Source organism: Mirounga leonina, unplaced genomic scaffold, assembly GCF_011800145.1.
Source record: "Mirounga leonina isolate KUSES-001 unplaced genomic scaffold, KU_Mleo_1.0 Mir_92, whole genome shotgun sequence".
Taxonomy (NCBI): domain Eukaryota; kingdom Metazoa; phylum Chordata; class Mammalia; order Carnivora; family Phocidae; genus Mirounga; species Mirounga leonina.
Window position 1 is genome coordinate 6,479,482 of NW_023270852.1, and position 70,772 is coordinate 6,550,253.

The following is a 70,772-nucleotide window of genomic DNA, read 5'->3' on the forward strand; positions in this document are numbered from 1 at the left end:
AATAGTTTTCTTTATAGTTTATTTTAAAATATTAAGTTTTAAGACTACTAAACTCATTTCTATAGCTTTATTTTTATGTGATAATCTACGTTTAAGAAAAGGTGTGCCATACCTGAGAGCACCAGGAAGTCGAATGAGAAATCACCTGATACACGAACGTGTGATGTTCCATCTGCGCATTGATGCATAGGCAGCATTTACAAATTAACTGATGTGTTGCTCTATATCATCTCTTTGATGATTGCTCATCTTCTGTGTATCCTGTCGTATAATTTCAACACATTTGTGATACTCAATGTTTATTCTAAATTAACCATGTTTTGTACTACAAACACATTGCCTATGGATCTGTTGCTGAAACAAGGAAGTCTTAAACAAGAAGTAGAATCTTTTTGTTATCAAATTGTGTCTGAATCAAATGATCAAAAGGTTGGAATATTACAAAGCGAGGATGAACAGCTGCAGCCTTCAGTTTCTAAAAGATCAGAAGGTGAGCTTTCCAGGGTCAAATTTATGTCCAATTCCAACAAAATAACAACATTTAGTAAGAAACCAAAAAGAAGAAAATATGATGAAAGTTATTTGTCTTTTGGATTTACTTACTTTGGAAATAGAGATGCACCTCATGCTCAGTGTGTGTTATGTAAAAAAATTTTATCAAATAGTTCTTTGGCCCCTAGTAAGCTTCGAAGACATTTGGAAACTAAACATGCTGCCTATAAAGACAAAGACATAAGCTTTTTCAAGCAACATCTTGATTCACCTGAAAATAACAAACCTCCAACACCTAAAATTGTCAATACAGATAATGAAAGTGCTACAGAGGCATCATACAATGTAAGTTACCATATAGCCCTGAGTGGAGAGGCTCATACTATTGGAGAATTGCTTATCAAGCCTTGTGCAAAAGATGTTGTGATGCGAATGTTTGACGAACAATATAGTAAAAAAATAGATGCAGTACAACTATCAAATAGTACTGTTGCACGTCGAATTAAGGATCTTGCTGCTGACATTGAAGAAGAGCTTGTTTGTAGACTGAAAATTTGTGATGGGTTTTCACTGCAACTAGATGAATCAGCTGATGTTTCAGGACTTGCTGTGCTGCTTGTGTTTGTTCGTTATAGGTTTAATAAATCTATTGAGGAAGACCTACTCTTATGTGAATCTTTGCAAAGTAATGCTACTGGTGAAGAAATTTTCAACTGCATCAACAGCTTTATGCAGAAACATGAAATTGAATGGGAAAAATGTGTCGATGTTTGTAGTGATGCTTCTAGGGCAATGGACGGGAAAATTGCTGAGGCTGTCACCTTGATAAAATATGTGGCTCCCGAAAGCACCAGTAGTCACTGCCTATTATATAGACATGCACTAGCAGTTAAAATAATGCCTACATCTCTGAAAAATGTGCTAGATCAGGCAGTACAAATCATCAATTACATTAAAGCTCGACCACATCAATCCAGGCTACTAAAAATTTTATGTGAGGAAATGGGTGCTCAGCACACAGCACTTCTTCTGAATACAGAAGTGAGGTGGCTTTCCCGAGGTAAAGTTCTTGTAAGACTTTTTGAGCTTCGTCGTGAACTATTGGTTTTCATGGATTCTGCTTTTCGACTGTCTGACTGTTTAACAAATTCATCTTGGCTGCTAAGACTTGCGTATCTTGCAGATATTTTTACTAAATTAAATGAGGTTAATCTATCAATGCAAGGGAAAAATGTAACAGTTTTTACAGTATTTGATAAAATGTCATCATTGTTAAGAAAATTGGAATTTTGGGCTTCATCTGTAGAGGAAGAAAACTTTGATTGTTTTCCTACACTCAGTGACTTTTTGACTGAAATTAATTCTACAGTTGATAAAGATATTTGTAGTGCCATTGTGCAGCATCTAAGGGGTTTGCGCTCTACTCTGTTAAAATATTTTCCTGTAACAAATGACAATAACACTTGGGTTAGAAATCCATTTACAGTAACTGTTAAACCGGCCTCATTAGTAGCACGGGACTATGAGAGCCTGATTGATTTAACATCTGATTCTCAAGTGAAACAAAATTTCAGTGAACTTTCACTAAATGATTTTTGGAGTAGCCTAATTCAAGAGTACCCAAGCATTGCAAGGCGTGCGGTTCGTGTACTTCTTCCTTTTGCTACAATGCACCTGTGTGAAACAGGATTTTCATATTATGCTGCAACAAAAACGAAATATAGGAAAAGACTTGATGCTGCACCTCATATGCGGATTCGACTTAGCAACATTACACCTAATATTAAGCGGATATGTGATAAAAAGACACAAAAACACTGTTCTCATTAAAATTAGAGGGTTTTTGCATGTCTCTTGATAACCAAATATAAGATGAAAATAAAAGATGATTTCATCTCTGGTATTTTGGGGTTTTAAATAAAATGATTCATATTTTTTATACTTCTTAGATTTTAAGAAAGCTAAAGAATCAGAAGTTTTAAGCATTTATTATTAGTAGTATTTCTTCTTCACATTGTAATTTCAAAGAGTTCCATGGTCATAACTGTGGGAAATGTTGATCCACAAGATAAAACCCCAGTTCCTTAGCATAATGTATCTCTTTAGGATCTAATCACTATGAATTTTTCTAGTCCTGCCTACCCTGCAGCTCTCCAATCACATGGAATGCCTTGCCAATCCCTAAATACATTACACTGTTTCATGCTTTCAGGTTTCAAAAAATATTCCTTCCCCTTGTTTCCTGACAAACTCCTATTTGCTTTTCAATAGTTTGACCTAATTTATCTTTGGTACTTTGATTCTCTATGTCTTTCTGTTTTGGCCCTATTTTGTCTCAACTATGATCTGCTTGGTGGCCTCATGATTCCCAGTGTTATTGGACTAAGCTCTTACAAGGTCTTATTCAGCTGTGTCTCCATTGCCTAGTAAAAGGCCTTACTAAAGTAAAATTCCCAGTAAAGGAAAAAATTTTGGTGAATCAACAAAAAATGGAATAGGATATGGTAGTTTATATTTGTATATCTGCATGTGTAGAGAATGTTAGTTACCCTTTGTGGTTTTGGCTCAATTATTTTACCTAGAATTCAGTGTGGTGATTAGGCAGAAATCACTAAATAATGTCACAGCTTTGATCCAAACCGAACTATTGGGGGAGAGGGAAGTATGAAGAATGTTATCAGGTATTTTCATTGTTTCTCAGTTCCTATGTAGAGTATTATAAATTCCATACTATAGACTAATGAGGTTTTACTGTACTTGAAGATGATTAGACTTGAAACCCCTGTCAGTTTATCCTTAGAGTTCTATGAAGGTCTGACTTTCCTGTCCCTAGGATCTCTTCCCACATCACATCACATATCACAGGCCACCAGCTCAATGTCACATACTTTATGTTACTCCTATATAGGTAGCCATTATTTATTAAATCTCACTTACTCAAACCTAGTTCCCATTTTGGGGAGTAGAAGGATTCTCACTAAGGCAGAATGTGGTAGCATGACTACACTGGGGGACTTGCTCCACTGCTTAATTAGCTATTTAATGTTGGGCAGTTTGAGCCTTCCTGCACCTCAGTTTTCTCATCTGTAAAATTATGCCTTCTTTGAGGGTTATTAATAAGATTAAATGAGTACCTATCTAAAATTCCTAACAGTTGGTGATAGGAAAAAATGTACAACATATATTAGTTCTCTTCCATATCCAGCCATGTCCCATTTAAACTTTACTTCAACATTAACTTCTAGTCTGGGTTTTTGTTCTCTGGAGACTAACAGCCCTCCAGTCTATAGGGCCTGACCTAATCTAAGGCAGCAAGATTAAGCATTTCTAGCCTAGGTTTTGTCACATTATTAATCACCTATTTTATCTTACTAGATGCTTGTATGTTACCAATCATTTTTACAGCAATCCTATGGGATTAAGTAATTTTTGAATTTGCCTAAGGTCACACATTAAGTAGCAGAATGTAATTTAAAATGTGGGGTCCCTGACTGGTACAGTCAATACAGCATGCAACTCTTGATCTCAAGGTCCATGAGTTCAAGCCCCACACTGGGTGCAGAGCTTACTTAACAAAACAAAGAACAGGTCTTTCCCATAGATGGTACTTTTTGTGGGCATTGCCTTTCAAACCTTTATTAAGAGCATCAAACAGTGACTTAGGAGTATAAAACTCCCTACTAAAATCTGGACATTTGTTTAAAATCCTGTATTTTCTTCTCTAGAGTGACCTAAAATAAGCTGTCTACTTCAAAATATGACTGCTTGCTTTAATATAAAACTATGTAAAAATAGGGATTAAATTGCCATCAAGGAAAATTAATTCTCAAAAAAGATTCATCATAATTGCTCATACATGCAGTGATTTTTGTCAACTAATCCTAGAATTAAATCTACCCTAATTTGAGAGGCATGTACAATGCCATAATGTCCGTGTCTGGCTGATACCTCAAGTCTGATAATGAGACTCATGTGATTACTGAACCTGAGCCCTTAAGTTATTTGTCCAGGGTATCACCCTCTTGAGATGTAAGACCTCTCTTTTCCAATTCTTTACTTGTAACCTCCTCCTCTGAGAGTCTAGATCCTTGGATTAAACCCAAATCTGTTGACTGGGACCCTGCAATCTGATAATAGGTCACTTTATTGCCAACACTACCCAACTTGGTTCTTGATGCCAGCTTCTCATCTGTTCTGTAACCTCTCAGACTAAGCTATGGATACCATGTATGGCTAGTGAGAGTGGACTTTTTAGCACCTGAAGGTGGACCTGGGACCTGCTGGATGATAGGCAAATCTAGTTCCAGACAGCAACTTCTATATTACCCAAACCTACTGTAGGTACCATGACTGAATCCCAAAACAGAAGATTCTTTTCTTTTATGTTTAAACCCTACCTACCCTTCAGACTTTGCCTTTCTTAAATAAAAGCCAAGCAAAGTCTTGAGCACTGTCAGTACTCTCCAAGACTCCACATACTGAGGCTCTTTCTGGAGCTAGAGGGAAGCCTCTTACAAACCCTTTCACCCAAAAGAGTAAACAACTCTTAAAGGAAGAGATGGGTGGCGTTCTTCATAATGGCAGGGATTTGGGGACTGAAAAAACTCTTACGGCATCCTCAAATGACAGCTACCCTTTCTGCCTGTGCATGAAACATAGTTCACCTAATGTATCTAACCCAAAAGGACTTTTCCACTTTGAATTTAAAGTAACTGAAATTGTGGGGCGCCTAGCGGGCTCAGTCGGTAGAACATGTGACTCGATCTTGGGGTCATGAGTTTGAGCTCCACATGGGGCATAGAGTTTACTTAAAAATTAATAGAAATGAAAATTAAAGTAATTGAAATTGCCTTGATTTCTTAATGAGGATTGTTTCCTAGTACCACACTTACATAAATACACTGTAATTTCTTGTATCTAGGACTTCTTTAGGATCATTCATAGAACTTAGTAAGTTTCTAATCATACAAAAAGTACTCAGTGAATTGAATTCCGTACCTTAAAAGGTGAAGTATTAAGGTGAAATACAGTTTATACTGTAACATTATAAAAATTAGCTTTCAAGTTCTTAGCCTGCCTTAAACATATAAAGCAATAACTATTCTTTGCCTCTCAAAGACTTCAGAAGTGGCATTTTGTAAATAAGCTCCCATGTTTCCTTAAAAATGCAGTTTTACTCCCAAAAATATAATTTACCTACAACTCTTTAAAGAATCAATCAGAAGTGTAAATCTAGGTACTCTGGAATTTACTCACGTTCAGTACTTGCTTTCATTTTTTAAAGTTGATATAACTGCACTGTTAATTAGTACAATGGAAAGAATTCTGAAGCAGGTGTCGAGAGACTTGTGTTCTGCAACTAATTAACTGGCTTAGATAAGTTCATCCTCCTCTGTAGTCCTTAGTTTCTTGACTTAGTTAAACTAAAATGAGCTCTAAAGTTCTTGTCACATAAGATCCAAATTTAAACCTAAATAAAGATTAGGGTGATGATAAAGATTTTCTCAGTTATTTGGAATTTTTTTTTTTCCCCTAGAAGCCAAGCTTTTCAATGAATATTTTACCATAATACTTTCTACCAACCAAAAGACAAAATTTATAAATTGCCCCACCATGGATACTTGACTGGGGAAGGAATGAAGTGCTTTTTTTGGAAGGGAGGTATACTTTGAAATTGAGAAAACATTGGAAGAATTAAAATATGCTTGGTTATGACTGTATTGGAATCCAGTATAGAGTAAATAATAAAGTGTCAGGCAGGCTGCAGTAGAAATTGTTGACTCTATCCCCAGCATCTGTTTTCCTCTCCCAAACTATCAATTTTCTTTCAGGTATCCATTTTTTTCCTTATATAATCCATGTACTTAAGCAACAGCCAACTCCACTCCAATAGGGGAGTGAACCTACTTTGCCTAAGATGGAAGCTTTCAAACATTTTTTTGACCCTGATTCACAATAAGAAGCAGATTTTACACTATAATCCAGATGTGTATATGTGAGCACCAAAGTTTCATAAAATAATACCCTCATATGTGCAATGCACTCTCAAATCTATTTAATTTTTTAAATGATGTTTAGGACCCAAAGATTAATTTCATGATGCATTCTTGGGTCATGATCCACCATTTAAAACACACTGGTGAGTGAAATGCCATTGCACTTATAAAAATTGTTCAGAGGGGCGCCTGGGTGGCTCAGTTGGTGAAGCGACTGCCTTCGGCTCAGGTCATGATCCTGGAGTCCCGGGATCGAGTCCCACATCGGGCTCCCTGCTCAGCGGGGAGTCTGCTTCTCCTTCTGACCCTCCTCCCTCTCATGCTCTCTGTCTCTCATCCTCTGTCTCTCAAATAAATTAAAAAAGAAAAAATTGTTCAGAAATCTGGATCTAAGTGTATTAAGGCATAGTATTACTCTGACCACAGGAACTGGTCCAGAGTATTATGTGACCCAGTATAGGCTAGTGAAAAGCAAGGGCAGATTGTTTACTATAGGGGCTTTCAGAAAAGATGTTTCCTCACTTAAAGGTCTGTGTACTTGGGAGACCTGGAATTGCTGCATCTCTCTAGCCTAAGGATAAAGCCAACACATAGAGGAGGGCAGAGCCAAAAACTTAGAAATTAAACCAGAGCGCTGACTGAACCATACTTGATCACTATCCTGCCTGTAATTTTTTGTTACGTAGGCCAGTAAATGCCCTTTATTAAGATAGTTTACATTGGATTTTCTATTACCATTGGCGAAATCGTCATAACATAGTAGCCTAAAGGGAAAGCAATATAAAACTAGAATTTATTGGTCAGCTTAACCACAATGATGAGATGAGTGCCATCCCAAACAGATAGCCTGATCTCTGGTTACTTAGTCATCCACTATAGTTTTATCATTCAGAATTCTGCCACAGGTAATATTTTATAGACCAGAAACAAAATCGTTGCATATATTGATGTTATTAGGTATCATCGAGTGCCATTTATTTCTCTTAGTGGGACAACCTGATAAATGTATTTTGCTTACTAGCTAAGGTTCGGCTAGTTGTGAATCAGGTATATGATTCAAATTAAAATTAACCTTGAGAACAAACTTATTTTTTCTTTAACTTGCTGGAGTCCCTGGTAAATACAGTGTGATATATTTTTTTTAAGTTTAATAAGTCATATTCTTTATTGGGGCAATAATCAGGCAGAAATAGTATGAGTAGTCCTTCTTAAAGGTCACTTTCTGTCGAAGTTTGTAAACAAAGTTCCCTAAGGGATTGTTTTAACTTCTTGGAAGAATTAGTTGTTTACCAGGTAAAATTGGTCACATAGCAGTTAGCATGGCTTTCTTGACAAATCCCTTTGAGCACAACAAACCTTTCCCCGAAACAAGCTGAGATTTCAGGTTTAAGGTGCTGACCTAAGTGCCTACCTTTGACTCTACCTTCCTAGAACTCCATAGACATGCCGAAAGAAATATCAAAACTTGGACTAGATCCATAGTAACACAAAAGGGCGTAAAGATGTCATTTACTCTCAAAGAATTTACACTCTAGCAGGAAAAACTTAAGTGCTGTGAAGAAAATAAAAAGTTAATGTCAGAGTAAAGAAGACACATGTTAACTGAGTTAATCTGAGAAAGTCTTCAAGAAAGTGACATTTGAGCTGAAGCCTGAGAGATAAGGAGACTTTCAAATGAAGGATTGGGAAAAGAATATTCCAGATGGAGAGAAAGCAAATGCAAACACCCTGATACAGAAAGAGCTTGGTATCTTTGAAGAACAGATTAGAATGTATGGAATAAAGGGCACCATGAGCATGATAGAAGTCAAAGATGTAGGAATGAATCAGATTTCTTAGGGTATTAGAGGGAGTATGGATTTTATTTCAAGTACAATAGGAAGCCATTGTGGTTCTCAAATAGAAGAGGTTGGGGGTTAGGTTAACGTCTCCAAGGGGTATTTGTAAATATGTCAGAGGGCACTGAGGGAAGAGCTATTACAATCTTTAGTACAGACAATATCCACTCTATAGGACCCTAACTTTTTAAGAGCTCAAAGTTAGGTCCTACTGGGCCCTTCATACACTTCTGAGGAGACCTAGAACTTTAGAGACCCCTTTAGAAAATGTACATATTTGTTGAAAGATTCTCCATTTTCATTCATAAGACCAGGGAACATACGTTGGACTTCCTTTCATCCCATATAGCTCCATGCTAGGCTTTGTGGCACAAATTTGGCAACTATCTAAATTTGGGAGCCTGTAAGATTTAATGGTGATTAATTTTTGTCATAAGTAAGTGTAGTGCATTAATCAAACAAAATCTATGATGTATAAAAATGCCCAGATTTGGGCGCCTGGGTGGCTCAGTTGGTTAAGCGACTGCCTTCGGCTCAGGTCATGATCCTGGAGTCCCTGGATGGAGTCCCCCATCGGGCTCCCTGCTCAGCAGGGAGCCTGCTTCTGCCTCTGACCCTCCCCCCTCTCATGTGCTCTCTCTCTCTCTCATTCTGTCTCAAATAAATAAAAAAAACTTTAAAAAAAAATGCCCAGATTTGGCCTTAAATATGTATATATTGAGTGAAGAGATGATGTTGGGTTTCCAAGCCTCATCTAGTAACTCTTCATGCTACCACCATGTCCTTTTTGCTGTCACCTTTCCCTGTCCCTCAAGGAAGAGACTTCCAGAATTTTTGGTAGAGGAACAAAAGGAACTCACCCTTAGGAATTTAACTGTTGGAATTATTTTTCAACTTAGTTTTGAACTCCCTTACCAGATGATTTCAAGATTTCTTATAAAGAAGTAGCCCCTACTTCCCTGCCCAAAATATGAAAGGTAAACTCTAGTCTCAGTGATACAGAACTGAATTGGTTTGGGATGACAGAATAAAATTTTGTTCCAAGGCTTTCCACCATGCTACAAAAACTATATATTTTTTTAAGTTTTATTTAAATAATCCCTACACCCAATGCAGGGCTTGAGCTCACAACCCCAAGATCAAGAGTCACATGCTCTTCTGACTGAGCCAGGTAGGCACCCCCAAAAACAGTATTTTAAAAATCACTCTCGGGGGACACCTGCATGGCTCAGTCAGTTAAGCATCTGACTCTTGATTTTGACTCAGCTCATGATCTCAGGATGGTGAGATGGAGCCCCACACTGGGTTCTGCACTGGGTATGGAGCCTGCTTAAGATTCTCTCTTGCCCTCTCCCTCTGCTCTCCTCCCCCCCTACTCTTGTGTATACATGCTCGCTCTCCCTCCCTCTCTTAAAAAAAAAAAAAAAGTCACTCTTGGGGCACCAGGCTGGCTCGGTGATGGAACATGTAACTCTTGATCTTGGGATTGTGAGTTTGAGTTGTGGACTCGAACTCGAATATTTAAAAAGAAAATACTTTTTAAAAAATCACTCTTGAGGGGTGCCTGGGTGGCTCAGTCGTTAAGCATCTGCCTTTGGCTCAGGTCATGATCCTCGGGTCCTGAGATCAAGCCCCCCATCGGGCTCCGTGCTCCGTGGGAAGCCTGCTTCTCCCTCTCCCACTCCCCCTGCTTGAGTTCCCTCTCTCACTGTGTCTCTTTCTGTCAAATAAATAAAATCTTTTAAAAAAATAAAAAATCTCTCTTGGGGTGCCTGGGTGGCTCAGATATTAAGAGTCTGCCTTCAGCTCAGGTCCAGGATTGAGCCCCACACTGGGCTCCCTGCTCAGTGGGAAGCCTGCTTCTCCCTTTCCCACTCCCCCTGCTTGTGTTCCCTCTCTCGCTCGCTCTCTCTCTGTCAAGTAAATAAATAAAAATCTTTTAAAAAATAAAAAAATCACTCATGTCAATTTCCAGAGCACTTCATAGATGTTAGGCAATTCTGTGGTGGGTTATATAACCATGATACAACTATGGAAGAATTAATTGCTAACACAAAGTCCTTTGGGTTTAGAGAAGGGCCTTTAAAATGCAAAATGCTTTTTATTGTTCTCTATGTATAAATGAAGAGGTTAGACTTCATCTTTTATAAAATTAGGGAGTCATGGTATATTGTCAAAGTCTCAAATACTTTTGGAAGCTCCCAGATTGACTCAGCAACATTCATTCACCATCTTTTTCCCCTTACCAAGCACCTATTTAAGGAGGCAGCAGTGAAGATCACTCTAGAACACATCTATCTTAACAGCAGTTCGCTTTTCAAGTACCCATTCCAGCTTTTAAATATAAATATGGTCTATCAAAGCACCGTAAATTGATCAGACAGCTGTTATCGGGAACTAAACCAACATCCCTTTTCCGGAAGGCTTTGGAAACAAATTTTTCTCTGACAAACTGTGTACTTGTTCTAGAAAACAAGGTACTCTCAAGGCATCAATGTCAAGTCAGATACAATATACATAGAGCTCTAGTCTGTTGTGAGCTTAAAGTTCTGAGTCTTACTAATTTTATGATAAATTGACTACAAGTTAGGAGGTTCTCAGTGTTCCTGCAAGCATCTAGTAAGTCCAGCACTCCTTAAATAGTGCAACACCAAAATTGTACCTATTTTGCTTAACTTTGTACTCAAGAAAAAAAGCAGACTTTTATCAACTAAAGTCTGTGCCAAAACGAGAGATGAATAGAGCTTATGAAAGAAAGGCCTGAAGTTCAAACTTTATTTTCATAAACCCTGTTATAAAAATCACTGAGGAATTGTTTGATGTATGCATGGAGCACTTACCTAATATTTAACCAGTCAAATACTGAAACAACCATGGCTCTGCTTTGTATTACATTACTGCTAGTGAAATTTACCCAGATTAGGACAAAGTTGATGGTAAACTACACATTGCATTTCTAAGTCATAATATGTTAAAAATGAATCCAGAATAAACAGGAAAGATTTCATTAAAAATTATTTCCAATTTTATAGAATAAAAAGGAATATAAGCTCCTTGAGGGCAGAGGTGTTGACTTTATTATCTGCCTCTGTATTCTCAGGGCCTAGAATAATCCCGAACACTTCATTGTTATTGATTAAGTGTCGAACATGGTAATGGAGAGAAAAGATTAGGTTTGAATCTCAGCTCTGACACTTTCTACTTGTGGAAACTTGGACAAGTCACTTAAGTTCTCTCACCCTGTTTCTTCATCTGTAAAAGAGAAATTATCACCTTTTTCCAGTATGTGGTTTTTTCAACAACACTAAGCAGTTCTCCAATTCTTAGCAGACACTGACCAGATGTCCTACAATTAATTATTTTTTAAAGATTATATATATATGTGTGTGTGTGTATGTGTATATATATGTATATATATATGTATATATATTATTAAAGACTATTTATTAGAGGGAGCACAAGTGAGGGGGTCAGAGGGTGAGGGAGAAGTAGGCTCCCCACTGAGCAGGCAGCTTGACACAGGGCTAGATCCCAAGACCCAGGGATCGTGACCGGAGCCACCCAGGCGCCCCTAAAGGTTATATTTTTAAGTAATCTCTACACCAAATGAAGGGCTCAAACCTATGACCCCGAGATCAAGAGTTGCATGTTCCACCAACTGAGCCATCCAGGCACCCCAGATGTCCTACAATTTAATTCAATTCTGACACTACTCCTAGAGATAGTGTCAGATCCCACAGTTAAAGCGCTCAGTCCTCCAAGACCGCCCTTCAGACACCAATAGCAAGTCCAGGTTGTCATCCTAGCAGCTGGCTAAAGATCAGATGTTCCCACAACCCTCTCCAGTTCAATTAATTTGCTAGAGCTGTTCACAGAACTCAGAAACATTTACTTACCTTTACCAGTTTATTATAGAAGGATGTTAGTAAGGAACAGCCAGATGGAAGAGATGCACAGGGCAAGGTATATACGATGGAGCAAGGAGCTTCTATGCTTTTTTGGGCTGCCCATTCTCCCCCACATCTTCACGTGTTTACCAACCCAGAAGCTCAACTTGTTCATGAGTTTTTACAGAGATTTAATCTGTAGACCTCCCCCACTTCTCCCTTCCCAGAGGTCAGTGGGTAGGTGTGAAAGTTCCAACTCTGACCACTAGGTCTTTCTGGTGACTAGCCCCATCCTGAGGCTATCTAGGAGCCCTACCTAAGTCACTTCTTTAACATAAACTCAGAAGGGACTCCTAATGAAGGACAAAAGAATTTCCTATCAGGAAATTCCAAGAGTTTTAGGAACTCTGGGGCAGAAACCCAGGATTGAGACCATATATATTTCTTATGCCATAGTTTTAATCATGTTCCTGCTGTGAAAAATAAGATGTATGTAAAATCACTGCAAAATGCTATAGCATTATTAAAAATCATTATTTTAATGTCAACAGTGTTATAATAAGACATTGCCTGGTAGAGATACTTAGTGGACTTAAGAGTTACCTTTTTAAAAATGTATATATTATCACACCAGTCAGAATGGCTAAAATTAACAAATCAGATGTTGGCAAGGATGTGGAGAAAGGGGAACCCTCTTAAACTGTTGGTGGGAATGAAAGCTGGTGCAGCCACTCTGGAAAACAGTATGGAGATTCCTCAAAAAGTCGAAAATAGAGCTTTTCTACAACCCAGCAATTGCACTACTAGGGATTTACCCCAAAGATACAAGTGTAGTGATCTAAAGGGGCGCCTGCACCCCAATGTTTATAGCAGCAATGTCTACGATAGCCAAACTGGAAAGAGCCCAGATGTCCATTGACATCAAGAAGACGTGGTGTGTGTCTACACACACACACAGACACACACACACACAATGGAATATTACTCAGCCATCAAAAAAATGAAATCTTGCCGTTTGCAATGACTTGGATGGAACTAGAGAGTATTATACTAAGTGAAATAAGTCAACCAGAGAAAGACAATTATCATACCTCACTGATATGTGGAATTTTTTTTTTTTAAGATTTTATGTATTTATTTGACAGAGACACAGCGAGAGAGGGAACACAAGCAGGGGGAGTGGGAGAAGGAGAAGCAGGCTTCCCGCCAAGCAGGGAGCCCGATGCGGGGCTTGATCCCAGGACTCTGGGATCATGACCCGAGCTGAAGGCAGACGCTTAACGACTGAGCCACCCAGGCGCCCCTGATATGTGGAATTTAAGAAACAAAACAGAGGATCATAAGGGAAGAGAGGAAAAAATAAGACAAACCAGAAAAGGAGACAAACCATAAGAGAGTCTTAATCATGGGAAACAAACCAAGGTTGCTGGAGGGGAGAGAGGTGGGGGGATGGGGTAACTGGGTGATAGACATTAAGGAGGACATGTGATGTAATGAGCACTGCATATTATATAAGACTGATGAATCACCTGTACCTCTGAAACCAATAATATATGTTAATTAATTGAATTTAAATTTTTGAAAAAAGAATAAATGGCAGAAATGGGGAAAAAAGTTTAAGATGATAGTTTTTCAAATTTTTAAAAGGGAAACATAGTTTGAATTCTAGTGCTGGTAATAGTATCTAACCTGGAGAATAAGTACTAATACTTATTAAATGTTAATATAAGCTAGACACTCTTCTAACTATTTCACACATTTTGTGAAATATTTATCATAAAGCTATGAATAATGTCCTGGTTACTATTACTGCACAATAAATAACCCAAAACATAATGTTGGTAAAAAAAAAATTTTTTTAAGTATATATTTTTTTAAGGATATTAAATGTTACTGTTTTTATAGCAGGATTTTGGCTCTTACATGCATTGTGTAACTTTAAGAGGGTGGGGTATATTGTAGGCACTATTTTCCAGAGATCTTCAACTATAGAACTCCTTTTTTTTAAATCTTCTTTTCTTTTTTATTATGTCCAATTAGCCAACATATAGTACATCATTAGTTTTTGATGTAGTGTTCAATGATTCATTAGTTGCATATAACACCCAGTGCTCATCAAAACACGTGCCCTCCTTAATACCCATCACCCAGTTACCCCATCCCCCCATCCCACCCCAAAAAGTATATATTAGATGCCAAATGTTTTATATACATTATTTCATTTAACTCTATGAGGTAGGCTATCAGCTCCATTTTTAGAGATGAGCTAGGGCTTTGCATTATCTACAGTATAACAAATTAACTTATTATCTCACAGTTTCTGTAAGTCAGGAACCTAGGTATAGCTTACCTTCAGACTCTGCTTCAGAGTCTTCCATAGGCTGCAGTGAAGTTATTGACCAGAGCTACAGTCCTGTCAAGGCTCCACTGGGGAAGAATCCAGCTCCAAACTCACTCATGTTGGCAGGGTTCAGTTTCTCACTGGCTGTTGGACTGAGTGAGAGGCTGCCCTCAGCTCTTTAACACATGGACCTTTCTATAGGGCTGCTTACAACATGCCAGCTGCCTTCATCAAAGTGAGCAAGGGAGAAAGTGCCAGCCAGTGAGACAGAAGTCACAAACTTTTACAACCTAATTTTGGAAGTATTATCCCATCACTTTTCTTGTCTTCTCTCATTAAAAGCAAGTCACTAAGTGAACAGGATGCAGGCTCTCACCAGACACTGAATCTGCTGGTACCTTGATCTTGGATTTCCCAGCCTCCAGAAGAACAGTTAAAAAATGAATTTCTATTGATTTTTAAAAACCAAACAAAAACAAGTTACTAGATCCAGCCCACGTTCAAGAGGAGAGAGTATTACAACAGAAACGGACTCAAACACAGAGAACAAACTGGTGGTTGCCCAAGAAGAGGAGTTTTAGGGGTTGGGAAAAATAGGTGAAGGAGATTAAGAGGTACAAAATTCCAATTATAAAATAAATGAGTCACAGGGATGAAAAGTAGAGCATAGGGAATATATCCCCCAACCAAAAACAGAGAGAGTATTACACAAAGGCATGAATATCAGGAGTCAGAGAGCACTGTGAGCCATTTTAGAAGACCACCCTCCCACAGGTCAGAATGTTCGAGTTGCTTATCCAGTTTGATAAAGCTAATAAGTAGCAAACCTGAGATTCCAAATAACATCTGCCAGACAAAGCCCACAGTGTTCTATTACTCTTTTCCCATTGAATACATGGTAATAATGTAGGGCTAGCATAAACTTGTCTAGAAATGAATCATTCTAAAGTGTTAAAATTATCTGTTCTGTAAGATAAAATAAGCCATTTCCATCCTAATTGTTTTTCCTAGGATTGTTCATCCTAATCATTTTCTTCATACATAGGACAAGTTAAACTTTTTTCAGTCTCGGTCCATGGTACCATAAATTTCAAATTTTAGTAATATCCGAATGTTCATCATCTAAAAAGCACATAAAGTGTAAGTCACCTCTCAACAAGGCCATATAAGGAAGAGAATCTGGTGGGCATACTAGTGTCATTGATGGACCTTTGGAAAGCATATCTTTTATTTGTTGATTTATTCAGTTTAGTAGGAAAGGACACAGACATTTGTAAATAACAATAAAGGTGTATACAAGAAGCTATGTAAGTTCAGAGAAGAAATATGGTTAAAGAAGTATGAATTGAAGAAGTACTTTGAGTCTTAATGCATGAATCTCAATTTGCCAGGTGACAAAGGCACAGAATTGTAAAAACAAAAAAACCCAATCAAGATTATTGAGGATTTTTGGAGCCCAGGATTGCCAGCAGATTTGGAATTTTGAGGACTCCCTGAAAGTCAGAGGGCATATGAAATCAGAGCAAGAGTCAGGCTTCAGAGGCAATGGATAACAGGGAGTTGGGGTGGAGGGGAAGGGCACAGTGTCCTAGAGCAACCATAAGGAATGGAATTGGAAACCTCTGGTTGAGTTGGTTTCTCCATCCATTCATTCTTCAAAGTTAAGGGTACTCTGGAATGGTATTTGCCCCTAAGCTAGCTCGTTGACTCTAGAAACTTGTGGCAGATGAGCCAGGCTGTACCCCAGGAGACTATATCCAGGAAAGGAAGCCTCACTTCACACCCAGAATATTAATTACTGTACCCTCCCTCACAATCATCAGAGCAAACTATGGTAAACAAACAGCATCATGCACAGAGAACAAGGAATACCAAGACGAAGAACCACCCGAGGAAGGGATACCCAAGGAAGATCAATACAAAATCAAGAACCACCAAATACCCAAGGAAAACCAATGCTATGAAAAGTTGATACCAATCAACAAAAGAACTAACACCCAAGCAAATAGTTATTAGAGAAAGCAGAGGAGGATCTTGGAAATAATAATTATTTACTGCATAATGGGTGTGGTATCAGGCATTGTTCTAATAAGCACCTTACATGTACTTTAAAATTTTAATCCTTATGCAGAATATCCCCAGAGGAATATGAGAGACTGTGAGAGAATATTGTGTCTAAATTTCATGAAAAAAGAATGAGTTAAAGATTGTTTAAATTAAAAAATAAAGCATGGTCTAAGCTGCAAGTGGACTTTGAGGAAAAGCAAATTAGCAAAACTGGAAGAATAAACTGAAAAATTATTCCAAAAGAACAAAGATATTGAAGGAGAGGTGGCTTAAGATGAAAGGAAAATCCAGAGATTCCAATATTTCATATTTCCAAAGAAGAGATGAGAGAGAATTTTAAGGCAGCATTAACTGAAGAAATAATAGAAGAAAATCCTGGTATGACTAGTGTAATTTAGAAGAAATATTTAATGCCATCTGTATTTTTTAAAAAGATCAAACATTAAGTGCATCTTATTTTTTATTGCCAGGTTGCATCTAAAATTTCATCACTTTTTATTATATGTATGTCTAAATTATAATACATATTTTATGTTTTTATAATTGTGCTTTTTAGCTTTTTATTTTGAAATAAATTTAGACTTACAGAAAAGCTGCAAACATAGTACAGATGCTCTTCACCTAGCTTCTTGTAATGTTAACATCTTATATCACCATATTAAAATTACACAAATTAATAAATTAACACGAGTACAATACCATTAATTAAACTGCAAATATACCCTATATCAAGTAGGACGAAAACAAGTCAGTGGGTATGATTAACGTATATAGATATATATAAAACAGAACAAAGGAGATGGATAGCTACTATATCCTCATTTCTATAACTGGTCTTGAGGCTTTTTTTAAAAAATACCATCCATCATTATTTCATATTCATTTTGCCAGTATCTACAGCTGGTTGGGGTTTTCACATGATGTGGTAATTTTCATTCTTCAGGAATGAGTCCTTGGTGCTTCTGCTTAAATTCAGTTGCTATAGTTTCCTATTTTCCACTGTACATAGCAATACTAGGAGGTGACCCAAAGCATCTCCCGGGTTTCAAGACATTTCTCATCCTTGTTCCTATTATGTAGCAGCAATCACACTTTCCCTTGGTATCAAGGATAAATTGTCCCAGCCTACACTATAACCTCTTTTTCCCCCTATTGTTCGAATGTCAAGAAGAGCCCAAAATAATCAACTAGTAGTATAAACTTCCAGTTAAGTGGAACCATTGTTGAGTTTGCTGGGGAGCATATTCCTCCCTTGGATACTGAGACCTTTAAATGGTCAAACCTCAAAATTATGGGAATAGAAAGCAAAACATTTTATGGGTAGATCAATAGGTATGAGTGGGAGCTGTCTGTCTCACTCCTGGGTTCCCCAGCTCCTGTGCCGTAGATAAGGGAGAAACAACATTCTATGTTAGTTGCTAGTTCACAACACATAATACTGTAGAACAGGAGTTGGCAAACTTTCTCCTGTAAAGGGCCAGATAGTAAATATTCTAGGGTTTAAGGATCACATATGGTATCTGTCACATATTCTTTGTTTTTGTTTACAGCCCTTAAAAAATGTAAAAGCCAGGGTACCTGGGGAGCTCAGTCAGGCATCTGCCTTTGGCTCAGGTCATGATCATAAGGTTCTGGGATGAAGCCCCATGTTGAGCTCCCTGCTCAGTGGGGAGTCTGCTTCTCCCTCTGCCCCTCCCTCCTGCTCATGCTCTCTCTGTCTCTGTCTCTCTCTCTCTCCCAAATAAATAAATAAAATGTAAAGAAGTGTAAAAGCCATTCTTAAAACTGTACAAAAACAGGATGTGGGCCAGGTTTAGCCTTCAGACTCTAATTTGCTAATCCCTGCTGTAGGACAACACCCTAACTTTGCAAATTGTTCCCTCCCTGCTGACACTGGAACTGAGTCTTCAGAAGACCACTCAAGAGTTCTAAAGACAAGCTGCTACTGGATGATGGGGATATACAATAAGACCAGTGAGTCTTGTGTGCATAGTATTCTGGGTCACCAGGGATTAACACCATTGTCCATGTCTTCCCCCTTTCCCCCCTACCACTGCACACTTTTATCCTAGGAAATAACTGTATGTCCCTTTGGGGAAAGGCTGAGAGATTCATACATCATACTTTTGATGTTATCACAAGGTCCTTTCTCATAGGTACCTAGGATACTCCGTATTCAAGGGCCTCTGGGTTTGTGAACTTTCCAGAACTAGGAAATGGGTGAAAGCTATTGCATTACTCTTAGTGGTATCTCTAGCTTCTGTTTTCCCAACCTAGGGATTGTTCAATTACACAAATATGTATGACCTTAGTGAGCTACCCTTCTATTTTAATACTGGAAACTCTATTAAAAAGTTAACCACCACCAAAGATCTCTGTAGATCAAAACCTTTCAATTACTACTCTGGTACAACTTTTTATTGGTAATTGTGCCCACTGTGTCTATAGCAGTTATGTTCTGCTACCTGACCTCAGGATCCCTCAACATCACTGAAATTAGAAAACCCATTTGAATGGCAACACATGCAACCTTTATCCCCAGAGGACAGCTATTACAGTAACATTCAGGGATGCTTGTGCTGTACTCCTCAATCTATTTGTTCATGCTATAGGGTAAAGAGAGGGTATGCTCTAGGTCCTTTGGGGTCATAAGTAGGGGTGGATGATCCAATACAAATGACAACCCTCTTCAATGTTTGTTTCTTCAGAAACCTTTTCATAGATTTCATACTTCTATCTTTTATGGCCTGGCCTTGGAAGCCACACACCATCATTTCTGTGATATCCTATAGGTTATAAAGGTCAGCCCTTTTCATTGTGGGAGAGGACTACACTGGGCATTTAATACTAAGAGGTACAAATCACTGAAATCTTCTTGGAAATTGGTTACTATAAGGTCTCTAGGCTTTTCAAGGAAGATAAGACCAGGGCAAGAAGGGAGCTACTTCTGCAGGCAAGGGACACTCGGTGGAGTTTGGCAGCACAGGATACCATTTTTGTTTGGAATACAACTCTCTTACTGTCGGTACCAAAACTTCCACATCAGAGATCAAATGAAGCTATTAATTCTACCTTTTTCATAATTCAGCATTTTACAAAGAAGATTCTATTTCTAATTTTTGGTGTGTTAGACCCTTGGCTTTAAGAGATTAAGGATATATGGGGTTCCTGGGTGGCTCAGTTGGTTAAATATCTGCCTTTGGCTTGGGTCATGACCTCAGGGTCCTGGGATCAAGCCCCACATTGGGCTCTCTGGCTCAGCCGGGAGCCTGCTTCTCCCTCTCCCTCTGCCTGCTGCTCTGCCTGCTTGTGCTCTCTCTCTGTCAAATAAATAAATCAATAAAATCTTTTTAAAAAAAAATGATAAAGGATGTTTTTAGAGCAATCATAGAAAACGCCTGTTTTTTTTTAACATGTCCTAGGCTAAAAATGTGAAATCTTGAGCCTATAATTTTCTTTAGGTTTTTCTAGCACAATGAGAAGTAATCCCTACCCTTGTATTTCTTGTGCATTTCATAATACTCTGACTGAGCAGCCAGTTGGTCCATCAAAGTCTTACTTTTGATAGGTAGTTCATTCTGGGTAACACCAGATGATAATTTTGGTTTTGTTTTTTTTTTGTTTTTTTTTTTTTGGAAAGAGCAAGGGAAGGGCAGAGGGAGAGAGAGAGAGAGAGAGAATCTTAAGTAGGCTCCATGTGCAGTGCAAGCCCAACACAGGGCTCCACCTCACAACCGAGAGATCATGACCTGAGCTGAAATCAAGAGTAGGACACTTTACTGGCTGAGCTACTCAGGGTCCCCGATGATAATTTTTTAAAGCAAAAATGGAATGTATTTTCTATAACTGAAAAGTCTACAGATAGGCCTGGATCCAGGGACTCAAATGTCTATAAGAATCTATCCCTTGCCATCACATGACTGTGCCTTTTTCTTTTGTCTTTATTCTCAGGGAGACTCTTTCCATGTGATGGCAGAAATGGTCTTTAGCTTATATTTTACTAGTTTATTTTAGTCCATAGGTGATCATTTAAATAACTGTTTCTCTTCTGTGTATCTTAGACTACCAGTCTCCACTAATAGTAACCAGATCCCCGCTGCCTTCAGATACATCCAAGTCAGATAAGGTATCCCACATTCTCATTTCCTGGAAAATCATTCATTAACAACTTTTCTTATTACTGCATCAGTGTTCAATTGCATAACACAGAATCATCTAGTTTAGGCAAAAAGAGATTTAAAATGAGGAACTGAGTGCTTACAAAATCACTGAAAGAAGTAGAGGAGCAACTTCTAGGTCCAACTCCTTGGAATAACCTTCAGCCCTTACAACCATGGTATTTCTACCATGATTAGAAATGTTCCCACTACTGTTGCTGTAGGAAGCTGCTGCCATTGTTGTTCACCACAGAACTGCATGACTTGCTGCAGCTGCTGCTACTGCTGTTACAGGAAACTGCTAGCTCCAGAATCACATATATCACCTCTGCCAAATCCACACAAGCAAATTAGATTCCATGTATCTTTCCTTTCTCCTCACATGGCTCAGTTCTGAATTCATTTCTCACAAGATCCATTGGACTCAATCACATCTAGAATCCTAACTGAAAAGGATACTAGCTTTCCAGTTTTTTCAGATTAGAAAGAGGTTGAGCATCAACCCACAGCTCCCATAGCATTTTGTTCACATCAAGTATTATTATTATTCTGTAGAATTGTAAGTTGTATCTGCTATATTGGTTTGAGAATTCTTTAAGAACATGGAGGACATTAGGAGAAGGGAGGGAAAAATGCAGAGGGGGAAATCGGAGGGAGGGATGAACCATGAGAGACTATGGACTCTGAGAAACAAACAGGGTTTTGGAGGGGGGTGGGGGGATAGGTTAGCCTGGTGATGGGTATTAAGGAGGGCATGTACTGCATGGAGCACTGGTTGTTATACGAAAACAATGAATCGTGGATCACCACATCAAAAACTAATGATGTATGGTGACTAACATAACATAATAAAATAAAATTTTTTAAAAAAGAACAGGGATAAAAATTTTATTTATATTTTAGATACCCAGCATTCATCAGTGCCTCCCTCAAACAATCCCTTAATTAAACACAATACTATTTTACAAACTTTCATTAAATATTTGCTAAGAACCTTTGTATGTATGAGTAAAGACTCATCCTTACACAATTCCTCTTTGACCCAGAGCCTACTCATTTCCCCTACTCCACCCCTTACTGAAACTGAAATTTCCTTCACATCATTTCCTTATCACACCTTAGAAGACATCATAGTGATTGGAAAGATCAAAGTTTTGGGGGTCAGACAAATTTGGGTTTGAATTTTGGCTTATCTACATACTAGCTGTATAACCTCGGGCAAGTTATTAACTCCTCTAAACCTTGGCTATACTATGAGGATAGTAATCCGAAGTTGCCCTAAGGACTAACTAAGTGAGATAATGTTTTTAAAGTACTTGGCACATAGTAGACACTAAGAAATATATATTGAATAATATACATTATATTAAATATATATTAAAATGTCTTCCCTTATCTCATAGCTATAACTTTGGAATTGAAAGAGTTATCTATCCAGCCCAGCACCCTAATACCAATGAATAAGCCCAAACCTAAAAGAAGGGGTTTCACATCTATGTCTACCTGCCCCAGCTCTTCATGGCTTGACCTGTTCATCCCCTATATGTTGACACAGGGGTACTGTAGATCCCTGATAGATACTTGTTTGAGTAGATTTTTATCTTCCTTTTGAGTGAGACTTAGTATGGAATTATCTTCCCTATTCATTTGTCCCAGAAATAGCTGTCTAGTCCTAATCATTGGATATTTAGTCTCAAGGACAGTTGAACCCATAATGTCCCATACTGAAAGGGAAGTTTTTGCTTGGCATTCTGTAGTTCAAGACACTCCTCCTAGATACCAGAATGTGTAATCTTGATGTCAGTTATTTATCTCATCATGACTGTAGGTCAACCCATCTTTGGTACTGCATCTCCCCTGTATTGCTGAACCTGCATATGCCATGAGCAAGGCTCAACATGGTATCAGGGTCTAATGTGGTTCTCAACAGGAAGGTGATTTGCCTCCCCCGGGACATTTTGATAATGCTAAGAGACATTTGGTTGTCCTAACTGGGGGGGAATGTGCTGCTGGATGTGATTCGGTAGAGGCCAGGATTGCTTTTAATATCCTACAATACACAGGACAGCCTCCTATAACAAAGAATTATCTGACACAAAATGTCAATACTGTTAAAGTTGATAAATCCTGGTCTAATTTTAAGCCCCAGGCTTGTACACTAAGCCCTGTCTTGGAGTGTCATAACTCACCAGTAAGTTCTAAAATAGGACATCTCCATCATGACATCGTCCCTTATCATTCTTGCCCATAGCAGTTTCTTCCTCTGCCTTCTATAAGGCTTTATTCATTTATAGTCGTCTGACAAACTGCTCGTATTTCTTTAATTTTTATACATTGTCTCTCTAGGCTATGAGCTCTTCTGAACAATAGCCCTGTCTCCCACATTCTGTAGCCCTGTTGTGTATAACAGTTTTAATTAATCCATAAAAATAATGAAAGAGCTTAGATTCAGACAAGATCTTTCAGAGTGCTCCCACTCTCTCTGGGCAAAGGCCCAAAAAGAAAAAAAGAAAAAATAGGGTCCTTACCTAATCGAAATATTCAACCCACTTGATGTCAAAAGAATAAAATCTTAACTTCATGGATCTCCATCTATTCCCACTTATTCTTGAGAGTTCCTGGTTTTTATTTTGGCTTTTGATTTCTTTCCACTGAAAATTTCTCTTCTGCTTATATCTAATTGCTCTCTCCACTAATGCCCCTAGCAACTTGTACTTCCTCTTTCATAACACATCACATTTGAATTTCTTTTTCAGTGTCTTTCTTCCCCAAAAGACTTTGAGCTACATGAAGGTAGAGATGATTTCTGCCTTCATTATCATATCCCTAGCACTCTTAGCACAATGCCTGGCATATAGTAGGTAATTTCCTTGTTAGTGCTTTTGAGGTGTTTTTTTTTTTTCCAAAATGAGTTTTATTAAAACATAATGGATTCCAAAAGGTAGTTCAGCAAAGAAACTACAAAAAGGAAAATTCCAATTTAGAAAGTATAACCTTGTGTTCTAACACAGGTTAATTGATGACCAGACTCATGGTATTTGTTCCATAGCCTACTTGAGGGTGCCACTCACCTCCTTTGTTACCTTCTTCCTTCCTTGAGGTCTCAGACTTGTAAGCCCTGGGGAAAATTGCATATGAATGGGTTTTCAGGCCATTTTTGGATAAACTGTTGCCCTTACTCTTCACCTGTTCAAACTGCCCTATCTGTGGTTTATCTGTGCATCTACTTGTAGATTCTGTGGATTTACATGTAGCAATTCAACCAAGGGTGATTGCAGGCCCCTTTAGTCAGTGAAGGAAAAAAAAAAAATCATGTACTACTCTTGTCTACCCAGGACCATTTCTAACTGTCTCCTCAGATTGTTACGCCACATAAAATTAAAAATTCCAAGTCAAGCTAAATTTCATATATTCCTTCTCCTTCTAGTCTTTCTGTCATAAGATTGATTTGAGAGAGATTGATTTTTTAAAAACCATGTTCATTATTACTTGTTAGTATAAATACTAAAATACTAATACTATAAAATACTATAAATAATGTCCCTCTGATCAAAAGGAACAAGGCTTTTTAGCAGAATTTGAGGGGTGGGGGTAAGAGGAAACTTTTGAAACTCCCTCACTTTGAGCATACTTTACCACTATAATGGATTTATCAGCGTCTGGCTCCATCTCCCCTTTCTCCCATGCCAGTTTTTGTTCTTGGGTTCTAATCCCTCTTTCTCTTTTCCTCTCCACCGGCCCCCCCACCCTCTCTCCTTTTCCAATTTCTATACAACATAAAGGTGGCCAGACAAGTGGTCTGAAAGACCTTTTGAAGATCTGAAATCTACTATTTCATTATCCACTAACCAAGCTGCGGATATGAGTGACTTTGTCCCTCTCCATAAGCTAGCAGGGGCCCCTTCTGACTCCCAGGGCTTACTATCAGCCGGCTCCTATCTATGGTAATTCCCCAACCTAGTGGCACACTTCCTCCTCTTGGGTCTTGGGTTAGGCAGGTATCCAACTTTGCTTTAATTTAGCATGGAGTTACCCTGGGGCTCTCCTGATTGACCTGAGGCAGTATACGTGGTGGTATAGCTTTTGGGATCTAGGACCCATGCTACCTAATCTCAAATTCTGAGTCTGCTACATACTCTTTTCTCTGTGCCTCAGCTTCCTTCTCTGTGTAAGAGAATAGTATCCACTACCTCTTAGGATTGGTGTACACATGTAAAATATTTAGAACATAACTTTGTAACTTAGCACAGTTTTGTTAATTATAATTATGAGTTGATCCATAGTGTTGTTGGGAAGAGATCTGTGTTACTTCTACCACACTAACAATTCAGCAAATGTTTATTGAATGACCACAATGTGCCAGACACTGCTAGGCAGAACACAGAGATGAAGCAGACATTAATGCTGCATTTGTTTCTCAGTGAACTGCATTTGGTCTATAGATGATAATGGTGGCAAAGAGGTAGCTGTGTATTTAGATAGGCCCTCAAGGTTTTCTCCATTGACTCTTAAATGCAAGAAGGAATGTTTACCCTTTGACTTCTAATATTATCTTCTATTCTGTTTCCTTTGAGAGCTTAGAAGTGCATTATCTCCCTTATTTCTCTCGTAAATTTACCAGGGATTGTTAAAATTATATTTTTGCCTATAATTAAAAATAAACAATACTTTCTCATTCCCAAATCATCAGTTCTCCAAGTTCTCAAAAATCATTACTTTGGACCTTGAAATGACTTTGGCCCCTTTTTTACCCCTCTGGTTTTGATTTGGTGGTATGTCGGTATATACGTGTTTGCCCTTCGGCACTAGTGAGATGTGGAAAGGTGAGCTGAATCAGAGAGGTGTAAGTGAGTTTACCACTGGATAAATGTACTTATTTAAGTCTCTTTCTCACCAGTTGTTTCCCAGATCCAGCTGGATTTTATCTCTGCCTTGCAATCACAGTGAATGAATGCTGAAAGCAGGCAAACTTAAAACATTCTATCTAGAAGAGAATAAGAATACTTTCCAAAACAAAATATGAAGTTCTAATTTAAATGATGGTTGAGAGGGAAAAAAAGGATACAGTGAATTACCTAAAAATAAGGACAATCCTTTTTTTTCTGGTTTATTATTCTGCATCCAAAACCGAGATTTTTGTTGATTTGTGTACTCCGAAAGTTACTCTCTCTTTTAAGGGAGGGGTGGAGTCATGGACAGGCTCTGAGTTCCCCCGCAGGGATGTAAAAATGAAGATGTGCAGTGCTGTGGAACAAAGAGTAAAGTCCCTGAGACAGCATTGTGTAACTGGATCAGCGTTGTTTCACTATGATACTTTGCTTTCTGTTTTGAGTTCCTTGGTTCACAAATATTCTCTCTCTCCACCCTTTATCTGATCAGCCACAATAAAATATAACTATCAACCAGAGAACTGTGTATTTATAGCCAAGGAAAGGTAAGTATTTGGTGCAGTAGCAACCAAAATTCACTTTGTTATGCATAGGTCTGCTGCACTATCTTCAAATTTCTTGCCCTTTTATAATTGGCTCTCTATTCTTTTTCTATAGAGCAAATCATTATTCAATCATTGAGAATATAAGTTATTTTTACTAAGTCATTACTATTATCTTTAGGAGCACAAAAACTCTCCTACCAAAAGTATTGATAGAATGGCTATTATACTTTGAGCAGTTTTTACATGAACCAGAGCAATCACATTTAATGAATTTATAATTTGATGGATAAAAATGAACACTCTTTTACATTTCAGTTTCATTGCCAAAATTTAAGTTTCAAAACACACACACACACACAAAGCACACAGCTGGTTAAGCTATAAAAACTCCTTCACCTGACATCATAGAACTTTCCCATTTCTAATTTTCTCAGATCTTTCCCATGTTCACTAATATTTTTAGTCTAAAATTAGAGGCCATGATGAGTACTAGAGTACTGCAGGTCCAGATGTGCTGGAATTCTCAACAGTATTCATAAATCTTTGAAATTTTCACTCCATCATTGAAGTGGTCCTTCAGGGTTATACTACAGTCTGTGGCAAAATTACTAGAAATATAGAATATTTAAACATACAGCAAGTACAGCTCTGGTTTACTGCCTAAATCTGGAGGAGGATCAGGGATCCTGAATTCCTAACCCAGGAAACACATGAGGCAAACAACTTTTAAAAAAGGAAGAGTACTTGGCCAGGGAACTGGATATCCTGGTTTCTAGACCCTGCCTTCGGCAACTTCAGGGGCAAAACCCTAAGTATAGAACTTGGAGCGCCTTAGTTGCATCATCTGTAGAATTGTAATACTACTACCTATCCCTTACCATCCCCCCTCAAAGATTCTGTGATCTGACATGAGAAAGTGCTTTGGACTACTCAGAAAAATAGTGCTGCATAGCTATGAAGTATTATTGTTATCATTATGCTTATTGTCATCATCCTATACTCGGTACTTATCATGATTGCTGCTGCTTTCATCAGAGAAACTCAAAGATTTATAAAGAGAAACATGTATTCATATAGCATATCTCTAGGAAAATTTTGTAATTCTCAGTACTTTTAAATAACTTACTTAACTTTTCAAACAAGTTAGTAGGTGAATTCCACTCCAGTACATATAAATATATATATACCAGTTCTCAGAGCAACAGCATGAATTAACCCATCCTCTGGCATTTAAAACTCACACCCTAGTAATTTTGTGTTTAAATGTCTTGCATATCTGTAGTTCCACTTTAAAAATTACCTAAGACCAGGTATTCCTTTTAAATGACCAACTTTTTAAGTTAACCATCAACCCTTCCAGAGAAAGTAAGAAAATGAGATTAATTTCAGCTTCTCTAAGAAGACAACTCACCTGGTCAGAATAGTTTTCCATATAGCTGCTAGATCAGTCAGGTTTCTCCAGACAAACAGAACGAGCAGGATTTGTGTTTATATACAGAGAGAGATTTATTTTAAGGAATTGGCTCATGTTATTGTTGAGCCTTGGTGAGTCCAAAATCTAATGGGGCAAGCTGGAGACCCAGGGAGGAGTTGCAGTTTGAGTCCAAAGGCAGTCTTTTAGCAGAATTCCTCATTTGGGAGCAGTTACTCCTTTTTCTATTAAGGCTTTCAACTAATTGAATGAGGCCCACCCACATTATGGAGGGTAATCTGCTTTACTCAAAGTCTACAAATTAAAATGTTAATTTCATCCAAAAAATACTTTCAGAGAAATATCCAGAATGTTTGACCAAGTATCTGGGCACCATGGCCTTGGCAAGTTGACACAGAATATTAACTATTATAGTTAGAGTTCTAAGAATTTAGTTCTGCACTAAAATGCTATGAGCAATTTAGTGGGCTGAAAATGACCCCCCAAAAGATGTGTCCATGTCCTAATCCCTGAAACCTGTGAATATTACCTTATGTAGCAAAAAATGAACTTAAGGATCTTTTTTATTTAAGATTTTATTTATTTATTTATTTATTTATTTATTTATTTATTTATTTGACAGAGAGCAAGAGAGAGCACAGGCAGGGGGAGTGGCAGGCAGAGGGAGGGGGAGTGGAGGCAGAGGGGAGAAGGGAGAAGCAGGCTCTCCGCTGAACAGAAAGCCCGACATGGGGCTCCATCCCAGGACCCTGGGATCATGACCTGAGCCAAAGGCAGACACTTAACCAACTGAGCCACCCAGGCACCCCTAAGTTAAAGAACTTGAGAAGAGTTTATTCTCAATTATCTGAGTGCAATCATATGTACCATAAGAGAAAGTCAGAGGAAGTTTTGTGACACACAGAGGAGAAGGCAACGTGAAGACAGAGCCAAGGGAGATGCAGCCATAAGCCAAGGAATGCCAACAACCACCAGAAGCTGGAAAAGGCAAGAGATGGATTCTAGAGAATTCTCTAGAACCTCTGTAGGGAGTACAGCCTTGCTAACACCTTGATTTTTGACTTCAGACCTCCAGAAGTGTGACAAAGTTAATTTATGTTGTTTTCAACCACCCACTTTGGGACAGTTTGTTATAGCAGCCACAGGAAACTAATGCAGGCATCTTACACATTGCATGCAAAAGTGACCAAAAAAGGGACGCCTGGGTGGCTCAGTTGGTTAAGCATCTGTCTTCAGCTCAGGACATGATCTCAGGGTCCTGGGATGGAGTCTCGAATTGGGCTCCTTGCTCAGTGGGGAGCCTGTTTGTCCCTCTGCCTGCCACTCCCCCTGCTTGTGCTTTCTCTCTCTCTGACAAATAAACAAAATCTTTAAATAAATAAGTGACAAAAAAAAAGGAACATCCCCATTGTAGTTAGTAATGTTGCTATAGAAAAGAGAGAGCTTGGGGCACTTGGGAAAGTATGAGATCCTGCCACAGTCTAACTGAATTACATTGGAAAAGTCACCTAACCTTCAATTTCCCTATCTTTAAAATGGGAAATGACACTTCCCTACCTACCCACATGATTTGTACTGAGACTCAAATAAGAGAATATATATTATATTCAATAAATATTCACTGATGTTTACTATATGCCAGAAACTTCTAAAAGCACTGTGTCTAAGGGATATAACAGTGAAAATGACAGGGTTCCTGCTGTCATTCAGCTTACATACTAATGCAGTAAGCAGACAATATACAAGAAAGAATGTAAAATCATTTCATACAGTGATAAGGACTATGAAAAAAAATAAGTGGAGGGGCACCTGGGTGGCTCAGTCGTTAAGTGTCTGCCTTCGGCTCAGGTCATGGTCCCAGGGTCCTGGGATCGAGCCCCGCGTTGGGCTCCCTGCTCAGCGGGAAGCCTGCTTCTCCCTCTCCCACTCCCCCTGCTTGTGTTCCCTCTCTCGCTGTGTCTCTCTCTGTCAAATAAATAAAATCTTAAAAAAAAAAAACAAGTGGAATAATAATGATAGAATGGCTGGAAAAGGAAATACTATATAGGATGATCAGGAGGGAAGGCTTTTCTAAAGAGGTGACCACAGTTGATAAAGCTGAGTGCTAAATTATGAAAAAGAGCCAGCCATGGAAAAAAACTGGAATAAGAGCTTTTTGGACAGTGGTCCTTGAAAAAGAAGTAGCTATAGCTTTTGCATGTTTGAGGAAAAGAAAGCTTTGCAGGAACTTGAAATGTGTGAACAGAAAAAAAGACCAGTGTGACTGAAGTATAGAGGACAGGGAGGAATGTGATAGGCGATAAAGCCAGAGTGATATTTAAGGACTGGATCATGTAAAGCTATGTAAGCCACAATGAGAAGTTTGGATTTCACTGTGAATATAATGTATATCCATGATCAAAGGGTTTTAAACATGGAAGGGGTGTTATCTGATTTTCATTTTTTAAAAATGACTGGATTCTGGGTAAAGAATGTATTAAAGAGCAAGAGATGAAGTTGAGAGACCAGTTAGGAGGCTACTGCAGTAATCCAAGCTAGAGATAATGGTGGCTAGGTTAAAGTGACAGCAATGTAGACAAGAGAAGTGGACCAACTTAAGATATATTTTGGAGATAGTGGCAGTAGAACTTTGATGCATTGGATATGGGAGAAGAGAGACCAGAATTAAGAATAATTCATAGGGTTTGGCCTTAGCAACTGGCAGATGGTGAACAATGGAGGAAAATCTATTCTGAACATGTTAAATTTGAAATGCCTTTCAGATACCCAAGGGGAAATTTCAGTAGGCAATTCGATATATATATATATATATATATATAGCTTGCATGGGGGGAGGGATAAATCAGAGATGGAGTTATGAATGTGGAAATCATCATCATGTAAATGGTATTTAAAGTCATAGGATAAGGGGAAAGTATTCAGAGGGAAGAGTAGAAGGTCCAGAATAAATCCTTGGGTACTTTAATATTTAGAGGTCAAGCAGAGGAGGAGAAGCCAGAAAAGACAGCTGAATTGGTGAAGGAGACAATGAGGTAGGAGGAAATCCTGGAAAATGTAAAGTCACCAAAGCCAAGAGAAAAATGAATAAGTGTCAACAGGATACTATGCATAAATATTTTCTCAGCTCCTGCTGTGTACAAAAAGCTCTACTGGAAATGCAAAAGAAATGTTCCTGATCTCAAGGACCTTTTGATTTTGAAATGGAGATAAAAATAAGCCCCATAAAAATAATACAGTACATAGCCTTCTGATTTCCCTATCTTCAGGTTTGCCTTTCGATCCGTTCTACTCCAGGCGCAAGGTTGATTTCCCTAAAACATCACTCCAATCAATTAAAACTGATTAGCTTTAAACTAAAAATCAATAGAGTTCTGATCAGCTCAGGAATTTTCTTTGCCCATATAGACAGTCCCAAATCATCATTCCGGCACTCAAGGAAGGATGGCCACAGTCTCATGAAAACTTATAGCACTCTTTCTTGGTGGCTCAGTTTAGCACTTGTTCTATCCTTCCCTATCCTTGTATGTAATTGGTGTATGTATCTTTTGTCTAGATTGTGAGCTCCTTAAAGACAGATTAAGCCCAAGCTCCATGTCTAGAATGTTAACTCATTAGCTTTATTTTTTTCTGCCAAGTAGACAAAGAACTCCAAATTTTAGTCATATGATATAGAACACTGGTGTAATAATGAAGCAAAATTTGAGTACCGTAGAACTAAATTATGGATAACTAGGAATGGAGGAGGGATGTGCCTAGGAACAGGGAAGTAGTCTAAAACAAGTTTGCAAAGGGCCTTTTATACCAAACTAAGGAGTCTGGATGTTATCCTGTTATGGGAAACCTTACTGACGTTTTTTGAGCAATTATATACCCATATCTGTGCTTCAGAAATGAATTGGTAGAGGGGATAAATGAGAATGGCCTCAAAACTGGAAGCAATGGAGAATCAGTAGAGTGAATTTTTTGAGGCAGCAATACCAGTTTAACTGGCGCTATGAGAGAAGATTGTGTGTCTGGGAGTGGTGAAAAAGAAGGCCATCAGAGAGAGAGGGTAGGGCCAGAATATGAAGGGCTTGAAAGCTAGGCAAAAGCATTATGACCTGGGATCCCTGGGTTCTAACGCCTGTTTCCCTACTTGGGGAAAGTCCTTTATCTTTTCTAGAACCCAGTTTCCTTTTCTTAGGGTTTTCTTCAGCTGTAAGATTATTTCCTATGAAACTCTGACGTGCTATAGTAGTTCTCAAACCTTAACTGTACATTGGAATCACATGGAGAGCTTTAAAAGTGGTTGATGCCTGAATCCCACTCTGAGAGATTCAGATTTATCTGGTCCTGGATGCACCCTGGACATTATTTTAAAAGGTCCTTGGGGGCGGGTGGTGGGGAGGAGGGAGTGCCTGGCAGTCTCAGTCAGTAGAGTGTGTGATTTTGATCTCAGGGTCTTGAGTTCAATACCCCACGTTGGGTATAGAAATTACTTAAAAATAAAATATTTTTAAACATAATAAAAAAATAAAAGGTCCTCAGGTGATTCTACTGTGCAGCCAAGGTTGAGATCAACTGATGCAGAAAATAGTGAAGCACCAATATTCTTGAACATGGTGGTTAATATGTTGGGAAAAAAGTGTTTTAAGGAGGACTAATATGAGTATACAGAGTAAAGGGAAAAGATTATAGGAGACCAACTGGAAATTTCCAATAATTTAAGAGAAAAATATACTAAGGCCTAGATTAGCATGTAAGCAATAACATTGTAGGGAAGAAGATGAATGTAGGGAAAAGATGATTCAGAGGGAAGTAACACAAGGACTTAGTAATTAATTGAATATTTGTTACATGTGGAAAATAAAAGACATTTTGTGTTCATGATCAAAAGGAAAGAGAAAATGTAGAGTCAAGTTTCTAGTATAGAATAATAGTGTTATCCTTAGGAAAACTAAAGTAATCAGTTGGTTAATCAATATTATTGATAATATGGTAACAGGCATTAAGTAATTATGTCTGGGACTATGTTATGTGCTTTACATACATTAATCTCATTTAATCTGTACAACTGTTATTCCCATTTTACAGATTTAGAAACTGAGAGAGCAATTAAATAATTTGTCCAACGTTACACAGTAAGAGGTAGAGAAGGTAGTTGAACTAACCAGTCTGACTCCTTTTCCTTATAATAGGAAGATGATCGGTTACATACTGAATTGTTTGAGTTTGAACAAATAACTCAAAAAAGCAAAATGGCTGTAGAGGCCAGACAGGAACATAAATGAGTGGATCAAGTCAGAGTTAACTGCGGTAAAATGAAAACATTTAAATGAGGCAGTCACTACTCAGCTATACTTAAATGTTGCCCTGTTGGAATTTCAGGCCCAGTATTGCCGTATTTTAAGATTTTTCATGAAAAGATGTAAATCTAGATTTCTGTGTAAAATCTCCTAAAATTTAAATGTCAACTAATTCAAATGTTTAAAATTACTGTGTGGCCCGAACGAAATATGGCTGCAAGTGGGCATCTCTGATCAATAATAGGCTGTTAGAAATTCAGAACTGAACTTAAGAGATGTGAGCCGGAGATGTATTAGGGGGAATCCTTAAGCACAGAGAAGGTAGCAGATGCTCCAGGAGTTGTATGTGTTAGAATAATAACCAGCATTTGACATGATTAGTTAAAAGAATGCAACAATATATGAGTTAACAAGTCAGTCAGGACTCTTTGAGAGCTTTGCAGTCTTACAGAAAACTGACATAAAATGGAAATGTTAAAACTAGCAGATTGAAGTGGGTGTATTTAAAATTCAATTTTCTATAAACTAAAAGCTAAATTCCAGATAATGACTTGAATTTTCATACATCCATGATGTGATGGAAACATTTCAAAACTGTGAATCTCTCTCCTACTGATTGAAAGATAAGTGAAAGATTACATTTTATCCATATTTTCACCTTTTTACCTTGGGTTACTTTCTCCCAGCCCAGTTTCTCACACACACTGCGAAGTCCATAGCAGAGGGGTTCACAATTAGCAAAGATTAAGTAAAACCTTTTTTATTTTTAATTATTGAGTTTCAGGCTCCTCAAAAGACCATCCTGGTTTTAGGGCTCGGTAAATACTATCTTTGAAATCTGGACTAGTGTTTTTGAACATTATTCCATCAGATTAATGTATTATCAGTTATGAAGAATGTAAACCAGTTATTTAAAAATAAAGTATCACAAAAACGAAAACATTTTTGCAAACTGTAAAGCCCTGTGATAATATTATAAAGAAATACTGTTCTGGTGTTATTTTGAAGCCACAAGGGTCCTGAAATTACAAAGTGGATCCTCTTGTATTTGAAACACAAGTTTCACCCTTCCCCAAAATGTCTTTTATTTTCCACATGTAACTACCTCCAACAATGAGATATTTTCCACTTGTTTAAGTGAAATTGACTTAATAGCAGTAACTGTAGTAATATAATGAGGGGTAATGATCAGCCTCATATATGGCAAAGATCTAAAGATGCTGGAATCGTGTTAGAAATCTTCAGAGCCGCACCACACCCCTCTGTTATCAGGTTTAAACGTCCTAGGACCAACTGCAACTTTCATGAAGACTGTATTACCGACTAGGTGCTTTCAACACCAAGAGCTGTTTTGACATGTCAAACGTTAAGTCTGGTCTTTGAAAACCCTGCCCTTTATTGGACACTTTCTTTAAAAGATATGCATGTTAAAACAGTTTCTTGCTTTTGATACACACTGTATCAAGAACTGCATGTTCAAAATGAAGATGGGGAAATTTCTGCTAAGTATATGGAAACATGACTCCATTTTTGTATAGCCAGGACTCCATTTTCATGTAGCTAAAATGTCGCAAACGATGGAACACTTCATTTTACGATAGCCCTACTTTAAAATATTACCTGAGAAGTATTAATAGTTCATCCTGAAGGCTTGGAAAAGCCTAATCCTATTTGTTATGGTGGAGCTTACATAAAATGGAAATACACAGCTGACAGTCTTCAACGTGCTTAAAAACAAACAAAACCCAAAAAACAAAAACCGGGAGCTAGCAATCAAAATCCTCCAAACGCCCGCGCTCCGCAAACACTTCTTCCAAAGAAGTCTGGTATGGTCTGGGTATTCCTCCGTGACCGCTGGCGGGACATTCCTTCGGGAAAAGCTGCTTCTCGTGTGAGGTACAAAGACAATAAACCCCTTCCTTTTATCCCTTTCTCATTCACTCTGCAGGGGGTGGAATAAATAGGGAGCTGAATGAAGCCTTCTTCACGCATCTGGGTGCACCGTCTTGTTTCCTGAACCCTATCCTCCCGGCTCCCCCACCTAAAGCTGCTGACGCTGAGCACCTGGAGACCGATAGTTATTCCAGGCACTGCGCCCCGGGGGCGCCAGGCCTCAAACCTACAGGCCCGTCCCGGGGAGGCCCAGCCTGCGAGGGGCAATCACGACGCCTTGGGGGCGCCAGGAAGATCAATGCTCTGACACGCCACGGACAGGAATCCGGTAGGGTAGGGGAAAGGTCCCTCGCACCCTCCCCCCGCCCCCGCCATTCCCGCTGAGAAAACGAGGTAGAGGGGAAGGGGTATGAACAACTCGGGCACGGGGTAGAGTCAGGGAACAAAGAGACAGGAGGAAGATGAGACAGCCACACCAACGCAGACTCAGAAGGGCTCTCCGACTTTACGCAAGTGGCCCACATCTCGACCGTGCTCAGCTCCCCTTACGCCACTAGCTTGGCTTCAGAGCCTTCGCGAATATGGCTTTGCGCACTGCGGTGGCAGTGCGCCGCAACCGAGCTTGGCCCTGTGGCTCCTCCCCGCCGCTCTGCGCGGATTGGTGGCAAGCTGAAGTCCGGCGGCTGATTGGGCGGCGAAGGAGCCATTCGGGGCGGCTCTGGTGGGTTCGGCTGCCCCAGAGTGATAAGTTCAGCTTCAGACACGCCTCAGCGCCAGCAGCGAGTCGGAGCTCTATGGAGGTGGCGGCCAGTACCGGGTGGTGGCTGCAGCAGCGACTCCTCTGAACTGAGCGGTTTCCAAGCCGTTCCGACTCCTTCCTCCCCCTTCCCTCCCCCTTTTTTGTTTTCCGTTCCCCTTTCCCCTCCCTTCCCTGTCCCCGACGACCGGATCCTGAGGAGGCAGCTGCGGCGGCAGCTGCTGAGTTCTCGGTGAAGGTGAGTGGAGCCGCCGCCGCCGCCGCCGAGTAGAGCGCTCTAAAATGGCCGCCGTCCCCTGGCCGCTTCTTCTCGAGCGGTACAAAATGGCGGCCGCAGGCGGAGACGGGCGGGGCGACCCTTGTTAGCTTTTTTTCCGCTCTTCAGGCACCTAGAAACTCTTCACCTTTGTTCTCCTTTCGCGTTGCTGATGGAGTAGAAGGAAGCCGGCAGCCGTGGCGGCCTCCAGCCGTCATCGTGGGTGTCGGTGGCCGGGGTCCGGGCGGGCCGAGGCGCTGGTGCGCTTGGACGGGGGGAGAGCGTGGCGGGGCTGCGCGTGCCGCAGCGGGGAGCGACGTGCCGGCTGGCGGGGAGGGCCCGGCCGTTGGCGCGGGACCAGCCGAGGCGCAGGAGTCCCGGAGCCCGGCCTCCCGGCGGGGAGGCGGTATGTTGAGGCCCCGGTGCCGGCGGGGAGCGGGCCCCGCCTGGGACAGGAGAGGGGAGAGGAGAGAATTTGCGTCCTTTTGTCAGCGGGGAAGGGAACGGAGAGGCGGCTGTCAGTCCCTCGGGGATTTATGGGGAAGGAGGGGGTCCGCTTGGAGGCGGCGGGTGGGAAGGAGGCCGCCTTCCTGCCTGGAGAACAAAGAGCGGGGCGCTGGGCCGGCGGGGGCGGCCTCCGCTCCTCCCCGCCGAGGCTTGCCCCCAGCGGCTTCGCGGGGAGGCTGTCGGAAGCACTTCCCTGACTCCGGCCTGGGTGGGAGGAATCCACTGCTCTTTTGTTCCCAGGAAGGGGGAAAATGGGCGGAGGTTCCTGCTGCCATGTTGTTGCCCGTGTCTTCCGCCTGCCGAGTGCTAGCCACTGTACACCCAAGTCCCTCTCGCATCTTCCCGGATGCACTCTGTGCGGGGGTGTTGAAAGAATGGACAGTGGAGAAAACCCAACAGCCTTTAGTTATTCCTTATCTAGTCCGCTGGGCTCGTCGTCGAGGCAGTGAAAGCTTAGGACATTTCCCACATAATGTGGTCGTGTTGATGGAGTTAGATTTTGTGTTAATGATCTCAGTGCTCAGTTCTCAAGAAAGTGGCTCTTTCAGAAGGTTTGTTAGCAGGCGGGATGTTCTGTTTCTGCGAAGGCTCTTCGCATCTTTGAACATAAAGGGAATTTCCGGGTGGCTAAGCAGAATAAAATCTGTCCATTTGTGTTTGAGTGCATTCAGTTTTAGTCTTAGATCTATCTGCAGTGCAGTGAAAGTTCAATCAACTGCAGTGCCAGGATCTAAAATAAGATAAATTATAATTGAAGGAAGGTTTACAGATTGGTATATTAGCAGTGTCTAATTTTGGTACTCTTTCTCATTCTAGGTTTTTCATTTCTCCCAACCTCTTCCCTCCCCACCCCATCCATTAATATTATTCTTTTGAAGATTCTTCGTTGTCAAGCCGCCAAAGTGGAGAGTGCGATCGCAGAAGGGGGTGCTTCTCGTTTCAGGTATGTGTAGGTTTATTTTTGGCAGTTGTTACGAAGAGGTTAATCACAAGATTAAAATACTTACCACGCCAAATAATTCTGATTTAATGTGCTGCAGATTTAATGTATAATAATGCCATTTACTTTTTTTTAAGTTCTTAAATTTTCATTATCTTCTGTTTGCCATCTGGAGGATAAATGTCATTTCCATTAGGCCCAAGTTCAGTCTTCATCTGTGGTGTAATTTCTGAAATACAGAATAATTAAAGAGACCCATTAGCTCTTTTAGGTGAGACAATTGGCATAAGTTTTTTTTGTTTTTTTTTTTAATAGTGCTTCTTCGGGCGGAGGAGGAAGTAGGGGTGCACCTCAGCACTATCCCAAGACTGCTGGCAACAGGTATAGTAAGTGTGTAGTAACAATGAGCTTTATAAAACAGATTTAGATTAATAGTCTTTCTCCCGCATAAAAGTACATACAGCAATAGATATCAGGAATCCTAATCCTACCAGGCATGGTTTCTGTTACATATCCTTATTAGAATATCAGCTCTTGATTGTTCGTTTGGTAAATCACTGAATTAGGGCTCTCAGACTATTTTATTCTCTTAACTCTTTGGATTATTTTCAGTAGTGTAATTTCTGAAATCAGAAATTATTAGCAGTTATCCATACTGATTGGTAGTAAAGTAGTATGCATGCAACATGGTCATAGGACATTAGAAGATGTTCTTAAGGTGTGGCTCTTGGAGCAGCAGCATTGGCATCATCTGGGAGTTTGTTAAAAATGCAAAATATCTGGCCCTTTCCCGGCTCCAGTAAAACAAACTGGGGGTGGGCCCGGCAGTCTGTCCTAACAAGCCCTTCAGGTGATTCTGATGCACACCATTTGAGAAGCAGTGATTGTGAGTTGCTTAGTTGTAAGGGAAGTTGAAAAAATGTAAACTTTCTATTTGGAAAGATGTCTGATCGGTATGACATTTGATATGTCACAGTGCTAGGGCTTATATTTAAATTAAAGTTTAATTATATATCTTAATTTTTACTAGCGAGTTCCTGGGGAAAACCCCAGGGCAAAACGCTCAGAAATGGATTCCTGCACGAAGCACTAGACGAGATGACAACTCCGCAGCAAACAACTCCGCAAATGAAAAAGAACGACATGATGCAATCTTCAGGAAAGTAAGAGGGTAAGTTTATAGATCGGTTTTGTCTTTTACTGAAAGGAGGGGGAGGGGGAATGAGTTGGCTGTGTTTTTCTTGTGTATGTGCTGTATTATCCAGAAGGCAGTGTTCATGTCCAAAGTGTGTATTTTAATGAATGCCAGTGTTGGCAGTTTTATCTTAAATTGAAGACAGCAGCATATAGGTATCTTGAGGCTTAAGAGTTGCATGCAGTCATTGGGTTAAAATCCACAAACCTTTTGTCCTGTTTCCCATGCCTGGTGTGTAACCCACTGAAGCATGGAACATAATGGTCTTAGTTCCTGGATTTTAGTCTTGATAATAAGGAGATTCTTGTTCTCTGGGTTTTGAGATCGTGAGAAAGATTTGTCAAACAGCTGGGAACCCCCAGCAGGTACAGATACGATCTAAATAATAGTGAGAGGTTTATTTTAACATAATCTCGGCTAGATGGGTAAGAAGATAGGTCTTAGATACTCAGTGATGGAAGAAAAAAATGAACATAACTTAAAAAGTTGTTTTTCAATTCTAATTCTTTGTGTATTGCCTGATACTTCAGTGTGATTCCTTTCTCCCCAGCATACTAAATAAGCTTACTCCTGAAAAGTTTGACAAGCTATGCCTTGAGCTCCTCAATGTGGGTGTAGAGTCTAAACTCATCCTTAAAGGGGTCATACTGCTGGTAAGTTAAAAGTTGGCTTAACTGAGAAGAGAGTAAAATAGTTAACAAACCCAAGGGGGTTTTTTTGGTACACTTGCACTGTTGCTTAAAGCTCAGGTGTGAACTAGATACATGTATTTTTGAATTGTGTTGTTGATTTTAAAGAACTACCAACTTTTAATAGCATCAGATTTGAGAGGTGAATGTTTATTTTTATATTGAAGTATAGACATAAAATGTTAACCTTAGTTTCAGATGTACAACATAGTGATTTGATAATTTGATACATTACAGAGTGCTTACTGCAAGTGTGGTGGTCCTCTGTCATAAAAGGTGCATTTTAAATTGTTCGTACTAAAAAAATACATGTTCATATTATGTTTGGAGAGTTAAGACGGGCTAAGCACAGCTATTCAGGTTGGGGGGGGGGGGGTTGTTTTTCTTTCTGTGGAAAGCCTATTTTGGTCTTAGAAAGGAATCGTAGGATAGTTGATAGTAAGATTCCAGTATCTGTTTATAGCTTCAATATCCAAGATCTTTTCAACTCTTGGTGGTAGGGTGTTACTCGTATGAGATCTGTACAGTTGACTTTTTTGGTACCATCTTCGAGCTAATATAGAAGTGCTTGTATTTTTCCAGGCTGTGTGCTAATCATTTTACAAGGTAGATGAGGCCTAGATTTTGTCAGAAAGTTACCACAAGATGTAAAGATCCTTAAGACTTGGAAGTATTAAGTTAAAGCAGGGGTTCTTTCAAAAATTGTCGTGTTTAGTTTAAAACATGCCTATTTTCTGTAGATTGTGGACAAAGCCCTAGAAGAGCCAAAGTATAGCTCACTGTATGCTCAGCTATGTCTGCGATTGGCAGAAGATGCACCAAACTTTGATGGCCCAGCAGCAGAGGGTCAACCAGGACAGAAGCAAAGCACAGTAAGTGGTGGTGTTTGCTTGCTTATTTTAAAATTTATTTGAAAGATTTCATTAACAAAACCTGCCAAATGTCTTTGTTTCCTTAGACATTCAGACGCCTCCTAATTTCCAAATTACAAGATGAATTTGAAAACCGAACCAGAAATGTTGATGGTGAGAGTTTATATTTGATAATTACATAGTACTGTGTATTTTCAACTTTATTCTGAAAGTTGACTTTTTTTGTTTATTTTCAGTCTATGATAAGCGTGAAAATCCCCTCCTCCCCGAGGAGGAGGAACAGAGAGCCATTGCTAAGATCAAGATGTTGGGGAACATCAAATTCATTGGAGAACTTGGAAAGCTTGATCTTATTCATGAATCTATCCTTCATAAGTGCATCAAAACAGTAAGTATGGGAATTTAGGTTTAGATCAGTCGTTTGGTACATCATCATTTGGGGGAAAGTCCCATTATAATTGCTTTGTGCCATTGGAGAATGTTGGTAGGCACGTTAAATACTTCAAATGACTAGCAGAACTTATTTAAATGTTATAAATAGGTACTTAAAGTATGCGGTGTGTTTTGTAAAGTACAGATAGAATTACCTACCTCTGTTAAAATTGCGTAATTTGGAAGGATTTTTTCTATACAGACCAAATAGTACTGTACTTAGTACTGTGTGTGATGAGTGTGCTATCAGTGCAAACATGAGGAGAAGTGTTAAAAACTATAAACCAAGTAAGATTTTTGTCAATCTGTGGCATTTATTTCTTTGGTAGCTTTTGGAAAAGAAGAAGAGAGTCCAACTTAAAGATATGGGAGAGGATTTGGAGTGCCTCTGTCAGATAATGAGGACAGTGGGACCTAGATTAGACCATGAACGAGCTAAGGTATGTGTGTTGCTAACAAAAGTGGTATTATAAGTAGCTTGTCTTAATTTTATTTAAATGAAATGATTTGTTTTTGTGATACAGGGGATTGTCCCATTCTTGATTATAAACCGAGAAGTCTTAACATACTTAAATGAGAGTATTCATTTGCCATAGCACTTTTTTCTCATTAGGTATTTTTCTGTTTTATTAGTCCTTAATGGATCAGTACTTTGCCCGAATGTGCTCCTTGATGTTAAGTAAGGAATTGCCAGCAAGGATTCGTTTCCTGCTGCAGGTAAAACTGGTTTAAATATGTTGATAAGCCGATTTTTTTCTCTTTGGGAATATTAAAACTTACTAAAACTGTTTTTGAAATTAAAGGATACCGTAGAGTTGCGAGAACACCATTGGGTTCCTCGCAAGGCTTTTCTTGACAATGGACCAAAGACGATCAATCAAATCCGTCAAGATGCAGTAAAAGTAAGATGCTGATGGTTTTTGTTTTGTTTTGTTTTGTTTTAATTTTTTTTTTTAATTGAGTGGTTTTTAAGTTTATGAAACTGCAAGGATCCTAATAACATTTATTTGAGTGAGACTCCTTACTCTGGTGGAGCTTAATATTTTTAGTTTCTTGTGTAATATGGGAAGAAGTTATATATAGAAGTTACATAATTAGCACTTTAGTAGCCTAGAAGTTGTTTTTCTCAGTTATAAGGATTTTAGTTTTATGTGAAATAGTGTCTAGAATCAGGTGTTTATTCACTTTATTTTTAAAGGATCTAGGAGTGTTTATTCCTGCTCCTATGGCTCAAGGGATGAGAAGTGACTTCTTTCTGGAGGGACCGTTCATGCCACCCAGGATGAAAATGGATAGGGACCCACTTGGAGGACTTGCTGATATGTTTGGACAAATGCCAGGTGATCGTGACTGAAACTGGTTTCAATTAAAAAAAAACAAAAACACTTCAACATTTTAATAGTAGCAGAGTTGTAAAGAGTTGTTTGTTCGTCGATATGTATTTTAAGGTAGCGGAATTGGTACTGGTCCAGGAGTTATCCAGGATAGATTTTCACCCACCATGGGGCGTCATCGTTCGAATCAACTCTTCAATGGCCATGGGGGACACATCATGCCTCCCACACAATCGCAGTTTGGAGAGATGGGAGGCAAGTTCATGAAAAGCCAGGTAAGAAAACATTGAGAATGCTTAGGTAACAAGTATTAACAGTAATGTATGTGATTTACTGTTTGCTTTTTTAAAAATGAAAATATTTTAGGGTTTTTCTAAACCAAATTTATTATCTATGACAGTTTCTTAAAACTGGGTAAGATACTTTTATGATTGGTAAAATCACAGCACTTCATTTGACAGGCTAGATTTTTGTTCTTCCCTTGTTTCATCTTTTACTTCCTCTGGGCAAATTCAGTTTAAACTTTTCCCTATGGCTTGGCTCATCCCTTTGGTACTTGATTACCATAATTTGTGGACCCCTTTTTATCTAGACTTTCTTTCTCCCTTTCTAAAATAGGGGCTAAGCCAGCTCTACCATAACCAGAGTCAGGGACTCTTATCCCAGCTGCAAGGACAGTCGAAGGATATGCCACCTCGGTTTTCTAAGAAAGGACAGCTTAATGCAGATGAGGTACATTTGCCTGTGTTACTTATCTACCAAAGTTTGTCAAATCCGAAATTGATTGCCCGATGATTATAAATAAGACGCGTTATTAAGAGGACTTAATGCTGGAGTTCTTCACCGTCTTTCTTTTCTGTACTACTTTTCTTTCTTTGATGTCCAGCGTCCTATGAGCGAAGATTATGAGATATGAGGGCAAGTCTCTTAAAAGTCTTCGGTTAGAGCAAAGAAAATGGTTGTCAAGACTTGGATTGTGATTTTCCTGTAAACTAATTTTCTGATTTTTAATATCTTAGTGATGCTTCTCCTAGGAGAATTCTAGTACAAATATAAGATTTGTTAAACAGTATCTTTTTTTTGTGTGGATCAGATCTTTAGTTTTCTTGCCTGAAGTTACGTTAACATGGAGCAACTTTTTCAGCCATCAGTACTCAAAATTTCTGCCTTAGGTTCTAGGATGTTTGTATATGCTGAATTAATTGTAGGATGTTGGATCTAATGTTTGTCAACTGCATGTTGTCGATTTGTTTTAAATTCTAGATTAGTCTGAGGCCTGCTCAGTCGTTCCTAATGAATAAAAATCAAGTGCCAAAGCTTCAGCCCCAGATAACTATGATTCCTCCTAGTGCACAACCACCACGCACTCAAACACCACCTCTGGGACAGGTATGACTGCAATATGACAACATTTTCTTCTGATAGAGTACATTCTGAAGATTTTTTTTTTTGGTGTCTTCCCTGTAACTTCATGAGTGTGTTTTTGTTTTTTAAACATTCATACCTGTTTTTTGTGTTTTTTGGTTTTTTTAGACACCTCAGCTTGGTCTCAAAACTAATCCACCACTTATCCAGGAAAAGCCTGCTAAGACCAGTAAAAAGCCACCACCATCAAAGGAAGAACTACTTAAACTAACTGTAAGTTTCAAATAATCACGTAGTCTAATTCATGGAATGTATCTGAGATAGGAAAACACTAAAGATACTTGGATTATGTTCTTTTCAGGAAACTGTTGTGACTGAGTATCTGAATAGCGGGAATGCAAATGAAGCTGTCAGTGGTGTCCGAGAAATGAGGGCTCCTAAACACTTTCTTCCTGAGATGTTAAGCAAAGTAATTATCCTGTCACTAGATAGAAGTGATGAAGATAAAGAAAAAGCAAGTTCTTTGATCAGTTTGCTCAAACAGGAGGGGATAGCCACGAGTGACAACTTTATGCAGGTACAACACTTGTCTGATTCTGTGAGGACTCTCTTGCATTCGTATTTGAGAACTGATAAACTGACTGTTATTATGTATTCCTCCTAAGGCTTTCCTGAATGTATTGGACCAGTGCCCTAAACTGGAGGTTGACATCCCCTTGGTGAAATCCTATTTAGCACAGTTTGCAGCTCGTGCCATCATTTCAGAGCTGGTGAGCATTTCAGAACTAGCTCAACCACTGGAAAGTGGCACCCATTTTCCTCTCTTCTTACTTTGTCTTCAGCAATTAGCTAAATTACAAGATCGAGAATGGTTAACAGAACTTTTTCAACAAAGCAAGGTCAATATGCAGAAAATGCTCCCAGGTAAGAGAATGCTGGGGATTTTTTTGTTTTTGTTTTGAATAGTAAGTCTAGAGAGTCTTTAGTACCTTGAGTGGATTTATATAAATCATCACACTGTATTGATCATCCTGTCCAGATAGTGATAAGCATTACCACAGGCTAGATGGCACCTTTTATAAAAAGTGATTATGATTTAATGGCTTTTCCTTTGATCCAAATACTAAGTGTTTCCTTTGCTGGGTTCTTTATTCTTTTACATTAATCTCCTACATGTGGGAAATAATTTATGAAGCTGTTCTCTAGACAGGCCAACTGGCTAAAATGAACTACCTGATGATGGAGATGGCTTTTGTCTCTTCAGAAATTGATCAGAATAAGGACCGCATGTTGGAGATTTTGGAAGGAAAGGGACTGAGTTTCTTATTCCCACTTCTCAAATTGGAGAAGGAACTGTTAAAGCAAATAAAGTTGGATCCATCCCCTCAAACCATATATAAATGGATTAAAGATAACATCTCCCCCAAACTTCATGTAGATAAAGGATTTGTGAACATCTTAATGACTAGGTAAGATAAACTCCAGAGTTAATGCTTTATTGACTAGAAAAAAGTCTTTAGGGACTAAGAATTGTCTTTCTTGAGCTGGAAAATTTTGCTTTTGGCTTCTAACAAGATCTTTCTTTGCAGCTTCTTACAGTATATTTCTAGTGAAGTAAACCCACCCAGTGATGAGACAGATTCTTCCTCTGCTCCTTCCAAAGAACAGTTAGAGCAGGAAAAACAACTGCTGCTTTCTTTCAAGCCAGTAATGCAGAAATTCCTTCATGATCACGTTGATCTGCAAGTCAGTGCCCTGTATGCTCTGCAGGTGCACTGCTACCACAGCAACTTCCCCAAAGGTGAGTGCGGGGCTGGAGTGGGGGCCACGTCTCCCAACAGTGCACTAGATGATGGGATTGCATGTTGTCTTGTAGGCATGTTACTCCGCTTTTTTGTTCACTTTTATGACATGGAAATTATTGAAGAAGAAGCTTTCTTGGCTTGGAAAGAAGATATAACCCAAGAGTTTCCTGGGAAAGGCAAGGCTTTGTTCCAGGTAAATCTTTTGTTAGAGGCATTTTAGTCTGCCTTTTTCAATTGACTTGGTATTTTGCATCCTATATTTGTTTTAAAGGCTCTTCATTAGTTTTATATGTACCTCTCCTTCTGCACTGTTTGAAGCCTTTCATCACTTCATGGCTTTACCTCATTGTGCTAACGGCCTACGTTAGCTTATGGAAGGGTCTGTGGTTTTCCAGGGGAGCAGCCTTTGAGAAACACTGGTCTCCACGGTGTCTTTTTGTGAGGAGCATCTGTGAAGCATTTATCATTAGCCCTGTTCTTGGGGACTCTGATTGAGCAATTCTGGGGTGGGACTGGAAATCTACTTCTAGGACTTTCTTCACCCCCAGCCCTGCTAAACCTATCGTAGTTTTGGGACGAGCCCCTGTCCTGCACGAAAATGAACTGGAAGTAGTTGGAAGTAGTGTCCCAGAATGACATCCAAGCTCACTGGCTGTGTACTGCTTCCCAGATACAACTCCTCCACACCTTTTTAAAATAACTTCTAGCCAGTAGACAAGTAGTACTAGCAGTATGTTCTGAAGGCTTTAGCAATCTTAAAAGATACACTACTACCTAAAACTTTTCTCCTTTGGTATGTTTGCTAGCTCGGTCCTAAATCAAAACTATTGGTTTGAGTTTTTCTGACTTCTCTAAGTGTGGCTTAATATTGTGGAATGACACATTTACAGGTGAATCAGTGGCTAACCTGGCTAGAAACTGCTGAAGAAGAGGAGTCCGAGGAAGAAGCTGACTAAAGAACCAGCCAAAGCCTTAAATTGTGCAAAACATACTGTTGCTATGACGTAACTGCATCTGACCTAACCACTGCGAAAATTCATTCCGCTGTAATGTTTTCACAATATTTAAAGCAGAAGCACGTCAGTTAGGATTTCCTTCTGCATAAGGTTTTTTTGTAGTGTAATGTCTTAATCATAGTCTACCATCAAATATTTTAGGAGTATCTTTAATGTTTAGATAGTATATTAGCAGCATGCAATAATTACATCCTAAGTTCTCAAGCAGAGGCAGTCTATTGCAAGGACCTTCTTTGCTGCCAGTTATCATAGGCTGTTTTAAGTTAGAAAACTGAATAGCAACACTGAATACTGTAGAAATGCACTTTGCTCAGTAATACTTGAGTTGTTGCAATATTTGATTATCCATTTGGTTGTTACAGAAAAATTCTTAACTGTAATTGATGGTTGTTGCCGTAATAGTATATTGCCTGTATTTCTACCTCTAGTAATGGGCTTTATGTGCTAGATTTTAATATCCTTGAGCCTGGGCAAGTGCACAAGTCTTTTTAAAAGAAACATGGTTTACTTGCACAAAACTGATCAGTTTTGAGAGATCGTTAATGCCCTTGAAGTGGTTTTGTGGGTGTGAAACAAATGGTGAGAATTTGAATTGGTCCCTCTTATTATAGTATTGAAATTAAGTCTACTTAATTTATCAAGTCATGTTCATGCCCTGATTTTATATACTTGTATCTATCAATAAACATTGTGATACTTGATAAGAGTTGTGTGTGACTTTAGCAGCCACAAATTTATGAAGAATACTACCAGCTTAGATTTGAAGACTTGGGAACTTTCATGGCGAGACAAAAAATCAGAGGTAAGTCTCATGAATTTAGATGTGTAGCAAAAAACTTGGTAACATTTCTAAGTCAAAACACTAGCCTTGGTCTACACTGCCCTATATCTGATTTAGTCGGCCCTCCTGTCCTCACCCTATTGATCTGATCAGTTTCTTGCAACTTTTGCCCTTGCTCATTCTGCTCCTGTGTCCTGGGATGTGCCACGCATTCTTCTCCTCACCACCCCGTAGCTAGAAAATGTCAGGTTAATTAGGGCCTGTCCACTCTATTGAAAAATGTAACTGAACACATCCTTGCTATACCTCTTACCCTTTTTTACATTCGCCATGTCCACCATTATTGTGACTTACTGCATATTTATATCTGACTCCAGCATGTGAGGAGATAGAAATTTTTTTGTTTGCTGCTGTTTCCCTGGCACCTAGAACAGTACCTACGCACCGTGAGCATATTTATTGAACCAAATCACAAATTAATGAACTTGTCCTACGTGGCAGGATCTGGACATGGAAGTAGAAGAACTCAAGACGAGTTCTAAGACCACATTCATCCTTACTACTTCAGAGCAGTGTGATCTTAGGCAAGATTTGTTTCATTCCTGATTTTTTTTTTTGAAAATGGGGCCAAGGCCACAATTACTAAAGGTAATACAAATGTCCCTAGCAAGAGGCATGAGGAGGCATTTTTAATACACGTAAATTCATGCTTTACCTTCTCAGTAGCTTCCACCTCAGAAGAGCTGCTTCCATCCTGAGCTGCCAATCTGCGCAGATAAATCCAAGGGGCATTTCTCAGTCTTAACTGACCTATCAAAAGCATTCAACAGTTATTTTTTTGCCTTCAGGCTTCTTAAGGCTCTTTTCTAGCCTGCAGCATGCAGGTTACTGTTCTGCTCAACTCCTAGAGAGCTCCAGTTCCATCTACATGCTGAAGAGTCCAAACCTTCCCAGGTCATCCAGATGCATCCAACAACTGGACATTTCCCAACCGGTTCCCACATTCTGTCCATCTTCCATGATCACTGTCTGAAACCTTTGACTTCAACCCCATCTCCACTGCACTGCCCAGTCTAGGCCCCACTGTCTTAAGCCTGAAGTATTGCAATTGACTTAAGAGTCACCCTCTAGTTCATCTTGCTATCCTTCCACTTCCTTCTTACCATCACTGTTGTAAAACTCTGGTCCTTCCTCTGCCCTTTAGTGGCCCCAAGTTTTCCTCAAGAAAATACAAATTCCTTAATTTAACAAGGCAGTTACCTGCTGTTTGCCCCTTTACATTTTTTTTTTTTCTTTCCATCTCTTGTTTGTGGGCCTGTGAGCGTCCTTGTTCTCCTTTACTGTTCCCAGCTCTCCATCCATCTAGCTTCTTACTCATCCCTTCAGGTATTAGCATAAATATCCCACATTTGGAAAGTTGGCCTTTCTCTGCCAAGATTGAGTTTGTACCAATCGAGCTCGTGGTTGCTGGACAGGCTAGAAAGGGAATTTATTGGCATCCCACTTAAGGGATGCAAAGGAAGCCCAGAGAACCAGGCTTAGAAATGAAGGGGGACGAAGGGAAGCTGGGTTGGCTGAACCACAGAACTCTGCTAGAGCAGTGTTGTATCCCATCCAACCCCAGAGCCTGTGCCAGCATCTGACTTTCCCAGGGACACTAGGGCCAGGTTCAGGGCTCCAGAGAGAAGCCCACAACTGACTGGGCTTGGATCATGTGTTCACTCTTGGCTATCTTTGTTTACTGGAGCAGAGCATGGATCTGGCCACCTGGGCTCTGCTGTGTCGGGCAGGCCCGGCCTCCCGTGAAGACGGACATGTAGGAGGGAAGAACTCTGGAAGGGAACTGGAGTAGAGAGCCAAAAACGGTCGTCCGCTATGAGGCCTCTACTGCCCCTCCCCATCTAGCACTTAACCCTGCTGCATTGTGACCACCTGCTTACTGCCTGCCTTTCCACGGTGCTGAGAAGAGCTCCCGGAGCCTGAGGGAGTGTCTCTTGTTCGTTCCTTTCCCCAGGGCTTAGCACTGTGCTGGACACAAGTACCAATAAACAGATGGAATGCAACAATGAATCCAGGTTTTGTGGAACCTGAGTTTTCTGTAATTGGGGCAGGAGGAAGAAGGTCCAATTACAAGGCAAGCCTGTCCATTGTGGTGCTAACCAGGTGAAGTAGGCCCGAAGCCTTCAGTCTTGCCAGAGGAGTGAGCTCGATGCCCCTGTGCAGCTCTCAGAGTCAATTCTTGCTGGGTTGGCTAAGATTCCATGTACAAATGCTTTGAAGTTATACTCATTGATCCATTCCATAAAGCTATCGGAGGAAATCCTGACACCCAGTGGATCACCGAACCAGTCCACAAGCACAGGGAGGTACAAGGGTGGACGTCTGCAGGCCACAAGAGCCATGGCCTTGGAAAGGGCCACAAGTCTCACCACACTATTGGTGGTTCTCGCTGTGGGGCACAAAGACACGATACTCCCCAGCTCCACCATGACTGCTGATATAATGTTTGTATAATTCTTATCTAATAATTTAGGACAGCCAAAAAAAAAAATGACGATGCAACTCTTAACACAGACTACAAACTTGGGGTCAGGATCCAGATAGATTCCTGTGTAAGAGTCTGCTCTTGAACTTAAGCTCACTGACTTCATGGCAACTCTAGGAAGAAGTGACTATAGTTGATACCCTACAGCATAGTAACTGTCCCATTCTGTACCAGATCTGCTGCCACTCCAATCACAAAGCACTCAGCTCCCCACATTGATTTATTCCTTCAGACATTCAGAAGTGAGCACCTTAGCCCCACCGGCCTTGTGCTAGGGGCCAGGACACAGCAGGAGTAAGACCCCATCTCCACCCCGGAAGCGCCCACAGTCCGGCAGGGGAGACGGCCAGGAGTGTGGACCCTGTCGCCGTGGGCAGGTGATGGGCCTCCTCAGCTGAGAGGAGGAAACTTGCTGGAACTTCAAGAGTCACTCTCCTGATGAGCATTTGAGGGAGGGCTCTCCAGGCAGAGGCGGGGAACCCGACTTCACCTTCCTCCTGGCTCCGCGGAGCCCCCATCTCCCTTCTCCTCTGCCCCAGAGGCAGAGCCCACCAACACTCCTGAGTGAGGGGACATCTTTCGTCTGCTGCTGGAGGTGGTGGTGCACAGCTGCATCAGGTACCAGCTCTGCAGCGGGGCCAGGAGGACGGGGACGTCCAAAGCTCCCTCACTTCAATGCATTTAGAGACAGCCTTCCAAGGGGTGTCCTCCAAGGAAGTGCCGGGCTCTGGTCAAGGAGACATCTGAGCACAGAGCAGAGAGGAGCTGAAAGAGGACCCAGAAGCCACACAGGCTGCCCAGACCCACAGACTGTCCTCCCACCCCACCCCACCTGGGGTTAGTCCAGGAGGACGGGACAGAGCCAGGATCGGGCTTCCTGTCTCCATGGTGCTCTCTGCTGGGCTCCCAGGAGAAGACACTCCACCCCGCCCTGGAGGAGGATACAAGGGTACTTGTCTAGAACATCCCAAGAGAAAGGACCAAACCTACTGGACATGTTCATCAAGGGGGTAGCGGAGAGTGAGAACTGGCTTTGGGTCAGTCCCCCTGTCCACTGCAGACGATGCAACAGTGTGACTGATAAGCAGTGAATCCTCGAGGGCTGCTCATGCCTGCATGGGACTCAGAGCCTGGTTTGGTCTGTGACTCTAATTACTTGGGAATCTCAGCTTCCCAAGTAATTAGTCCCATGAGCTTAGGCCAATTGCTTCACCTCTCTGGGCTTCATCTGCCTTATCTATGAAATCATCCTTGGTTTGGCCTCCTCCTAGGGTCGTTGCGAGGAACCAGACAGGTAATGAAAAACCGTGTTCGACAGGTATGGGATTACTCTACAGGTCCATTCATTTCAGAAGTATTTATAGAGAACCAACTACATGTTGGGCACTACTCCAGTGCTAAGGATGTGACAGTGAATGAGGCAAAGCCTTCTTATGGAGCACACAATCTGGCCAGTAGGAGAGAGAGAAGAAACAAATGTGTAGGATCCATTAGGAAGTGCTACACATAGAGAAATAAAAGAGTACGAGGGAGTGATGTGAATACTCACTGAAATAGGGCATTCAGGGATGGCCTTATATGCGAGTGACCCTGCAGCAAAGATCTATATAAAATGAGAGTGAATTATGCAGGTATCTGGAGGAAGAACCTTCCAGGCACAGGGGAAGCAAAGCCAAGGGCCCTGAGATGGAAACACACAAGGGGCGTCTGAGGACCAATGAGGGAGCCAGTGCAGCTGAGCAGAGAGCAGGGGCTGAGGCTGGAGAGAGGCTGGGGGCACGGGAACTAGCCAGACACAGTGAGGACTGCGGCTTTTAAGTGGGATGGGTGGCCTTTGGAGGCTTGCTAGTATTATTTATTAATAATGATAATCATTTGAGACTGGAGGAGCAAGATGGCGGAGGAGTAGGAGACCTGGATTTTGTCTGGTCCCAGGAATTCAGCTGGATAGGGATCAAACCATTCTGAACACCTATGAACTCAACAGGAGATCGAAGAAAAGAATAGCAGCAACTCTCTGAACAGAAAAGCGACCACTTTCTGGAAGGTAGGACGTGCGGAGGAGTGAATCCGAGGCGATATTCGGGAGGATAGGCGGCGGGGGAGGGGGCCTCCGTCGGCCACTTCTGCAAGTGATAGAGCAGCGGAGCACAAAATCGGAACTTTTAGAAGTTGGCCCCGCTGAGGCATGTCGCTTCAGTGGCTAAGCAGGGGGTGAAACCCTCGCGGGACACTGTGGTCTCAGGACCCTCGGGGTCACAGAAAGACCAGGGGTGCCTGAGTGCAGCAGATCTCCCAGGTATCGGAGTGGGGAAGCCGGCTGCAGAGACGGAGCCGAGGCATGGGCTCTCAGCTGGGGGTTGTCATAAACCATGATCCACGGCACAGTCGGGCCACTGCTCCTCCAGCAGGGACCCAACCAACGGCAGATCCGGGGAGACCCCCCTTCCTCCCCTGGGAGGAGTGGCACAGGAGTGCACCACAGGGATCTGCTGGGTTTGGAGACTCCACACGGGGTCGGGTGCCAGAGATAGAAACACTCAGTCACAGGCCGGGTGAGCGCAGAGTGCGGCCGGAGACCGGGGAGACGGGAGTGAGTGACTGCTTTTCTCTGGGGGCACAGTGAAGAGCGGGGCCCCGAGTTCTTGGCTCCTCTGGGGAGGGAGATTGGGAGGCCGCCATTTTCACTCTCGTCCTCCAAAGCTGTACGGAAAGCTTGCAGGGAACAAAAGCTCCTGAGAGCAAACCCGAGCAGATTACTTAGCCCGGACTGGCAAGGGCGGGGCAATTCCGCCTCTGGCAAAGACATTTGGGAACCATGGCAACAGGCCCCTCCCCCAGAAGATCAGCAAGAACAGCCAGCCAGGACCAAGTTTACCGATCAATGAGAACAGCAGAACTCCAGCGCTAGGGGAATACAGCACATAGAATCCATGGCTTTTTTACCATGATTCTTTAGTCTTTCAAAGTTGATTTTTTTAATTTTCTTTTTTTCTTTTTTTTTTTTTTGGATTTTTCTTCTTTCCTTTTTTTCAACCAACATCTTATCTCACCAATTCCTTTTCTAAAATCTTTTTTAATTTTCGTTTTTACAGTCATATTCTATCCCTTCATTGTATTAACCTTATTTTTTGTATATATATGTTTTTCTTTCTTTAAAATTTTGAGATACAGTTTCTTCTAACAGACCAAAATATACCCTAAATCTAGTGTATGATGTTGTCCTAGTATCTCACCTGATCACATTTTTTTCCTTTTTTCAACCAACTTATCAATTCCTTTTTTTAAATCTTTAATTTTCATCTTTACTGCTATATTCCATCACTTCATTGTATTTACCCTTATTTTTGTATATATATATATATGTTCTTTCTTTAAAATTTTGGGAGGCAGTTTTTTCTAACAGACCAAAATCTAGTATGTGGCTCTGTTCCATTCACCAGCCTGATCATATTCTTTTTATTTTTTCCCCTGTTTCTTCTCCCCCCCCCCCCCCGCCCCAGTTTTGGGTCTCTTCTGATTTGTTTAGTGTATATTTTTCTGGGGTCGTTGTTACCCTTTTAGCATTTTGTTCTCTCATTCATCTCTTCTCCTCTGGACAAAATGACAAAACGGAAACACTCACCTCAAAAAAAAGAACAAGAGGCAGTACTGACTGCCAGGGACCTAATCGATACAAACATTAGTAAGATGTTGGAACCAGAGTTCAGAATGACGATTATAAAGATACTAGCTGGACTTGAAAAAAGCATAGAAGATACTAGAGAATCCCTTTCTGGAGAAATAAAAGAACTAAAATCTAACCAAGTTGAAATCAAAAAGGCTATTAATGAGGTGCGATTAAAAATGGAGGCTCTAACTGCTAGGATAAATGAGGCAGAAGAGAGAATTAGTGATATAGAAGACCAAATGATGGAGAATAAAGAAGCTGAGAAAAAGAGAGATAAACAACTACTGGATCACCAGGGGAGAATTCTAGAGATAAGCGATACCATAAGACCAAACAATATTAGAATAATTGGGATCCCAGAAGAAGAAGCTAGAGAGAGAGGGGCAGAAGGTATATTGGAGCAAATTATAGTGGAGAACTTCCCTAATTTGAGGAAGGAAACAGGCATCAAAATCCAGGAGGCACAGAGAACCCCTCTCAAAATCAATAAAAATAGGTCACCACCACAATATCTAATGGGAAAAATCACAAGTCTCAGAGACAAAGAGAAAATCGTGAAAGCAGCTCGGGACAAGAGGTCTGTAATTTACAATGGTAGAAACATTAGATTGGCAGCAGACCTATCCACAGAGACCTGGCAGGCCAGAAAGGACTGGCATGATAGATTCAGGGCACTAGATGAGAAAAATATGCAGCCAAGAATACTATATCCAGCTAGGCTGTCACTGAAAATAGGAGAGATAAAAAGCTTCCAGGACAAACAAAAACCAAAAGAATTTGCGAACACCAAACCAGCCCTACAAGAAATATTGAAAGGGGTCCTCTAAGTAAAGAGAGAGCCTAAAAGTAACATTGACCAGAAAGGAACAGAGACAATACACAGTAAATGTCACCTTATAGGCAATACAATGGCACTGAATTCATATCTTTCAATAGTTACCCTGAATGTAAATAGGCTAAATGCCCCAGTCAAAAGACACAGGGCATCAGATTGGATAAAAAAAAAAAAACAAGACCTATCGACATGCAGTCTACAAGAGACTCATTTTAGACCCAAAGACATCTCCAGATTTAAAATGAGGGGGTGGAAAACCATTTACCATGGACATCAAAAGAAAGCTGGGGTGGCCATCCTTAGAACAGACAAATTAGATTTTAAACCAAAGACCATAATAAGAGAGGAGGAAGGACACTACATCATACTTAAAGGGTCTATCTAACAAGAAGATCTGACAATTTTAAATATCTATGCCCCTAACATGGGAGCAATTATATAAGCAAATTAATAACAAAATCAAAGAAACACATCGACAACAATACAATAATAGTAGGGGACTTTAACACCCCCCTCACTGAAATGGACAGATCATCTAAGCAAAAGATCAACAAGAAAATAAAGGCTTTAAATGACACACTGGACCAGATGGACCACACATATTTTCAGAACATTCTATCCCAAAGCAACAGAATACACCTTCTTCTCTAATGCACATGGAACGTTCTCCAGAATAGATCACATACTGCGTCACAAATCAGGTCTCCATTGGGTGATTGGTACCAAAAGACTGGGATCATTCCCTGCATATTTTCGGACTGCAATGCTTTGAAACTACAACTCAATCACAAGAGGAAAGTGGGAAAGAACTTAAATACATGGAAACTAAAGAGCATCCTACTAAAGAATGAATGGGAAAACCAGGAAATTACAGAAGAATTTAAAAAATTCATGGAAACATTTGAAAATGAAAACACAACTGTTCAAAAATCTTTGGGATGCAGCAAAGGCAGTCCTAAGAGGAAAGTGTATAGCAATACAAGCCTTTCTCAAGAAACAAGAAAGGTCTCAAATAACACTTCCTAACCCTACACCTAAAGGAGCTGGGGAAAGAACAGCAAATAAAGCCTAAACCCAGCAGGAGAGGAGAAATAATAAAGATCAGAGCAGAAATCAATGAAATAGAAACCAAAAGAATAGTAAAACAGATCAATGAAACTAGGAGCTGGTTCTTTGAAAGAATAAGATTGATAAACCCCTGGCCAGACTTATCAAAAAGAAAAGAAAAGGGACCCAAATAGATAAAATCATGAATGAAAGAGGAGAGATCACAACCAACACCAAAGAAATACAAACAATTATAAGAACATATTATGAGCAACTCTATACCAGCAAATTAGATAACCTGGAAGAAATGGATGCATTCCTAGAGACGTATAAACTACCAAAACTGAACCAGGAAGAAATAGAAAACCTGAACAGACCCATAACCAGTAAGGAAATTGAAGCAGTAATCAAAAATCTCCCAACAAACAAGAGCCCAGAGCCAGATGGCTTCCCAGGGGAATTCCCCCAAACATTTAAAGAATTAATACTTATTCTGCTGAAACTGTTCCAAAAAATAGAAATGGAAGGAAAACTTCCAAACTCGTTTTATGAGGCCACCATTACCTTGAACCCAAAACCAGACAAAGACCCCATCAAAAAGGAGAATTACACACCAATATCCTTGATGAACACGGATCCAAAAATTCTCACCAAAATACTAGCCAATAGGATCCAACAGTACATTGAAAGGATTATTCACCACGACCAAGTGGGATTTATCCCTGGGCTGCAAGGTTGGTTCAACATCTGCAAATCAATCAACATGATACAATACATTAACAAAAGAAAGAACAAGAATCATATGATCCTCTCAAAAGATGCAGAAAAAGCATTTGACAAAGTACAGCATCCTTTCTTGATCAAAACTCTTCAGAGTATAAGGATAGAGGGTACATACCTCAATATCATAAAAGCCATCTATGAAAAACCCACAGCGAATATCATTCTCAATGGGGAAAAACTGAGAGCTTTCCCCCTAAGGTCAGGAACGCAGCAGGGATGTCCACTATCACCACTGCTATTCAACATAGTATTAGAAGTCCTAGCCCTAGCAATCAGACAACAAAAAGATATAAAAGGCATCTAAATCGGCAAAGAAGAAGTCAAACTCTCACTCTTTGCAGATGATATGATACTTTATGTGGAAAACCCAAAAGACTCCACCCCAAAACTGCAAGAACTCATACAGGAATTCAGTAAAGTGGCAGGATATAAAATCAATGCACAGAAGTCAGTGGCATTCCTATACACCAACAACAAGACAGAAGAAAGAGAAATGAAGGAGTCGATCCCATTTACAATTGCACCCAAAACCATAAGATACCTAGGAATAAATCTAACTCAAAGAGGCAAAGAATCTGTACTCAGGGGTGCCTGGGTGACACAGTCGTTGAGTGTCTGCCTTCGGCTCAGGTCATGATTGAGTCCCACATTGGGCTCCCTGCTCAGGGGGAGGCCTGCTTCTCCCTCTCCCACTCCCCCTCCTTGTCTTCACTCTCTGTCTCTTTCTCTGTCAAATAAATAAATAAAATCTTTTAAAAAAACAAAAAAAAGAATCTGTAACTCAGAAAACTATAGAATACTCATGAAAGAAATTGAGGAAGACACAAAGAAATGGAAAAACATTCCATGCTCGTGGATTGGAGAACAAATACTGTGAAAATGTCTATGCTTAGAGCAATCTACGCATTTAATGCAATCCCTATCAAAAAACCATCAACTTTTTTCAAAGATATAGAACAAATGATCCTAAAATTTGTATGAAACCAGAAAAGACCCCGAATAGCCAAAGTAATGTTGAAAAAGAAAAGCAAAGCCAGTGGCAACATAATTCCGGACTTCAAGCTCTATTACAAAGCTGTCATCATCAAGACAGTATGGGACTGGCACAAAAACAGACACATAGATCAATGGAACAGAATAGAGGGCCCAGAAATGGACCCTCAACTCTATGGTCAACTCATCTTCGGCAAAGCAGGAAAGAAATGTCCAGTGGAAAAAAGACAGTCTCTTCAACAAATGGTGTTGGGAAAATTGGACAGCCACATGCAGAAGAATGAAACTGGATCATTTCCTTACCCGACACACAAAAATAGACTCAAAATGGATGAAAGACCTAAATGTGAGACAGGAATCCATCAAAATCCTTGAGGAGAACACAGGCAGCAACCTCTTCGACCTCAGCCACAGCAACTTCTTCTTAGACACATTGCCAAAGGCAAGTGAAGCAAGGGCAAAAATGAATTATTAGGGACTTCATCAAGATAAAAAGCTTTCGCACAGCAAAGGAAACAGTCAACAAAACCAAAAGACTACCAACAGAATGGGAGAAGATATTTGCAAATGACATATCAGATAAAGGGCTAGTATCAAAAATCTATAAAGAACTTATCAAACTCAACACCCAAAGAACAAATAATCCAATCAAGAAATGGGCAGAAGACATGAACAAACATTTCTCCAAAGAAGACATCCAAATGGCCAATAGACACATGAAAAAAGTGTTCAACATCACTCGGCATCAGGGAAATACAAATCAAAACCTCAATGAGATACCACGTCACACCAGTCAGAATGGCTAAAAGTAACAAGTCAGGAAACGACAGATGTTGGCGGGGATGCAGAGAAAGGGGAACCCTCCTACACTATTGGTGGGAATGCAAGCTGATGCAGCCACTCTGGAAAACAGTATGGAGGTTCCTCAAAAAGTTGAAAATAGAGCTAGCCTACGACCCAGCAATTGCACTACTGGGTATTTACCCCAAAGATACAAATGTAGTGATCCGAAGGGGCACGTGCACCCCAATGTTTATAGCAGAAATGTCCACAATAGCCAAACTATGGAAAGAGCCTAGATGTCCACCAACTGATGAATGGATAAAGATGTAGTATATATATATACACACACACACACGTACATACATACAATGGAATATTATGCAGCCATCAAAAAATGAAATCTTGCCATTTGCAATGACGTGGATGGAACTAGAAGGTATTTTGCTAAGTGAAATAAGTCAATCATATATTATGCTAAGTGAAATAAGTCAATCATAGAAAGACAAGTATCATACGATCTCACTGATATGAGGAATTTGAGAAACAAGATAGGATCATAGGGGAAGGGAGGGAAAAATGAAACAAGACAAAACCAGAGAGGGAGACAAACCATAAGAGACTCTTAATCTCAGAAAACAAACTGAGGGTTGCTGGAGTGGACGGGGGTGGGAGAGATGGGGTGGCTGGGTGATGGACACTGGGGAGGATATGTACTATGGTGAGTGCTGTGAATTGTGTAAGACTGATGAATCACAGACCTGTACCCCTGAAATAAATAATACAGTATATGTTAAATAAATAAGTAAAGAAAATAAAATAATATTAATCATGAGTATTATCCATGCTTTGCTATGGCATATTATTGTGATTATTCTAGCTAACATTGCTTGAGCATGTAGTATATGCAGGCTAGATTAGGTCCATTAATCATCCCATTTAATCTTCCCAACCTCTTTGAGGCAGGTACTTTATTATCTCCATTTTATTGATGAGGAAACCAAGTCTCAAAAAAGTGAAAGAAGGGGGCACCTGGGTGGCTCAGTTGGTTAAGCGACTGCCTTCGGCTCAGGTCATGATCCTGGAGTCCCGGGATCGAGTCCCACATGGGGCTCCCTGCTCAGCGGGGGGTCTGCTTCTCCCTCTGACCCTCTTCCCTCTCATGCTCTCTGTCTTTCATTCTCTCTCTCAAATAAATAAATAAAATCTTTAAAAAAAAAAAAAGTGAAAGAGGGGCGCCTCAGTGGCTCAGTCATTAAGCATCTGCCTTCAGCTCAGGTCATGATCCCAGGGTCCTGGGTTCAAGCCCCACATCGGGCTCCCTGCTCCGCAGGAAGCCTGCTTCTCCCTCTCCCACTCCCCCTGCTTGTGTTCCCTCTCTCGCTATGTCTCTGTCAAATAAATAAATAAAATTTTTTTTTTTTAAAGATTTTATTTATTTATTTGACAGAGAGAGACATAGTGAGAGTGGGAACACAAGCAGGGGGAGTAGGAGAGGGAGAAGCAGGCCTCCTGCAGAGCAGGGAGCCCGATATGGGACTCGATCCCAGGACCCTGGGATCATGACCTGAGCCGAAGGCAGACGCTTAACGACTGAGCCACCCAGGCGCCCTAAATAAACAAAATCTTAAAAAAAAAAGTGAAGGAGCTTGCCTAAGTTCTTTCATTTATTTAACAAGTAGTGATGAGCACCTTCTGGGTGCTCTTTTGATGTGCTAGGACACAGCGTTGTCATGGGGTCATCATTCAAACCCTGCACTGCATTTCAGGAGCCAGTACTCATCACTGCTAAGCCTGATGGGGGGACAGAAGAAAAGGAAAGAAAGGAAGAGACTCACCCAGAGGCAGCGAACTTCTCCTTCCTGGGAGTGTGCAGATCAGACCTGAGTGAGCACCTGAAGGAGCAAGTGCCTCCGAAGGTTGGGCCACAGGACCTGAGGGGAAGAACAATCAGCCTCCAGATCCCCCTGTTATGGGTTGAGTTGTGTCCCACCCAAACATATGCTGAAGTCCTAACTGCAGGTACCTGTGAATGTAACTTTATTTGGAAATCGGGTCTTCGATCAGATGTAATCAAGATGAGGCCATTAGGGTGGATCCTAATTCAATAGGATGGTGTCCTTATAAGAAAAGAGACACATAGAGACTAGGCCATACGACAACAGAGGTGGAGTTCAGAGTGATGTCTGGCTCCCCCAAGCCAAGGGGTGCCAAGGACCGCCAGCAATACCAGAGGCTAAGAGAATAGTCTGGACCACATTATCCTCTACAGCCTTCAGGTGTCCTGCCAACATTGAGATTACAGACTTCTAGCCTCCAGAACTAGGAGAGAGTACATTTCTGTTGTTTTACGGCACTTGGTTTCAGCCCTAGGCAACTAATGTGCCACCCCTGCTCTAGCAGCACCCACATGGCTGCCACCATGATGCCTGTTGATCCCCCCCTTCCGGTCCCCTCCCGAGAACCGGCTTCACTGCTCAGCTGGGTGCAGAAGGGGAGGGAAGCACTTAGATGAACAAATGAATGAACAGTGGAGCTCTATTTAGTTTTGAGAAAAATCAACTCTGAAGAAAATGACTGAACTGGTAATCCATTTTAGCACTGAAAACTTAGAAAATAAAAATAAGCAAAAAGATACAGTTAATCATATCAAAGGTTTTCTTAATTTGGGGCAAGGTGACCATTCCAAGCATGATATCTGTGGCAGTTCCAGATTTTGTGGGCCCTGAAGTTTAAATCATTTGAGAGGCCCTTTTAGGAAAACGCACACAAAATCACAAATACAGAATTAGGTACAGGGCCCAAGGGGAGGGGGGACCCTGAAGCATAAGCTTCTTCAACTTCATGGAAAGTCCACCTCTCCATGGAAAAAAAATAAAATAAAATAATCCAGAAACCACAAAGGAAAGTGTTGATGGATTTGCCTAATTAACCTGTTTTTCCCAAAACAAAGAACAAACTAAGAAAAATATTTGCCATACTCACAATAAAAGGTTAACCACAAAAAGCTCTTAGAAATCAGTAAGAAAAAGGCTAACTTTGGGGACCCCAACTATGTGCCTGGTGCACAGCATGCAATATTGCATTGGATTCTCAGAGCAGTCCTGGGATGCAGACATTGTTATCCCAATTTAATCAGTAGGAAATCAGGGCTAAGGGACACAAAGCCACATTCAAATGAAGCCACGGTTCAAAGTTGCATAGTTTGTCTTTGGAAGAATAATCTAAAGCTCCTATGTTTTCCATCAGATATGGTCAAAATTGGAGCTGATTTCCAAAAGTGGGGAAAATAAAAGATGGCAGCCCTGCAGTTTTTCATCCCCAAATTACCCCAAGAGAGGGACTGGCCTGACATTTTAGTGCTAACAATTTATTTCCAATGACACAATGGCACAAAATTACTGTTTGTGCACAAGGATGTACTGTTTGGGGATGACACATGAACTCAAAATGGTCCAACCAATGTTAGTTTTTGACAGGTATGGAGATCCCTCCGTTGGGCTTGGTGAAGAAAACAAAACAAAACCAAAAAAGCACAGAGAGATTTAACACAGATTTAATCATTATTCCTGGGGGCATGATCACACAATCTCAAGAGTGAGCCACACGTCCGGCTTCTTGCTCAGCGGGGAGTCTGCTTCTGCTTCTCCCTCTCCCTCAGCCCCCCAACCCCCGCTCGCTCGTACTCTCGCTCTCTCTCAAATAAAGATCTTTAAAGATAAATAAATAAAAATCAATACACTAAATCAGGACAACATACACCTACTAGACAAATAGAAAGGCCAAAAGTCTTCATGTGATATAAGTGAACACGTGAGGTACATTTCCAGCCAAACATAGATTCTCAGGTCTGGATCACAAACAGTGCCGTGGAAGGAAAGGCTACATTCTCTTAAAAACCACGTTGGAGGGTTTGGGACATGGCTGGAGACCACGACCCTGTCAAAGATTTTGTGATGAGTTTGAGTAAAATTATTTTATGAAGGGTGAATGGAGAAAAGCACTAGTTTTTTTTTTTTTTTTTTAAGATTTTATTCATTTATTTGAGAGAGAGAGAGAGACAGCACACAGCAGGGGGAGTGGCAGAGGGAGAGGGAGAAGCAGGCTCCCCGCTGAGCAGGGAGCCTGATGCGGGGCTTGATCCCAGGACCCCGGGATCATGACCTGAGCCGAAGGCAGATGCTTAACGACTGAGCCACCCAGGTGCCCCCAAAAGCACTAGTTCTTAATGTTTTGTTTTATATGTGGTTTTAAATATGTTTGTAATAAATGTTATTAATAGACATCGAACTATTTCACCTACATCCCAAAAGTCTATAAACTTAAGTTAATCAAAAACCTTTTGAGCAGGGGCCCCTGGGTGGCACAGTTGGTTAAGCATCTGACTCTTGGTTTTGGCTCAGGTCATGTCTTAGGGGTTGTAAGATGGAGCCCCGCATCAGGCTCCCCGCTCAGTGGGAAGTCTGCTTTTCTCCTCCTCCCTCTCCCCCTGCTCCCCCTGCACACACGCTCTCTCTCAAGTAAATAAAATCTTAAAAAAAACACAACAACACTTTTGAGCAGTGAGAGGTCACACTGTAATTTAGGCTACCTTATATCTGGGCACATATGATATTTGGGACTCAAACCTTAACTGTCGCTTTATCTTTGGAAATGCTGAGCAGGGAATCCTGTGGAAGCTGCATTGCCTAACCACACTGCTTTTAAAAAGCAACATCAGTAACAACGTGCCATGGAGAGATGAGGTCACAACCACACCCCTCCTGCCCAGTGCCACAGTGCAACAGGCCCTTGGGAAGAGGCACCCCAGCTTCCGGGTCCAGGAGTGACACCCATCCTGTAGTTCCTATGCCCCTCCCCTTCCCCAGCCCCCTCCCTCCAAGAATGCCTGTCTGGAGCTGCCGGAGACCATACTCCTGCTCTATGCAGCCTAAACTGGCCACCTTTCTTCCCATCCTGCCTCACTCCCACCCCAGCCCTCTAGGAGCCCTCCACCCTGGCCCCTCACCCCCCAAAACTTTTCTGTATATATGCTAATCTGTCCCAATTCCCCACCCCTGCTCTCTCACACCCTTCCTTCAGGCCCTCTGCGTCCCACAGTCAATCACCAGCAAATGTCTCCATATGCTCAATCTCTCTCTGAACATTACTGTCATCTTCTTGCTCTGAAGGAAACCAGGCTGTTCCCTGAGCCCATCACTTCCCCTGCTGTCTTCCTCTCGTGCTACTGGCCACCTTGCTTCCCACCAGCACCTTCCAGCCACTTCTGTCATCTTTTCTTCCAACGACCCAGACCCTTAGAAGTTGACACCATTGGACTTATTCCTCCCAGGGATGCTCACTCTCCTGCTCTTCAAAGTCACGGTTTCCTCTCTTCTCCTTTTTCCCTAAGCCGTCTCAGACTCTTCCCTCTCCCTTCCCTGTCTTTCCGCACCACTGCCCCATGAAACCACCCCCAGCAAGGGCACACTGATCATGATGTACAACCTGGCTACTCAAATCATAGTCTTTGGACTAGTATCGTCTGGGAGCTTGTTAGAGTCCCAAAATATCTGGTCTCATTCCAGACCTACTGGACCCGAATCTCTAGGTGATCTGTGAGCCCATTAAAGTTTGATAAGCCCTGATACACAACATAATAAGGCTCCCTTGCTGACCCCCAAGGATTAGACCGCATCCCCAGGTGTGGCAGCCTGGGACTCAGCTTCTACTTCACGCAGGAGCAATTCTACCCTCATGCCTTCTTGCCTTCCAAAAGACCGACTCACCAACAACGGCCCTCCCCTCCTTTTACTATGGATGGAGTTCCAGCTCTTTCCAAAGACCAAAGCCTTTCCCCATTCTCAGACCCCATTCCCTGGGGCCAAATAACTGTAGAGCACTTGCCATCCCCATGACAGGGCGCAAATGTCAGGACCAGTGGCCACACCACAGAGCTCACTGGGAGTCAATGGGAGTCCATGCCATCTCATAGGACAACGGAGAGCCTCCAATCTGCCTTGAATCGAGGTTTTTTGACAAGATCAGCTGTTGGCAATGTGAGATTCCAGCAGGAAGAGTCCCTGAGTCTTCCCGGAGGGTGGGACGGGTGAAAGCTGAGCTCTGTGATTTCTGTGGGCCGTGCAAAGGAAGAGTGTGCACGATTCCGAGGCCAGAGAGTTCAGGGTAGAGGGCCGTCAGTGCCGAAGCAAGGCTTTACCGTTCTTCACACCAACCCCAGCACCCATCTCTCACTTAACTGCTCCCGGTCAGGAATATGGGGATGCTCCCTGTTCACACCTCCTCGGTCCAAGAGCGCTCCTTCGCGTCGCTCCTGCTGCCACTTTCAGTTGGAAGCCGCAGGAGGAGAGAGAGGGAGGAGTGTGTTTACACACAAGCGGGCCAGGACAATCCCGCGGCGGGTGAAGGCAGGAAACGAAGTCTCCCCTTCCCAGCAGCCAAAGGACTTGGAGCCCTGGCTCCCGCTGGAGAAATCAAAGCGGCCTTGTTCCCGAGAACAAAACAGTCCCGGGAGAACAAAGGTTTTGGCAGCGATCCGCCTCCGGCACAAGTCGCTATCAGAGATGCTCCGCCCTACTTAGATAAAGCCCGCCCGTCTGACGCTAGAGAGCAACCCACAGGTTCATGTATTCGGCTCACGCTCGAGGGTGGGCATCTTTCAGCAGTTTGACGAACACTCAGTACCCTCACTATTGTAAAAATGAGAATAAAATCTGTTGAGCAAGAAGAACAGTTTCTTTCTTTTTTTTTTTTTTAATTTTTTTAAGATTTTATTTACTTATTTGTCAGAGAGAGAGAGCACAAGCAGAGGGAGAAGCAGGCTTCCCACTGAGCAGGGAGCCCGATGCGGGACTCGATCCCGGGACTCCAGGATCATGACCTGAGCCGAAGGCAGTCGCTTAACCAACTGAGCCACCCAGGCGCCCCAGAAGAACAGTTTCTAAGAAACAACCACCTTCACAACGTACAGACACACGGAGAGTCAGGCGGTGCACAGGGTGACGGACGCCATGTCTGTGAGGGGCACCTGGACTCACACCAAATGGCTGCCAGTCGCAGGTCAAAGGGACGCAGGACTCCCACACAATGAATTTGCTAAAACTCTTGTACCAGACACCTCAGAGCAGAGCCCCGTCCTTTCCCGCAACACCCAGTTTTAGGTAAGAGATTAAATTTTAAGAACAAAAGATAAATGAGTACCTACTTCTTGCCAAGTTTTAGGTTCGGCTCTTGGAAAATAGATGAAAAAGATAGAAGCCCTGCCCTCAAGTTCACTCGCTGGTGGGGACATATGAAGAGATTATTTCAATCAATATATACTCTGAGGTCATTCGGGACAAAGGTGAGCAGCCTGATGTACCTCACTTTCTGTAGGAGCAGATGACAATAACCAATGGTTGAATCAGGACCCTGGATCATCAAAAGAGGGGTAAATACCTCACTTAGCAATATCATATGCAGGATGGAGAGGGGTGCAATTGAGAAAGGGTATACAGGCAGCCTCCGGTAGGGGCAGAGATATTATGTTCATATTTACTACATTACACCTTCTTCTGTATGCGTGATAAATGAATGAATGAAGCAGTTTTTGACAATCCTGTCTTCTGATTGAACTGTCCCTTCCTACCTCCCACCCCCACATGTCCAGCACAGGACATAATAATCTTAATTTTCAAATCAGTCTGAAATAGCGTTTTCTGTGGTTTATCACCAAAAGCATCCAACTGCAAAGGACTATAGAATTCAGCGAATTCAGTGTTTTCCTCACTTATTTGGCTATAGAATTTTTCTTTAAGGAGTCTCTTTTGGGACTAGTGTTTTGGGGACAACATGCTGGGGGACACACTGGATTAGAGATTTAGGAGATAGAACTGACAAGCAGGTGAATTTACTAGTTTAGTGACTTCTGGATAAAACACTTCAAAATCCAGCCCCAATATCTGGCACCTAGTAAGTGTTCTCTTCACTACCTAGCTGCGGACTGCATGAACAAGTACGGATCTGCCCCTGGAGGGCCATAGTAGTGGCAATCTAGAATACATCAGCCAGGTCAAGGAAAATGCATGAAAAGTTGAGCTATTTTCTAAAACTCAGTATGTTCAGAAGGACAAATGTTACAAAACATTTTGGCTGTAGTAAACAGAATAAAGAAAAGCAAAAATCAAGAGCGAATATATATAGTTCATATGCAAAAAATATAATCTATCTGTATCTATGCAAAAACTAGGCTTGAAATAGCAGACATGGTTTCCAATTCCTTGGAACGAAAGACCTCAAGTTACTCAGGCAGTTGCAGTAGACTAGACAGTCTGTTCCAAATTCTCTGCAATGACCCTGGAATGTTTAACTTAAAAGGATCTCAAACAACCTTTTTTTTTTTTTTAGATTTTATTTACTTATTTGACAGAGAGAGCACACACAAGTAGGCAGGCAGAGGGAGAGGGAGAAGCAGGGCTCGATCCCAGGACCCTGGGACCATGACCTGAGCCGAAGGCAGACACTTAACTGACTGAGCCACCCAGGCACTGCTCAGACAAGCTTATTTCATAGACAGGGATACTGAGGCTGAAAAGTGTAGTGCTTCGTCCCATCAGTGTGAGTGTCAGAGTCGGGCTAGAAGCCAGGGCCTGATGTCAAGTGAGGCCCGAAGACAGTCTGTTGGTTGGCTCCTTCCAGTGGATGCACTGAGGTCTAGGTGAACTTGATTTGCTGGCGGCACCCTTCCCTGTGTTCCTGATGCAGCAGGGCGAGCATTACGATGGACCCGGACAGTGCTAACACTCCCAAAAGACCAAAGCATCAGAAACTACCTTTAGGAAAAAACCGCACTGGGCCGTGTTCCAAATTCTGGTGTTAGAAGCGGATACAGTCTCCTTTAAAACGTCTATCTTGACTCTATTGGGTACTTACTCTCCCAGGGAAGAACTTGTTTGTCAGTAGAATCAAAACAAGGGATACTTAGAAAGCTCCAGGAAAGTCACATTTCCTGGAGATTAAAAATATGTTTCTCCAGGGGCGCCTGGGTGGCTCAGTCGGTTAAGTGCCCAACTTCTGATTTCAGCTCAGGTCATGATCTTGGGGTCCTGGAATCCACCCTATATCGGGCTCCACGTGCAGCCCCTTTCTCCCTCTGCCCCTCCCCCTGCTTGTACTCTCGCTCTCTCAAATAAATAAGTAAAATCTTAAAAAAAAAAAGTTTCCAGAGGAATGAGGCAGAAGCAAGAATTTTTTTTAAAGGATGATCTATGAAAGAGTAACTGACCTAGTCCCCACTCAGTCTAAACAAGGATCACCGAGCTTGGCAAACATACAGTATGAGACATTCAGACCCAGGCAGTCACAGGGAGGACTTTCCTGGGAGTTCATCACAGGCTGGTCACTGCACCTGCCTTCATAATCCTCACAGCAATCCCAGGAGTTAGGTACAGCCTTTCGCTACAATGGCAGAGTAGCCCACTTCGGAAAACTCATGCTATAAAAATAGCAATTTCAGCAAAGGAAGTGATCGAGTTTCAGTCAGAATAATGAAGTGGGTTTTCTTGCCTAAACTTAAGCAAAATTTTTAAAAGTTTAACAGCTCCAATAGTTATGGTACTTGGTCTAGTTCTGAATTAACTTGAAGGCCAAGGCAAATCACATTCTCGGATTGTGACAGATCCATCTGAGGCCCTCAAGACTTATGGTGTAGGAGGGGGTGCCTGGGTGGCACAGTCGGTAGGGTCGTGAGATCGAGCCCCCTGTTGGGGGCCCTGCCATGAGCATTGCGCAGGCAGCCTGCTTGAGAGTCTCTCTCCCTCTCCCCACCGCTCACGCTCTCTCTCAAATAAATTTTAAAAACAAAAACTTATGGTGTAGAAATGGCTTGTTTTATAAAAGGGAGAGTGACCCAAACAGGGAAGTAATTTGCTCAAGGTCACATGGCTTGTCAGTGTCACAAAGTGGGATTCCATTGGAGGACGCCTGGGTTCCAGTATCTGTGCTCATAACCAGCTATCCCCGGCCGCCCCTCCAGCTGACACCCACCGCACTAGGAAGTGGAAGGCTGAGGTGCGTGTTCAAGATGGCGACATGCCTCCCCCCATGGACACACGGAATCTACAGTGAAAAAAAAAACACCCAAACCAGCAGAACAACCCCTTCACATCTAGCACATGAGAGAAAAAAAATCACAAAGTGGGTAGGAAAGGCTGAGAAATCACTTCACCATTAACCCCCCACACCCCTACCCCCTCACCTCCCCACCCCAACTCTCTCACCCACCCCCCCAGCCCCTCACCCCTCCAACCCCCTCACCCCTCACCCACCAACCCCCTCACCTCCCACCCCTCAACAGCAACCGACAATTGGGAGGGAACTCAAAAACCCAGAGCTTCAACCTGAGTTGGTACCCCATAGTGAGCACCCCAACTTTAAGATCCACTCCTGAAGGACAAGCCCCCCAAAACAGCTACCTTTGAAAACCAATGAGGCTCAAGCCCCAAAGACCCGTGGGGCTGCGGCAAACTGAGAAACAGCTCTTAAGAGAACGCACACGTGGACTCACTCACCCCACGCCCAGCGCAGAGGCGGCCTTTGGAAAGTGCTCGGTCTTTCTGTGAGAGAAGCTCACTTGCTCATTTTAAAGCGTGGGCCTGGGGGGAGGGGGGCAGGGGCCTGCTGGGATACTCTCGGGAGGAAACCGGCAGGTGCTCTCTCTCTGCTGCCTCCTGGGCATCTTGGGGGCGCCATCTTCGCGTCCCCCCCTCCCCCGCTCTGCTCCCCAGAGACGAGCTTCTACCCACCTCTGGTGCCTGGTTTTTACAGTGACCCGGGTTTTGCGGCGGTAGCCCAGGGGACGCCCCTTGATCTCCTGGCTCTGGGCGCCGGGGGGGCCCCGTGTCCCCGGGGCCCACGGGACTGTAAGCGCTGGAGCCGTTCTGGCCACTGCATAGACAGCACACCGCCACGTAACCCCGTCTTTCTGGGCGAGCGCCTGCCTGCTTGGTCAGGAGCTTGGGCCTGGCCACCGACTGGGGTCTGCGGAGCTGCACGCAAGGAACGCAGGCCGGTGGAAGCAATCGTTGTACTCTCGGTGGGGCTGCAGCTGTCGGATAGCTTCAACAGCAACCACCCTCGGGGCACAGCAACAGGCAATGGACCCAGAACTCAGTCTTCCGGTGAAAGGGACCTGTTAGCCAGTCATCACTGCTGCTGCCCGAGGCTCTGGCTTCCGATCAGCCTGAACCTAGGTGTGCTCTGGGACACTTTGGGACACTGACAGGTCATGGCGCACCCTCAACCACTGGGAGTTATGAAAAATAAAATAGGCGGCTTGGACAATCAGAAAGGTTTGGGAGAGAACCAAGAACCAGGGAAGGACTGAATGATGAGTTTCAAGAGTCACGGTGCATAGTTAACATCTTTTTTTCTTGTGATTGTAACTTTTAAGATCTATTCTCTTAGCGGCTTTCAAATAGGCATTACAGTAGTATTGACTCTAGTTGCCAAGCTGTCCCTGACATCCCCATGATTTATTTTGTAACTGGAAGTTTGTACCTTTTGAGTCCCTTCACCTAGTCCTTCCTAACCCCCCACCTCTAGAGAACGCCAATCTGTTCTCTGCATCCAGGAGTTTCATTTCATTTTTTAGATTCCATAGATAAGTGAGATCATATGCTTTTTTGTCTTTTTTCTCTTATTTCACTTAGCATCATGCCCTCAGGGTCCATCCATGTTGTCACAAATGGCCAGATTTCATTCTTATGACTGAATAATATTCCATTATGTGTATGTAATGGAATATATCTCACATTTTCTTTATCCATTCATCCATCCATGGACATTTAGAATGTGTCTATATCTTGGCTAGTATAAATAATGCTGCAGTGAACATGGGGGTGCATATATCTCTCCAAGTTAGTGTTTTCATTTTCTTCTGACAAATACACAGAAGTGAAATTGTTAGATCATATGCTTGTTCTATTTTTACTTTTTTTGAGGAACTTCCATACTGTTTTCCATTTTTTTGTCATGACGTATGGTGATGGATGTTAACTAGACTTACTGTGGTGATTGTTTTGCAACATATACAGATATCAAACCATTATGCTGTACACCTGAAAGTAATAAAATGTTATCTGCCAATTATACTTCAAAAAAAAAAAAAAAGAAAGAAAAGGAAAGAAATGGAAGGCTGATCCTGAGGGCGGTGGGTGGCAGCAGAGCAAAGGCTTCTTGTCAGAAGGGCCTCCCCCTTCCTCAGTGGGGCATTGCCCAGTTCTTGGTCATTTCTGCCATCTCCAGGCTCCCAACTGTGGCCAGAGGGGAGTCGTGCCAGAAGAAACCTCGCAGCGGCTACTGATGTGGGCCCCAGGGCCAGAGAATGTTGCTGCTCGGCTACTCTGAGGGCACAACTGGAAGAAACATCCATATTGAGGTGGAAAGGCTCCAAATTAGAAATCAGAACATGTACTAAAAAGCACCTTTGTAGCCAAAACCTGAAGCAGTGAAACAGCATTATGTTAAATCCCTCCTCCATAAATAGCTCTCCGAAGGACCTTCTACCAACTTGCTTTAGTTACTGCTTGATGTTGAGTCATCGGTTGGGAAATGTTTTTAAACTTAGATTCTTGTCACTTGGGGATTAAGTAGTTCACCTCGTTATACGTGACATATTGGAAGGAGCAGAGAGACCTGGATTCTGGTTCGAATCTCTTTACTAGCAGCATGAACTTCTGAATCTCAGGCTCTGCATCTTTCAAAGGCAGAAATTCACATTGCCTCTTACATTCTAGTTCCCAGAGTTGCACGCGCGCCTCCCACGGCCTCGAACACCCTCCCTTGACTCTCCACTTGCCTGGTACCTTGAGTTATTGAAGGTCTCCTGACCTTCAGGAAACGTTGCCTTGACTTCAACGTCCCTTCTGCACCCACAACCTGTACAAACATTACCCTTTTCACATCATAGTGACAATGAACTTACTTCTCTATCATATTTTTGGCAGGAAAGACATTTTATCTCTGCATTCTCAATGTCTAATATACTTATTGACTAAATTTATTTACAGCTTTTTAAAAAAGGTTTTTATTATTTTTTTTTAAAAAGACTAAGAGAGTGTAGGTGTGAGAGAGAGCATGAGCAGGGGGGAGGGGTTGGGGGAGAGGGAGAAGCAGACTCCCCGCTGAACAGGAAGCCCCATGCAGGGCTCGATCGCAGGATTCTGAGATCATGACCTGAGCCGAAGGCCAATGCTTAACTGATTGAGCCACCCAGGTGCCCCAAAATGCTTTATTTTGAGGGAGAGAGAGAAAGTGCGAGGGGAGGAGGAGAGGGAGAGAATCTTAAGCAGGCTCCATGCCCAGTGTGGAG

General features: G+C 41.4%; 2 protein-coding genes and 1 non-coding gene across 4 annotated transcripts in view; all 3 read left to right on the forward strand.

The window, feature by feature from the left end:
- ZBED5 (zinc finger BED-type containing 5) overlaps positions 1-2,395 on the forward strand; it is a 5,641-nt gene extending 3,246 nt beyond the window's left edge. The window contains exon 3 of one of the 2 annotated variants that reach the window (XM_034995388.1): positions 66-2,395. In XM_034995388.1, coding sequence (XP_034851279.1) covers positions 238-2,322 — 2,085 coding nt within the window. In that variant the 5' untranslated portion in view covers positions 66-237 and the 3' untranslated portion in view covers positions 2,323-2,395. The remainder of the gene's footprint in view (positions 1-65) is intronic. The other variant, XM_034995389.1, reaches the window with a different exon arrangement.
- Positions 2,396-35,403: 33,008 nt separating this feature from the next.
- On the forward strand, positions 35,404-46,771 carry EIF4G2 (eukaryotic translation initiation factor 4 gamma 2). The gene is made up of 23 exons (XM_034995101.1): positions 35,404-35,632; positions 35,806-35,817; positions 37,159-37,285; positions 37,598-37,663; positions 38,313-38,453; positions 39,028-39,130; positions 39,907-40,038; positions 40,125-40,191; positions 40,275-40,426; positions 40,800-40,910; positions 41,104-41,187; positions 41,274-41,372; positions 41,669-41,810; positions 41,919-42,079; positions 42,423-42,536; positions 43,068-43,193; positions 43,338-43,442; positions 43,531-43,746; positions 43,835-44,093; positions 44,434-44,638; positions 44,759-44,970; positions 45,046-45,167; positions 45,865-46,771. Exons 1-23 carry the CDS (start codon positions 35,404-35,406, stop codon positions 45,928-45,930), a joined length of 3,051 nt encoding a protein of 1,016 aa, XP_034850992.1. The 3' UTR covers positions 45,931-46,771.
- On the forward strand, positions 42,589-42,726 carry LOC118004367. The gene has a single exon (XR_004677560.1). It is a non-coding gene; the product is annotated as a small nucleolar RNA SNORD97 (small nucleolar RNA).
- Positions 46,772-70,772: the final 24,001 nt, after the last annotated feature.

Coding starts and splice junctions, on each gene's coding strand:
- EIF4G2 (XM_034995101.1), top strand. CDS start 35,404: ATGGCTTTGCGCACTGCGGTGGCAGTGCGCCGCAACCGAGCTTGGCCC. Junction 43,194..43,337: donor AAACACCACCTCTGGGACAG/GTATGACTGCAA, acceptor TGGTTTTTTTAG/ACACCTCAGCTTGGTCTCAA. Junction 45,168..45,864: donor AAGGCAAGGCTTTGTTCCAG/GTAAATCTTTTG, acceptor ACACATTTACAG/GTGAATCAGTGGCTAACCTG.